The following is a 60948-nucleotide window of genomic DNA, read 5'->3' on the forward strand; positions in this document are numbered from 1 at the left end:
GCTCACTGCTGGGTGACACTGCTGGGTGACACTGTGTGGGTCACTGGTGGGTGGCACTGCTGGGTGACACTGCTGGGTGGGACTCTGTGCCTCTCTGGTGGGTGACACTGTTGGATGACACTGTGGCTCACTGGTGGGTGGCACTGCTGGGTTATACTAGTGGGTGACACTGTGTGGCTCACTGCTGGGTGACACTGCTGGGTGGCACTGCTGGGTGACACTGCATGGCTCACTGGTGGGTGACACTGCGTGGCTCACTGCTGGGTGACACTGCTGGGTGACACTGCGTGGCTCACTGCTGGGTGACACTGCTGGGTGACAGTGCTGGGTGACACTGTGTGGCTCACTGCTGGGTGACACTGCTGGGTGACACTGCTGGGTGACACTGCGTGGCTCACTGCTGGGTGACACTGCTGGGTGACACTGCTGGGTGACACTGCGTGGCTCACTGCTGGGTGACACTGCTGGGTGACACTGCCTGGCTCACTGCTGGGTGACACTGCTGGGTGACACTGCTGGGTGACACTGCGTGGCTCACTGCTGGGTGACACTGCTGGGTGACACTGCTGGGTGACACTGTGTGGCTCACTGCTGGGTGACACTGCTGGGTGACACTGCTGGGTGACACTGTGTGGCTCACTGCTGGGTGACACTGCTGGGTGACACTGCTGGGTGACACTGCGTGGCTCACTGGTGGCTGCATGGAGATGTGGCCTCAGCCCTCCTCTGAGTACCCTGCAGCCCTCACTCCTAGAAGATGTCATCATTTGGGATTTGGGATTTTGGGGGGAGGGTTTCACCTCGAGGCACTGCTCTCCCCTTTGGGCTCAGTTTCTCTCTGTTTGTCCCCCAACTCCTTCATGCCACCTTTCTTTTTCAGCTAATTGAGCTGCAGTTCCATTCAACAACTCAGTCAAGGGTTCAGTCGTAAACTGCTCGTTGCTCTGGGTCCCCAGGGATGCAGAATGATTTTTTTGAGTGTGGATGCAATGCTGGGGTCCCAGCCAGCCTCAAAATTCCCAGTACGGGGTGTGCAAGGCAAGGAAAAACCTGGATATTGAGGGACAGAGGGAGAGGCCTCACCAGCATACAGGGAGAGGAAAGAAGAGGAGGAACTGATGCCTTGAGAAGGCTGAGCTAGAGCAGAGGCTGGACAGAGTTAAAGAATAAAGGATTTATTCTTGAAGTTAAAGAATAAGTATTAAGAATAAAAATAAGTTAAAGAATAGGGATTTATTAAAAGGATCTCCTCAACAGATCCACCTTGGGTCGCTATTGGACACAAAATGAGTACACAGAAACTTGGTAAGTTCAAAAGAGGAAGAGGAAAAGACCCCGTTTTGTTTCTGACCTCGCAATATATAGAATTCCAAAAGTGACAGTGGATTGGAGGATGAAATTGCCACCTCTCCAACCACACTGGTCAAACCAACAGTCCATCAATTCTCTCCCCCCACAAAGAAGAATGCAAAACAATCATTATTTACATGAACAGTGCATGAGAACTCCAGTAGAATTATGTAAACATCAGAAGGCATAGAAAAATTTAAAAGAACTTTAAAACTTTCAAAAGAACTATAAAAGAAAACTTAACACTTCTAAAAATCAGGGCAACAACCTTGGGCAGCACAAGAGCCCAGCCAGGGCTGCACCCAAGATGAACCAAAATGGTCCCAAAATGCACGAGCGCTCCCGGGGGCTCTCACTTTTACAAGTTCTGCTCCATTGGCACATTGGAGTTCATTGTCCCATTCCAGCTCCAGCCCATGCAGTCCCATCCTGCTTGTTTTTCTCTCTTCAATTTACTGTTGTTTTTACTTTTTGGGCCTGGAGTTTGTACCAGTTGTCCTTGGCCAAGCTGCAAAAGGATTGTTTTGTCTGCCTAGCCTGTGAAGAGAACTTGCTAACATTTAATATGAAGCTCAGAGCTACACGCTAAAGCAGCACAGAATCTGAAAAATGTGAAAGCTGTAACTTAAGGCATCATTTCCCCCCACTGCAAAACTGTTCTAAAACATGGTGGAATGAGGCTGAGCAGCTCCAGTGCTAAACAAGGGCAGGTGGCACCTCTGTCCGAAGGGATCTTTTTATTGGGATGGCAGCAGGAGACATCTCTTCCTTTAACTGACATGGATATCTGGAGTGTGCTGCAGTGCAGAGCCAGCCAGGAGCTTTTTTAAAGCAGGAAATCATATTTAATAATCCAGCCAGGAAAACCACTGGGAAGGGAACACAGCTGGAGGTGGGCAAGTGGCTGCAGGACCAGGGGATGGTGCCACACACGACAATGGTGCTGACAAAAAATACTTATTTTCTGTCACATCCCCATCAGGGAGAGGTCACATTTTCCCCCCTCAAAGTCTGCTGATTTCAAATAGGTATTTGGCTTCTTTTTTTCTGCAGTCATGAGGTATTACTCATGGCCAGAGTGAATCTATGTTTGTACCCATCTGGGTGCAATTATGGCATTCTATATGCATTGCACACACTTTATATATTGTGCACTGAACTGCTGCCACGGCTCTTGTTGAGACTCTCTTGATACTTCACTTTAAAGCTTGGGTTTTTTGTTTTTTGGCTTTTGTTTTTTTTCCCCGGAGGTTTTTAACTTCCCATAAAATCTATTCTGGGCTGGGACTTCCTTGTGCCAAGTCTTAGGCCAAGACTGAAATCTCTTTTATGAAATTTTATTCTGAGCCAGCCTGGATGTTGTTCCAGAAGGGGGGTGAGGGCATGGAGTAAAGCCCATGTCCTGCATGGTGTGAGCAAACCTGACTCTACAGAACTGAATTTTGCATAATCACTTCTAGGAGTGCAAAATGCTGCAATTCTCAGCTGGGTTTTAAGCCCTTTCCTTTAAATCCAGGGATAAATTGTACTTGTTAATCATGCCCTGGGTCTGAGTATCAGGATATTTTGGTGTCCAGGAGCTGGTGGCTTTGACAGTGGCCAAGGAACTTTTGCAGTTTGCTGCAGCTGCAGCCTTGGAGCAGTAAACACTGGAGGAATTTGGGTTTTGCACCGTTTATTTCAGCCTCTTTCCAGCACCTCTAAATGAGGTGCTCTGAATGCCTGCTGAAGGGGCTCCCTGCCAGGGAATCTGGGCTGTAGAGGATGCAAATGCATGGTCCCCGTGCTTACCCACAGGTTTATTGATGCAAACACATCACTTCCAGTAAATGTGGAGAAGATCTCCTCAGCCAGTGCCTGAGCCAGCTGTGTGCACAAGAAAAAGAGATCTAACCAGTCACAAGATACAGACAGGAACTGGGCTCGAGTTGGTTCATAAGTCCAAAATAATTTGGTTTTTTCTGCATTTGAATCCGAGCAATTTCTGTGATGGGCCTCTGGCTCCCAAAGGGCTCTGCAAAAGCTTTGATAAAAAAAGAAGCTGTGAAAGAGCAGCTGCAGTTTACCTGCAAGCTTCTGCACCACTGCACAAAATCATTCCAGCATTCCTGGGCTTCCGAAAGGGCTCTGCAGACTGGGAAGGAAAGTTGGAGCAGGTGTGCTCTTCCCAGACAGAGGGGATGGAAGGGGCACATCCACCAACCTGAAATCCCGGGATAATGTTCCATTCCTGGCCATTTATTTGTTATCTCTGTACTGAACTTGTTCTGCACAGCACAGAACCTCCTGGATTTCCCGTCAAGAAGCAGAGCTTGCCCTGCTGGAGGCACCTCTCTCCTGCTCTGCTCCACATCCAGCACAGAAGGTTTTCCACAGCACGAGCAGGGATGCACCAAAGATTTTGGGAATGGTCCTTTGTGATTTTAATGCCTTTTTTTTTTTTCCTCTTTACTTTCAAAAGGCTGAGTCACAGAAAGGAAAGAAAAGAAAGAAAGAAAATAAAGGAAATTCAGCCGGTCATGTTTCCTCTCTGGATGAATTAATGCATTCCCTCTGCAGTGCACTGAGCTGTGCTTCCCTGATGTCCTGATTGCTGAGTTCCTGAGGGAGCACCTGGGCACAACTTTCAATTTCAGTGAAATACCCCTGGAAGAAGATCCTTTAAAGAGAAAGGGGAAGTGATGGCTCAATTCTACCTGTGCTGCTGTGACCCTGGAACTCCCGGTGGGATGCACAGAGTCCATCAGCCCAAAGTGATAAGGACTGGAAAAATTTCCCTCTGCTCCAGCGTGACCAGCTCCAACTCCCTCAGCCTTCTTGCACCTGGAGCCACTGGAAGTTGCCATCCTTTGGTGCCACTGCCTGGTGGGGTTGTTTAGATCCCTGTTCCCCTTAAAGAGATTAAATTCTCCTCTTTGTCTTTAAATCCTTTTGCTTGTAAGTGTAACCCGGACAGGTTTGTGGTGCAAACACAGCAGCCACCTCCACCTCAGCACAGACTCCTTTTGGTCTGGAACAAATTCCACCACCTTTGGCTCTTTGCATCCACAAACAGAGATGATGTTTGAGGCAGCTAAAAATTAATTGGGTGCTGGTTTGAAGATGCTTTGAAGATGAAAAGCGGCACGGTGCTTTAGGTTTAATGGCTCTCTGGAGGTTCTCTCCCTGTGGTGCAGGCTGGGTTGGACTCTCAGGTGCTAATTCTCTTTGGTGCAGCAGCACCCAGTGCCAGGGGTGTCTCACCCACCTGCCAGGAACATTTCAGGGGATGTTTTCCTCCCAGATGACACAGCCAGGTGTTTTGGAGCACCCACCTCCTGTGCTCTGTGCACACCCCTCACATTTTGTGGCTATGAATTGTCCTGGGGGCTGTGAACCTCTTCAGGAGGAGTTGGTGGGCTAAAATACCCTGAACTCCAAGGAGTTACAAACTTTGCAAGCAGAGCATCAAATCACAGATTCATAGAATGGTTTGGGCTGGATGTTGCCTTTCTCCAGCCTGGAAATGAAACTCGATTAATAATTTTAGTAAGGAGGTAATAGAAGAGCAGAACTTTAATGAAGGCCTTCAGGAGCAATTATGGAAAGAAAAGCCCACCCCTACAGGGATGAGTACACATTTCCAGGTTTTAGGAAATTAGCAGGATTGTTAAAAAGCACCAATGAGGGGAACAAGAGGTGATTGAATTCCCCTCTAGGTCAGGCCCCTTCTCTGGATCTCCAAGAGTTGTTCTCAGCCTTGGTTCCCAAGAACCAAGACAGCACTGGGGCCTTGTACCCCCTGGAGATGGAGCTCTGCAATCTGTTTTGTCTTTCTGCCTGGGGAAAGGCCATGGAAAAGTACTGAAAATGAGCCACTAATAAAATAGGTGACAGAGCTACAAATACATGTGTGAAGAATACAGAGAATATAGAGAAGGAAAAAAGGCAAAACCCAAACTAACATCAGGAGGGAGCCCTGGAGACCATCTCATTCCAACTTCCACTAGGCCAGGAAGAAGTAGAACATGAATATGAGCAGTTGCAACCTTTGAAGTATAAACAGAGACCACAACAGTGACCAGAAGAATTCGGCCCCAGACGGGCTTTTATTGTGTTTAATGCTTGGTGGATGAAGATAAAAAGTTTTGGGGTGGGTTTTTATTGAAGTTGCAGTTATGTCATTGTATTTACTCAGTATTCTTTTGGCAGTTATTTAATTAGAGTCCTTTGAGCTAATACTCTTGGTGAAGGTGGAAACTAAGGAAAAAAAAAGAAAGTTTCCATGAGATTTGTGCCTTGTGAAGGCTGACCTGGAGCAGAGGCTGGACAGAGCTAAAGAATAAAGCAGGGATTTATTCAAAGGATCTCCTCCATGGATCCACCTTGGGCAGCACAAGAGCCCAGCCAGGGCTGCACCCAAGATGAACCAAAATGGTCCCAAAATGCACGAGCGCTCCCGGGGGCTCTCACTTTTACAAGTTCTGCTCCACTGGCACATTGGAGTTCATTGTCCAATTCCAGCTCCAGCCCATGCAGTCCCATCCTGCTTGTTTTTCTCTCTCCAGCCCACGTTGTTTGTGCTCTTGGGCCTGAGGTTTGGATCATTTGTCCTTGGTGCCCAGCTGGAGAAGGAATTGTTTTGTCTCCCTGCTCTGTGCAGAGAGCTCAGCATCCCCTCATATGAAGCCCAGACCCACACACTAAAGCAGCCCAGAATGTGAGAAATAGAAAAGCTAAGCCTTGAGGCATCACTGTGGGGCTTGAGCCTAACAAGGGCCCTGGGACCAGGCTGGGGCTTCCATCCTGCATATTCCCAACCACTGCTGTGGGTGAAGGAGGGAATGCAAATGCTTCTGCATGGCTGAGAAGCATTTGCAAACAGTGCTTTTCACTTAATACTGTGCTGTGAGATCCTTTTCTTCTTTCCAGATGAGGACACAGTGTCCTGATCTCCATTTTCCAAGACAAAAAATGTGGAGTCCATGCTGTGTTTACAGAGCTTGGTCACTGCTATGCTGATCCTTGTGGACAAACCAACCCCAGCAAGGAATTCCCAAGCCCTGCAGGGATCTGAGCAGTGAATCCCTGCTGGAGCGGGAGCTGCTGGGTGTTTTCCTGAGCATGGATGCAGCAGGATTCAGGATTCCTGCTCAGCTCAGCCTCTCCCAGCAGCTCACAGGAGGCACTTAGAAAATCAGAGCACGTGGGGCTGTGCTCAGATTGTGCTCCCAGCTGTGGGAACAGGGTGATGAACAAACAGCTCCGTGGGGTTGATCACATCCCAGTGGCAGCAAAAGGCCCATCCAGAGGGCGACAGGGATTCCAGAGGGGGAGTAACTCCATGGGAAGCATCACAGGAACCTCTGTAAATGGCAGGATTTCAGTGTTGGTATTTAGGGCAGTGTTTTCAATGCTTTCATTATCTTTTGGGGAATGGAATAAAATCCTGGTGACCTTGTGGATGCAGGCAGGAGCTGGGAGCAGTGGATGGAGCGAGGCAGCTCCTGCCCACCCTTAAACCTCCCAGCACATTTTCCAGCCCAGCACATTTTCCAGCCCCTTTCCTCTGCTCCCCACCAAGGTTGTGCTGGGAGGTGGAAGGGGGGGTGTCCCTGGGGGCTGCAGAAAGGAGGGGGTGTCTTCCAGAAGATGTGGTCCTCAGGAGGAAAGAAACCTTGTAAGGGAGGTCACTTGGAGGAGGGGGTTACCTGGAGGATGGGGGTCCCTGGAGGGGGATCTCTCACAGAATGGAATCCCCAGGAGAGGGGGGTCCTCAGGAGAGGTGGTTGCACAGAAAATGGGGTCCCCATGAAGAGAGAATCCTTGGAAGGGAGGTCACTTGGAGGAGGGGATCACCCAAGGGATGGGGTCCCCAGGGTGGGGGTCCCCAGGAGAGGTGATCACCTGGAGAATGGGGTCCTCATGAGGAGAAAATCCTTGGAAGGGGGGGGGTCCCTTGGAGGATGGTGGTCCCTGGGAGGGGTGGTCACATGGAGGATGAGGGTCCCTGGGAGGGAGTCCTCAGGAGAGGTGGCCACACAGAAAATGGGATCCTCAGGAGAAAAGAATCCTTGGAAGGGAGGTCACTTGGAGGAGGGGGTCACCCAGAGGATGGCAGTCCCTGGCAGTGGTGGTCACACAAAGGATGGGGACCCTGGAAAGGGTGGTCACACAATGGATGGGGTCCCTGGAAAGGGTGGTCACACAAAGGATGGGGTCCCTGGCAGGGGTGGTCACACAAAGGATGGGGACCCTGGAAAGGGTGGCCACACAAAAGATGGGGGTCCCTGGCAGGGGTGGTCACACAAAGGATGGGGACCCTGGCAGGGGTGGTCACACAAAGGATGGGGTCCCTGGCAGGGGTGGTCACACAAAGGATGGGGTCCCTGGCAGGGGTGGTCACACAAAGGATGGGGTCCCTGGAAAGGGTGGTCACACAAAGGATGGGGTCCCTGGAAAGGGTGGTCACACAAAGGATGGGGTCCCTGGAAAGGGTGGTCACACAAAGGATGGGGTCCCTGGAAAGGGTGGCCACACAAAGGATGGGGTCCCTGGCAGGGGTCGTCACACAAAGGATGGAGGTCCCTGTGAGTGAAGCCCTCAAGAGGGATTGATGCCCAAAGATATTTGCTTTTTATGTATTTTTCATGTATTTGTGGCTCTGTTGGCTGTTGCTGTGTAGTTATTTAGTTTCTTAGCTAACTTCAGTGCTTTGTGAGACAAACACATTCCTGGAATGCTGCTCTAACCTTGCTTCTTCAGCCAGCCAAGGCCATTTCACTTTCCCCTCTATTTGGACACAATGTGGGGCTGGAAGCACTGGGGAGGCTTCAGTAGGGGGCCGAACCAAGAGGGGAATTAGTTCATTAGCTGTACTTCTAACTGGGGACTCTTGTCAATTATGCTGATTTGCTAAACTTATAAAAGTGTCAAAGCCCTGCATCACGTGTGCAATCTGCCACAAGTGTGCCTGGAGGACCTTCAATACATGGTAACAGCTTTTTTCCTCATTTTCATCTCGTTTGGCTTGTGATTTTAGGGCTGATGAGGCATCAGCATGGGGGCAGAAGAGAGAATCCTTAGAAGGGAGGGCTCCTTGAAGGGGGGGAGAGAGGTCCCTGGCAGGGGGGATCACCCAGAGGTTGGAGGATTGGAGTCCTCCAGGGGGATGGGGTCACCTGGGGGATGGGGTCCCTGGAAAAGGGGTCCTCAGGAGGGATGGGGTCACCTGGAGGATGGGGTCCCTGGAAAAGGGGTCCTCAGGAGGGATGGGGTCACCTATGGGATGGGGTCCCTGGAAAAGGGGTCCTCAGGAGGGATGGGGTCACCTGGGGGATGGGGTCCCTGGAAAAGGGGTCCTCAGGAGGGATGGGGTCACCTGGGGGATGGGGTCCTGGGAAAGGGGTCCTCAGGAGGGATGGGGTCACCTGGGGGATGGGGTCCTGGGAAAGGGGTCCTCAGGAGGGATGGGGTCACTGGAAAAAGGGTCCTCAGGAAGGATGGAACCACCTGTGGGAAAGAATCCTTGGAAGGGGGGGTCCCTTGAAGGGGGGCCCCTGGAGGATGGAGGTCCCTAGGAGAGGAGATCATCCAGAGATTGGGGTCCTTGGGACATGGGGTCATGGATCACCCAGAGAATGGAGTGCCCAGGAGGGATGGGGTCACCTGGAGGATGGGGTCCTGGGAAAGGGGTCCTCAGGAGGGATGGGGTCACCTGGAGGATGGAGTTCCTGGCAGGAGGAGGAGGTCCTCGGACAAGGCGGTCAGCAGGAGAAAGGGATCCCCGGGAGGAGCGAGTCCTTGGGAAGGGGGGGGGGTCACCTGGGGGATGGGGCCCTGGGGATGAGTGTCCCTGCGAGGGAAGGGAAGGGAAGGGAAGGGAAGGGAAGGGAAGGGAAGGGAAGGGAAGGGAAGGGAAGGGAAGGGAAGGGAAGGGAAGGGAAGGGAAGGGAAGGGAAGGGAAGGGAAGGGAAGGGAAGGGAAGGGAAGGGAAGGGAAGGGAAGGGAAGGGAAGGGAAGGGAAGGGAAGGGAAGGGAAGGGAAGGGAAGGGAAGGGAAGGGAAGGGAAGGGAAGGGAAGGGAAGGGAAGGGAAGGGAAGGGAAGGGAAGGGAGGGGGATCCCGGGATCGGGAGTGACCCGGGAGGGAAGGAAGGTCAGCAGCAGGGAGGGGTCCGGCACGGCGGAGCGGCCCGGGAGTGGGGTGGGAGGGGGTACCGGGGGTACCGGGAGGTACCGGGGGGTACCGGCGGGGTTCGGGGGTACCAGGGAATACCGGGGGTACCGAGGGCTACCGGCGGGGTTCGGGGGGTACCGAGAGGTACCGGGGGTTACCGGGGGTACCAGGGGGTTCGGGGAGTTCAAGTGGTACCGGGGGGTACCAGGGGGCACCGGGGGATACCGCGGGTACCAGGAGGTACCGGCGGGGTTCGGGGGCTACCGGGGGGTAGCGGGGGATACCGCGGGTACCGGGGATACCGGGAGGTACCGGCAGGGTCCGGAGGGTCCGGGGGGTTCGGGGCTTTGCCGGCTCCGCTGCCGGGGGGCGGTCCCGGGGCCGGGGGGCGGTGGCAGGGGCCGGGCCCGGCCCCTCCGGCTCGGGTGGGACGGGAAGGGGAAGGAGCGGAGAGGAAGAGGAGGAGTTGGGCTGCACCTGGGTGCGCGTCATTACTCGCGGGTGCCGATGGCTGGGGCAGCCGCGCCGGCGGGGCTGGGCGCAGAACGGTGAGAAAATCGCATTCCCAGGGCTTTCGAGCGGGGAAAAAGGGAGATGTGGAAAGCAGGAGTGTCCTCCCTGTGAGACACGCGGGGCTACCCGCGGCTGGGGCGCGGTGGGGACGCGGGAGGACGCCGGGGATGCTCGGGGGTGCAGGAGATGCTCAGGATGCTCAGGGATGCAGGAGGATGCTCGGGGATGCTCAGGGAAGCTGCAGATACTCAGGGGATGCCGGGGATGCTCAGAGGATGCTCAGGGATGCTGGAGAATGCTCAGGGATGCAGGAGAATGCTCGGGGATGCTCAGGGATGCAGGAGATGCTCAGAGGATGCTCAGGGTTGCTGGGGATGCTCAGAGGATGCTCAGGGATGCAGGAGATGCTCAGGGGATGCTCTGGGATGTTGGGGATGTTCAGAGGACGCTCAAGGATGTCGGAGGATGCTCGGGGACGCTCAGGGTTGCTGGGGATGCTCAGAGGATGCTCAGGGATGCAGGAGATGCTCGGAGGATGCTCAGGGTTGCTGAGGATGCTCAGAGGATGCTCAGGGATGCAGGAGATGCTCAGGGGATGCTCCGGGATGTTGGGGATGTTCAGAGGACGCTCAAGGATGTTGGAGGATGCTCGGGGACGCTCAGGGTTGCTGGGGATGCTCAGAGGATGCTCAGGGATGCAGGAGATGCTCGGAGGATGCTCAGGGTTGCTGGGGATGCTCAGAGGATGCTCAGGGATGCAGGAGATGCTCAGGGGATGCTCCGGGATGTTGGGGATGTTCAGGGGACGCTCAAGGATGTTGGAGGATGCTCGGGGACGCTCAGGGTTGCTTGGGATGCTCAGAGGATGCTCAGAGGATGCTCAGGGATGTTCAGGGATGCTGAGGATGCTGCGGGAGCCGTGCGGGGACAGCCCAACCTGGTCTGCTCCGTGTCATTCCTTGTCCCCGCAGGGAAACGGGGATGAGTTTGGAGGGAAGGGATTTGCAGCCCCGGGCAGGGCGGGAGTTCCCCTTAGGGGCTGATATGGGAGAAAATTCAGAGAAGGGAGAAAATTCAGAGAATGGAGAAAATGCAGCCCTTTTTTAAAAATTACCAGATAAAGCCTTGATGTTATTGTGTGTTGTTATAGTCACAATTTAAATAATTGAAGTGCTGTAAAGAGCACAGCAGAGTTTTGCTTCAGGACCATCTCGGCTGCTGTGTTGTAGCAGCAAGATCAATAATCTTATTTTCTTGCTGTTCCACGGGGTTGTTCACTGATGAGTTGGTTTTACCTCGAGCTGCAGCTCATTTAGCTGTGGCTGACACCCCTCTTGTTTGGTTTTCTTTTGGTTTGGGGGTTTTTTGGGGTTTTTTTTTGGCCTGAAGGACAAGGCAAACGTGCTGTGCAGCACTAAGTCACCGTGTGACCTTTAAAGCCCGTTGTCAGCTTGGTGCCTGGGGAAGGGAGGGGAGGCTTCCCGAGGATCAGCTGAGCATGATTTAAGAAGCACTGGCATCTCTGATGTGGAATTAAAGCCCCGACCCAGCCATTCCCTTGAGATGGCTTTGACTGAGATGCCCACAAGCGTTCGTGTGTCACCCACTTCCATCTCAGCACAAATCACAAGGCAGTGCCTAAATTGAGGAGGGGTCTCACAGGCTGAGACTATCTTCATTTTGTCTGCTATTAATCAATTAAAATGCCTTGGCAGCTTTTTCTGCTCAGCCTCTATGTTCCTTCCCTTCATCTGGAGTTTCAAAGAGGGTTTTGGTTGGTTTTTTCCTCCCCCAAATATAATTTTTCACCCTTCAAGTGATGCTTCTTCAGTGTCCTTCATCGTTCTGTAGCTTACGTGGAGGTGGCAGGTGTAATATGAAAAATTAATTAACATTCTTCAAATGACCCTTCCTTCAACCTGGCTGGTGTAAATGAAAGCATGGCAGAGTTCCAGTGGAGATGTGGGAGTATTTTGGGTTTTAGAAGTGGATAGAAAATAATTAGAGAGAAACAGTAACTGGCACTGGTGATTGAATCTTGTTAAATCATCTTTGCCAGTTTTGGGGGTTTAATTAAAATATAATAATTATTAAATGAAAATATTGTGGCTGAGGGATGGGTTTGCTGGGTTAGACCCTTGTTTCTGTTCTGGGATTGCTCTTGGAATGTGCCAACAGTGGCACTTCAGGGCATGCTGTGAGCAGAGGGGAGAAGCACAATGATTTTCATGACCTGTAAGCAAGATCTGCTGCTTTTGATTATTTTTCAAACACTCTGCTGTCACTGGGAAACGTTTCTTGCCCGAAAATATCCAGAGGAGTTGTACTCATTTTTCCTGCAGGGCTTGGTTACTATCGTAGCTTGGTGTTGAAGCATTTTGTAGTTGGATTTTTTTTTTTTTTAAGCAAAATATTTTTTCATTTTTAATTTTGGAAGTAGTCTCAGTGTGAGGGCAGCACTCCAGGCTGGAGGTGGGATTCCTTCCCAGAAATTCTCTTGCAGTGATTGTATCCCACATCCCTCGTGGGATCACTGCTCCATGGAGGACCCCAGAGCCAGCCTGGGAGTGGGAATTTGGTTCCTTTTAGCCCCTTTTCCCTCCTCTCATCCCTCCCATGCTCAGACAGGCTCTATGTATAAAATATTTGTGTATTTATAGTGGTGTTGACATCTGCGGAACTTCCTGTGTCCTGCTACTGAGGTGATGTCTGTGCTCCAAAAAAAGATTTCCCCGTTAAAATCCAGCCAGGGAAGGAAGTTTGAGCCGTGTGGTGTCTGACAGATAACCGAGAAGCCTGAGCTCTTCACAGGCACCAGCAACATCAGCCTGCTTCTGGAAGGACTGTTGGGAGCTGTAAAGCTGGAACATGGATAAATTCCACTGTGTTTTGGCTGAAGGGTTGAGGAATTACTCAGTTTCATGTTAGAACCCTGGTTACTGAGAATTAGAAACTTTCTGTGCCCCCAGGAGAACATTGCACTGACCTGAGGCCATGGAGAAAGCTTCCAGAATGGAATGACGGAACTGGGATTGTGGGGTGGAGTTTGGATAGAAGTGTGTGATATCACAGAGGGGGAAACTCAGAGTTTGGGGGTTTAGAATACAGGAATAGATATAAAGAAAGATGGAGGTTTTAGGGTAGAGGCTGCTCCTTCACCTTCTTCTCAATGGGTTTGGGTGGTTTTGTGTAATTGGATAAAAAAGTCCCCATTGCGGCCAGGGGTGGTTGGTTATTGGGTTAAAAGTGAAAATAATTTAGGTGTCATTTCTTAATTGGACAGTTTATCCTTAAAAGGCCTTGTGGAGAAAGATAGTTATAGCCATTCAGTGCCTTGTTAGTGAGGAACTGCAGAGCTCACCCCTTGTGAGACTGTAATCTGGATAAGAAATAATAAACATCAGAACACAAAATGCCATCTCAAGAGCTTCAATCCTGACCTTGGCAGAGGCAGAAAAGAAGCCAAAACCCAGCAGTTTCTCACTGCTGTTGCTGGAGGCGGGCTTTGTGGCACCCTCTGAGCAGCTCCTGGTCTTGTCTCACCTTCCCAGGTGAAATGTCCCAACGTTCCCAGCTGAGGAAGCAGAGGGAGATGGAGATTGACCCCTGACTGCCAACCTCGGGCAGCAAAAAGGGTGGCAAAACCCAGGAGAGAAGAACCCTTGCAGCCCCCAGCCTTCCATCCCTCCCCAGGTACGTGCAGGCATCGCCCAGAAGAACATTTCCCATGTAATTCCATTTCTTTTCCTCTCCCTAAGGCAGCACTGCTGCCTGGGGGTGATGAAAAGGTTAAAATGGGATGAAGAAGAAGTGAGTGGTGCTGGCTGTGCTCCAGCAGGGAAGGGGCTTACTCACACCCAATTGCACAGCTCGCCCCGGGGCAGCTGGCTGCTCTCCCTGCTCTGGCTGCCTGCCCGCAGCTCCTGCCAGCAGCCTGGAATTCTGCTCCCACAGAAGCAGCTGGGATTGGGATCCACGTGGAGAGAAATGGAAATAAGCCTGGCTTGAGTCAGGGCTAGAGAGTTGGCCTAGAGCTGGTCCTGCCCTGGGGTGGAGGGGTGGCTCCAAGGCATCCTGAGGCATCTTCAGCCCAAATTCCCAGCTGGATTCCCAATTGCTCCCATTCCCAATTGCCAGTTTCTCTCATTCCCAGTTCCCAACTATTCTCATTCCCAATTGCCAGTTTCTCTCATTGCCAATTTCCCTTACTCCCATTGTCTCTCATTCCTCATTCCCAGTTTCTCTCATTCCCAGTTTCTCTCATTCCCAATTCCCAGTCTCTCCCATTCTCTTTCTCCCATTCCCAGTTCCCAGTCTCTCTCATTCCCAGTTTTTCTCATTCCTCATTCCCAGTTTCTCCCATTCTGTTTCTTCCACTCCCAATTCTCAGTTTCTCCCATTCTCATTTTCTCCCATTCCAAATTTCTCTCATTCCCAATTCCCAGTCTCTCGCATTCCCAGTTTCTCCTATTCTCAGTTTCTCCCATTCCCAGTTTCCAGTTTCTCCCATTCCCAATTTCTCTCATTCCCATTCCCAGTTTCTCTCATTCTCAATTCGAAGTTTCTCCCATTCCCAGTTTCTCCCATTCTCAGTTCCTCCCATTCCCAGTTTGTCTATCCCATTCCCAATTCCCAGTCTCTCCCATTCCGTTTCTCCCATTCTCAGTTTCTCCCATTACCAATTTCCCCCATTCCCAATTTCTCTCATTCCCAATCCCCAGTTTCTCTCATTCCCAATTCCTAGTCTCTCCCATTCCCAGTCTCTCCCATTCCCAGTTTCCCCCATTCCCAATTCCCAGTCTCTCCCATTCCCAGTCTCTCCCATTCCCAGTCTCTCCCATTCCCAGTTTCCCCCATTCCCAATTCCCAGTCTCTCCCATTCCCAGTCTCTCCCATTCCCAGTCTCTCCCATTCCCAGTTTCCCCCATTCCCAATTCCCAGTCTCTCCCATTCCCAGTCTCTCCCATTCCCAGTCTCTCCCATTCCCAGTTTCCCCCATTCCCAATTCCCAGTCTCTCCCATTCCCAGTCTCTCCCATTCCCAGTCTCTCCCATTCCCAGTTTCCCCCATTCCCAATTCCCAGTCTCTCCCATTCCCAGTCTCTCCCATTCCCAGTCTCTCCCATTCCCAGTCGTTTCCCCCATTCCCAATTCCCAGTCTCTCCCATTCCCAATCTCTCTTACTCCCAATTTGTCTCGTTCCCAATTCCCAGTTTGTCTCTCCCGTTCCCAGTTTCTCCCATTCCCCGTTCCCAGTCATGACAAACCGAAGGTGAAGCCTTTCTGTGAAAACACAAGAGCAGGAGGCGCTGAACGCTGCAGCTGCCTGGCCTCGGCTTTGGAAATTATAAATTATTTTGTCATTTAATAACAAATTTGTATTTTTTACTTCTTAAACCAGAGCTGAAAATGGCCCCGGCTGCCCCGAGGGAGGCGGGAGTGTGGAGGCAAACCCGGGCTCTGCTCTTCAAGAATTGTCTGATCAAGTGCAGGACGAAGAAAAGCAGCGTCCAGGTGAGGGGCCCTGGGCCAGCCCGGTGCAAGTAACGCCCAAAGCGCAGGGAGACTCAGCTTTATCTTAAACCTCAGGTTTAAAACCTCGGGGAAACTCAGCTTTATCTTAAACCTCAGGTTTAAAACCTCGGGGAAACTCAGGATTATCTTAAACCACAGGGAAACTCAGCTTTATCTTAAACCTCAGGTTTAAAACCTCGGGGAAACTCAGCATTATCTTAAACCTCAGGTTTAAAACCTCAAAGAAACTTAGGTTTCTATTAAACCTCAGGTTTAAAACCTCAGGGAAACTCAGGTTTATCTTAAACCTCAGGTTTAAAACCTCAGGGAAACTCAGGTTTCTATTAAACCTCAGGTTTAAAACCTCAAGGAGACTCGGCTTATTCTTAAACCTCAGGGAAACTCAGCTTTATCTTAAACCCCAGGTTTAAAACCTCAGGGAAACTCAGCTTTATCTTAAACCTCAGATTTAAAACCTCGGGGAAACAGCTTTATCTTAAACCTCAGGTTTAAAACCTCGGAGAAACTCAGGATTATCTTAAACCACAGGGAAACTCAGCTTTATCTTAAACCTCAGGTTTAAAACCTCGGGGAAACTCAGCATTATCTTAAACCTCAGGTTTAAAACCTCAAAGAAACTTAGGTTTCTATTAAACCTCAAGTTTAAAACCTCAGGGAAACTCAGGTTTATCTTAAACCTCAGGTTTAAAACCTCAAGGAGACTCGGCTTATTCTTAAACCTTAGGTTTAAAACCTCAGGGAAACTCAGGATTATCTTAAACCTCAGGGAGACTCAGGATTATTTTAAACCTCAGGTTTAAAACCTCGGGTTTAAAACCTCAGGAAAACTCAGGATTATCTTAAACCTCAGGTTTAAAACCTCAGGGAAACTCAGCTTTATCTTAAACCTCAGGGAGACTCAGGTTTATCTTAAACCTCAGGGAGACTCAGGATTATTTAAACCTCAGGGAGACTCAGGATTATCTTAAACCTCAGGTTTAAAACCTCAGGGAAACTCAGCTTTATCTTAAACCTCAGGGACACTCAGGATTATTTAAACCTCAGGTTTAAAACCTCAGGGAAACTCAGCTTTATTTCAGAGTTCATGAGGCTTTGTGGTCTGCTCTGAATCTGGGGGTGAAATGTGCTTTTTCAGAAGGAGTTTTGTGATACATGGTTTAAAAAAAAATTTAATGTGTAAGGCTTGATCTAGATAATAGCCCTGAATATTAAATTATATATATTTATTAATATACTTATATATATATTTATTTATAATTATGCATATTATCTAGCATACTAATTATATTTTTATAATTATGCATATTATATAACATAGATATTATATAGATTAACATTATAATTATATATTATATCATTCTATTTATATGTATTATCATAATATATCATTATAATGATGTATTTTAATTATAAATTATTTAATTTATTTATATATTAGAATAATTTCATTATAATGTATATTATAATAATATCCATAACATATTATTTTTTTGTTAATTAACATTAACATATATTGTTTATATTATAATAATATCCAATTATATAATAATATGTCATAATGATATATTATGTAATTCTATTTATATATATTATTATATAATTATTTCATTTGACTTATACAATATATTATAATTCTATATGATAAATATATTACTATATATAACATACATATAGTTACATATTATAAATGTAATATCTATAGTTATAGATATTTATGACTGTATATTATTATATATATTTTATAATAATATAATATTATCTATAACCCTATAATAGTATATATTATAATGATGTTATATATTATATATATTTATAAATGTCTGTTATATATATTCTGTATGTTGTGTTATATAGATTCTATATATATTCTATATATATTCTATATATTATGTTACTATAGAACACATATATAAAATGTGTTATATATATTCTATAATAGTATAATATATAATAATAATATATATTAACATATATTAAATAGATATTTTATAAATATATTTTATATAAAAGAGTCTATTAATAAATATATTAGTAAATTATATCAGCTAGTATAGTCATTTATATTCTAATTATGCTTCAATACTATATCAATTAATATATTAGTAAATTAGTAAAGTCATTAATATAATATATATCCTGAAATACATTTTATGCAATAATATATTAATTATATTATATTATATTACATTACATTACATTACATTATATTATATTGTATTATATTATATTATATTATATTATATTATATTATATTATATTATATTATATTATCATATCATATATTATTGCATTATACTATATTATATTATACTGTATTATATTATATTGTATAATATAATATAATGTAATATAATATAATGTAATGCAATATAATATAATATATTATAGTATTATCTAATTTATTACATAATATCAATTAATATAAGATATATAATATATATACATTATAATGTATTATATATATTATATGTATAATAAATAAATATAATATATATTATTGATATATATAATATCTACCATATATATAACTAATATAATATAATTCATTTTATATTATATTATCTATATCATATCATATCATATATTATTACATTATACTACGTTGTATTATACTGTATTATATTGTATAATATAATATAATGTAATATAATATAATATAATATAATATAATATAATATAATATAATATAATATAATATAATATAATATAATATAATATGATATGATATGATATGATATAATATAATATAATATAATATAATATAATTAATATAATATAATATATAAAGTAATATAGTATAATAAAACGTAATATAGTATAATATACTGTAATATAATTTATTATATAATGTTAATTAATTATAAGGTATATAATATAATATATACATTATAATATATTGTATTATATTATATGTATAATAAATATATATATATAATTTATATATATAATATCTACCATATATATAACTAATATAATATAATTTATGTTATATTATATTATATTATATTATATTATATTATATTATATTATATTTATATTATAATATATTGTATTATATTATTTTATATTATATTATATTATATTATATTACATACCATTATTAATGTTATTATACATCATATATAATATTTCATATTGATATATACTACGGTATTAACATTGTCCCGTGTGGTTGTATAGAATTATACTATAATATACAACTTTTCTCTTATAATTACCGTGTGTAATGGCGAATTTTGCCATAGAAATGTATACAGTTTCCGTGCCGTTTCCCCCACCCTGAGTGCTGGCAGCATTTTCAGCCCCTCTGCCCTGCCTGTGCCTGCCTTGCTGCCCCTCCAGGTGAGTCAGGGGGCAGCGCCGCCCCTGCAGCGCGGGGCTGGCTCCTGCCCCCCTCCGCGCTTTGCTTTCACCGCAAATCCCGCCAGCTTTTGAAATAGTCCCCTTTTCTCCTGCACCAGCTGCTTTCCCCACTCGCTTTCCCATTCTGGCTGATCCTGATGAGTACAGAATGAGGTTTTTTGACCCTTGGAGATACTGAATTTTAAAATATTTCAATTTTTTTTTCATGCAGGAGGTGCTTTTCCTGTTGTTTTTCCCATTCTGGCTGATCTTGATAAGTATAGAATGAATTATTTTGACCCTTGGAGATACTGAATTATACAATATTCCATTTTTTTGGTACAGAACTTGCTTTTCCCTCTGTTTCTCCCATTCGGGCTGATCCTGACGAGTATAGAGTGAATTTTTTGGACCCTTTGAGATACTGAATTTTGAAATATTTCTCTTTTTTCCATCCAGGAGGTGCTTTTCTTGCTGTTTCTCCCATTCTGGCTGATCCTGATGAGTACAGAATGAGGTTTTTTGACACTTGGAGATACTGAATTTTAAAATATTTCAATTTTTTTTTCATGCAGGAGATGCTTTTCCCTCTGTTTTTCCTCTTCTGGCTGATCCTGATGATTATAGAATGAATTATTTTGACCCTTGGAGATACTGAATAATAAAATATTCCATTCTTTTGGTACAGAAGTTGCTTTTCCCTCTGTTTCTCCCATTCTGGCTGATCCCAATGAGTATAGAATGAATTTTTTTGACCCTTGGAGATACTGAATTTTGAAATATTTCTCTTTTTTCCATCCAGGAGGTGCTTTTCTTGCTGTTTCTCCCATTCTGGCTGATCCTGATGAGTACAGAATGAGGTTTTTTGACACTTGGAGATACTGAATTTTAAAATATTTCAATTTTTTTTTCATGCAGGAGATGCTTTTCCCTCTGTTTCTCCCATTCTGGCTGATCCTGATAAGTATAGAATGAATTATTTTGACCCTTGGAGATACTGAATTTTAAAATATTCCATTCTTTTGGTACAGAAGTTGCTTTTCCCTCTGTTTCTCCCATTCTGGCTGATCCTGACGAGTATAGAGTGAATTTTTTGGACCCTTTGAGATACTGAATTTTGAAATATTTCTCTTTTTTCCATCCAGGAGGTGCTTTTCTTGCTGTTTCTCCCATTCTGGCTGATCCTGATGAGTATAGAATGAATTATTTTGACCCTTGGAGATACTGAATTTTAAAATATTCCATTTTTTTTGGTACAGAAGGTGCTTTTCCCTCTGTTTCTCCCATTCTGGCTGATCCCAATGAGTATAGAATGAATTTTTTGGACCCTTGGAGATACTGAATTTTGAAAAAATTCTCTTTTTTCCATGCAGGAGGTGCTTTTCCTTTCTTCTTCTGGCTGGTCTTGATGACTATATAATTAATTTTTTGACCCTTTAAGATAATGATGTATAAAATATTCAGTATTTTTCATGCAGGAGGTGCTTTTCCCTCTGTTTTTCCTCTTCTGGCTGATCCTGATGAGTATAGAATGAATTATTTTGACCCTTGGAGATACTGAATAATAAAATATTCCATTTTTTTGGTACAGAAGTTGCTTTTCCCTCTGTTTCTCCCATTCTGGCTGATCCCAATGAGTATAGAATGAATTTTTTTGACCCTTGGAGATACTGAATTTTGAAATATTTCTCTTTTTTCCATCCAGGAGGTGCTTTTCCTTTCTTCTTCTGGTAGATTTTGATGACTATATAATTAATTTTTTGACCCTTTAAGATAATGAAGTATAAAATATTCAGTATTTTTCATGCAGGAGGTGCTTTTCCCACTGTTTTTCCTCTTCTGGCTGATCCTGATGAGTATAGAATGAATTATTTTGACCCTTGGAGATACTGAATTATACAATATTCCATTTTTTTTGGTACAGAACTTGCTTTTCCCTCTGTTTCTCCCATTCTGGCTGATCCTGATAAGTACAGAATGAATTATTTTGACCCTTGGAGATACTGAATTTTAAAATATTCCATTTTTTTTCATGCAGGAGGTGCTTTCCCTTTAGTTTCTCCCATTCTGGCTGATCCCAATGAGTATAGAATGAATTTTTTGGACCCTTTGAGATACTGAATTTTGAAATATTTCTCTTTTTTCCATCCAGGAGGTGCTTTTCCTTTCTTCTTCTGGCTGATCTTGATGACTATATAATTAATTTTTTGACCCTTTAAGATAATGAAGTATAAAATATTCTGTATTTTTCATACAGGAGGTGCTTTTCCCTCTGTTTCTCCCATTCTGGCTGATCCTGATAAGTATAGAATGAATTATTTTGACCCTTTGAGATACTGAATTATACAATATTCCATTTTTTTGGTACAGAACTTGCTTTTCCCTCTGTTTCTCCCATTCTGGCTGGTCCTGATGAGTATAGAGTGAATTTTTTTGACCCTTGGAGATACTGAATTTTGAAATATTTCTCTTTTTTCCATCCAGGAGGTGCTTTTCCCTCTGTTTCTCCCATTCTGGCTGATCCTGATGAGTATAGAATGAATTTTTTGGACCCTTTAAGATAATGAATAATAAAATATTCCGTATTCTTTGTTCAGGAGGTGATTTTCCCACTGTTTTTCCTCTTCTGGCTGATGCTGATGAGCATATAATGAGGTTTTTTGACCCTTTGAAATACTGAATTTTGAAATACTCCATTTTTTGGTGCATAAGATGTTTTTCCCTCTGTTTTTCCTCTTCTGGCTGATCCTGATGAGTATAGAATGAATTCTTTTGACTCTTTGCAATACTGAATTATAAAATATTCCAATTTTTTGGTACAGAAGGTGCTTTTCCTGCTGTTTCTCCCATTCTGGCTGATCCTGATGAATATAGAATGAATTTTTTGGACCCTTGGAGATAACTGAATATTTAAATATTTCTCTTTTTTCCATCCAGGAGGTGCTTTTCTTGCTGTTTCTCCCATTCTGGCTGATCCCGATGAGTATAGAATGAATTTTTTGGACCCTTGGAGATACTGAATTTTGAAATATTTCTCTTTTTTCCATCCAGGAGGTGCTTTTCCTTTCTTCTTCTGGCTGACCTTGATGACTATATAAATTATTTTTTGACCCTTTAAGATAATGATGTATAAAATATTCAGTATTTTTCATGCAGGAGGTGCTTTCCCCTCTGTTTTTCCTCTTCTGGCTGATCCTGATAAGTATAGAATGAATTATTTTGACCCTTTGAGATACTGAATTATACAATATTCCAATTTTTTGGTACAGAACTTGCTTTTCCCTCTGTTTCTCCCATTCTGGCTGATCCTGATGAATATAGAATGAGGTTTTTGGACCCTTTGAGATACTGAATTTTGAAATATTTCTCTTTTTTCCATCCAGGAGGTGCTTTTCCTTTCTTCTTCTGGCTGATCTTGATGACTATATAATTAATTTTTTGACCCTTTAAGATAATGAAGTATAAAATATTCTGTATTTTTCATACAGGAGGTGCTTTTCCCTCTGTTTCTCCCATTCTGGCTGATCCTGATAAGTATAGAATGAATTATTTTGACCCTTTGAGATACTGAATTTTAAAATATTCCATTCTTTTGGTACAGAAGTTGCTTTTCCCTCTGTTTCTCCCATTCGGGCTGATCCTGACGAGTATAGAGTGAATTTTTTGGACCCTTGGAGATACTGAATTTTGAAATATTTCTCTTTTTTCCATCCAGGAGGTGCTTTTCCTGCTGTTTTTCTTTTTCTGGCTGACCTTGATGACTATATAAATTATTTTTTGACCCTTTAAGATAATGATGTATAAAATATTCAGTATTTTTCATACAGGAGGTGCTTTTCCCTCTGTTTCTCCCATTCTGGCTGATCCTGATGAGTATAGAATGAATTATTTTGACCCTTGGAGATATTGAATTTTAAAGTATTCCATTTTTTTCATGTAGGAGGTGCTTTCCCCTCTGTTTTTCCTCTTCTGGCTGGTCCCGATGAGTATAGAATGAGGTTTTTTGACCCTTGGAGATACTGAATTTTGAAATAATTCAATTTTTTTCATGCAGGAGGTGCTTTTCCTGTAGTTTCTCCCATTCTGGCCGATCCTGATGAGTATAGAATGAATTTTTGGACCCTTTAAGATAATGATGTATAAAATATTCAGTATTTTTCATGCAGGAGGTGCTTTCCCTCTGTTTTTCCTCTTCTGGCTGATCCTGATGAGTATAGAATGAATTATTTTGACCCTTGGAGATACTGAATAATAAAATATTCCATTTTTTTGGTACAGAGGTGCTTTTCCCTCTGTTTCTCCCATTCTGGCTGATCCTGATGGGTATAGAATGAGGTTTTTTGACCCTTGGAGATACTGAATTTTAAAATATTCCATTTTTTTTTCATACAGGAGGTGCTTTTCCTGTAGTTTCTCCCATTCTGGCCGATCCCGATGAGTATAGCATGAATTTTTTGGACCCTTTAAGATAATGAATTATAAAATATTCTGTATTTTTCATACAGGAGGTGTTTTCCCCTCTGTTTTTCCTCTTCTGGCTGATCCTGATGAGTATAGAATGAATTATTTTGACCCTTTGAGATACTGAATTTTAAAATATTCCATTTTTTTGGTACAGAAGTTGCTTTTCCCTCTGTTTCTCCCATTCGGGCTGATCCTGACGAGTATAGAGTGAATTTTTTGGACCCTTGGAGATACTGAATTTTGAAATATTTCTTTTTTCCATCCAGGAGGTGCTTTTCCTTTCTTCTTCTGGCTGATCTTGATGACTATATCATTTATTTTTTGACCCTTTAAGATAATGATGTATAAAATATTCAGTATTTTTCATACAGGAGGTGCTTTTCCCTCTGTTTCTCCCATTCTGGCTGATCCTGATGAGTATAGAATGAATTATTTTGACCCTTGGAGATATTGAATTTTAAAATATTCCATTTTTTTCATGTAGGAGGTGCTTTCCCCTCTGTTTTTCCTCTTCTGGCTGATCCTGATGAGTATAGAATGAGGTTTTTTGACCCTTGGAGATACTGAATTTTGAAATATTCCATTTTTTTTTCATGCAGGAGGTGCTTTTCCTGTAGTTTCTCCCATTCTGGCCGATCCTGATGAGTATAGAATGAATTTTTTGGACCCTTTAAGATAATGAATTATAAAATATTCCGTATTCTTTGTTCAGGAGGTGATTTTCCCACTGTTTTTCCTCTTCTGGCTGATGCTGATGAGCATATAATGAGGTTTTTTGACCCTTTGAAATACTGAATTTTGAAATACTCCATTTTTTGGTGCATAAGATGTTTTTCCCTCTGTTTTTCCTCTTCTGGCTGATCCTGATGAGTATAGAATGAATTCTTTTGACTCTTTGCAATACTGAATTATAAAATATTCCATTTTTTTGGTACAGATGTTGCTTTTCCCTCTGTTTCTCCCATTCTGGCTGATCCTGATGAATATAGAATGAATTTTTTGGAACCTTGGAGATACTGAATTTTTAAATATTTCTCTTTTTTCCATCCAGGAGGTGCTTTTCTTGCTGTTTCTCCCATTCTGGCTGATCCTGATGAGTATAGAATGAGGTTTTTTGACCCTTGGAGATACTGAATTTTAAAATATTTCAATTTTTGTCATGCAGGAGGTGCTTTTCCCTCTGTTTCTCCCATTCTGGCCGATCCCGATGAGTATAGAATGAATTTTTTTGACCCTCTGAGATACTAAATTTTGAAATATTTCTTTTTTTTTCCATCCAGGAGGTGCTTTTCCCACTGTTTTTCCTCTTCTGGCTGATCCTGATGAGCATGATGCACCCTCACAGGAAATATGACGAGGTGCCCAACGTGGACCTGGGCCCCCTGGACCCCTCGGTTCTGGTGGATTTTGTCATCGGCTACACCCCACCCACAGCCCTGGCTCGAGAAATCATGAAGAAAGTGGCTTTTGATAACTTTGAGGATGGTATTCAGACCCTAAATCCTTTTTTTCCAGACCCTAAATCCTTTTTTTCCAGACCCTAAATCCTTTTTTTTCCCTCCCATCTCATATTGGAACTTGTGCTTGGAGGGGGAAAACAGTATCAGGAAAAATTGTTTATTTTCCAGAGGAGGAAATGTGAAGCTGTTGGGGTTTTTTTGTTGGTTTGAGGCTTTTGGTTGGTTTTAGGGTTTTTTGTCAAGGTTTTAGGGCACTTTTTTTTATTTGGGTTTTTTTTTTTTTGCTGGTTTTGGGGGTCTTTCTGCTGGTTTTGGGGGTTATTTTGCTGGTTCTAGGGTTTTTTTAATAGCTTTGTTGGTTTTTGACTGGTTTCATGGTTTTTTGCTGGTTTTAGGGATTTTTGGTCGGTTTTGGGGCTTCTTGATTGTTTTTATGGGGTTTTTTGCTGATTTTTGGGCTTTTTTGCTGATTTTGGGGTTTTTTTTGCTGGTTTTGGGCCGCCCACAGCCCTGGCTCGAGAAATCGTGAAGAAAGTGGCTTTTGATAACTTTGAGGATGGTATTCAGACCCTAAATCCTTTTTTTCCAGACCCTAAATCCTTTTTTTCCAGACCCTAAATCCTTTTTTTTCCCCTCCCATCTCATATTGGAACTTGTGCTTGGAGGGGGAAAACAGTGGTGCTGTATCAGGAAAAATTGTTTATTTTCCAGAGGAGGAAATGTGAAGATGTTGGGGTTTTTTTTTGTTGGTTTGAGGCTTTTGGTTGGTTTTAGGGGTTTTTTTGCCTGGTTTTAGGGCACTTTTTTTTTATTTTGGGGCTTTTTTTTGCTGGTTTTGGGGGTCTTTCTGCTGGTTTTGGGGGTTATTTTGCTGGTTCTAGGTTTTTTTTAAGAGCTTTGTTGGTTTTTGACAGGTTTCATGGTTTTTTGCTGGTTTTAGGGTTTTTTGGTTGGTTTTGGGGTTTTTAAATTGTTTTTATGGGGTTTTTTGTTGCATTTTTAGGGTTTTTTTCTGATTTTCGGGCTCATTTGCTGATTTTGGGGTTTTTTTTGCTGGTTTTGTGCCACCCACAGCCCTGGCTCGGGAAATCATGAAGAAAGTGGCTTTTGATAACTTTGAGGATGGTATTCAGACCCTAAATCCTTTTTTTCCAGACCCTAAATCCCTTTTTTCCCCCTCCCATCTCATATTGGAACTTGTGCTTGGAGGGGGAAAACAGTATCAGGAAAAATTGTTTATTTTCCAGAGGAGGAAATGTGAAGCTGTTGGGGTTTTTTTTTGTTGGGTTGAGGCTTTTGGTTGGTTTTAGGGGTTTTTTTGCCTGGTTTTAGGGCACTTTTTTTTATTTTGGGGCTTTTTTTTGCTGGTTTTGGGGGTTATTTTGCTGGTTCTAGGGTTTTTTTAAGAGCTTTTGTGGTTTTTGACTGGTTTCATGGTTTTTTGCTGGTTTTAGGGTTTTTTGGTTGGTTTTGGGGTTTTTTTGTTGGTTTTAGGGGTTTTATTTTTGCAGATTTTTGGGGTTTTTTTACTGGTTTTGAGGTTTTTTGGTGGTTATAGGGAGTTTTGTCATTTTGGGAATTTTTTTGTTGTTTTGGGCTTTTTTTGCTGGTTTGGGGGTTTTATGCTGGTTTGGGGTAGTTTTTTTCTTGGTTTATGCAGTTTTTTTGTTGTTTTTAGTTTTTTTTTTGCTGGTTTGTTTTTTTTTTGTTGGTTTGGGTTTATTTTTTGCTGGTTTGGGATTTTTTTGTTGCTTTTGGGGGTTTTATGCTGGTTTGGGTTAGTTTTTTTGTTGGTTTTATGCAGTTTTTTTTTTGTTGTTTTTAGGGTTTTTTTGCTGGTTTGGGGTTTTTTTTTTTTGGTTTTGGGGTTTTGGTTTTTTTTTTTGAGGAAGGAAAAAAAGCAGCTCTGGGGCTGATTGTGCCTCTCCTGTGCCATCCTGGGGCAGCCTCCGGGGTTTCTTGGTTGTTCTGTCCTGGTGTCACCATGAAAACAAAATTTTAATCGATTTGAGTTGCTGATTCTCATTAACACTTTGTCACCTCTTCTTTTGAAAGCAACTTTCCCTTCCCTTTTTCCTGTTTTCATTTTTTAATGTTCGGTTTGGTTTTGGCTTTTTTTCCTGTTGTTTTCTTCTTATTTTGTTTTCTGCATATTTGTTTGGCTCTTCCCAATTATTGGGGTTTTTTTCCCCACTTGTTTGGGTTTTATCCTCTTTGTTCTTCCTGTTTCTCTGTTTTTTGGGGTTTTTTTTGGCTTGCTTTTTCTCATTTGTTTAGGTTTCTTTCTCATTTATTTGGGTTTCTTTCTTCTTTGTTTGGGATTTTTTCTCATTTGTTTGATTTTTTTTTCCATTTTTATGTTTTTATTCTCATTTTTTTGGGGTTTTCCCCTTTGGGTTTTCCCTTTTGTTTGCTTTTTTTCCCATTTGTGTGGGTTTTTCCTTGTTTCTTCCTCTTTTTTTTCCCCCTTTTTTTCCCCCCAACACTTTCCTCCACTTCTCACAAACAACAAAAACTTGCTTCTCCAAACTTACTCAGGAATGGTTTAGGTGGGAAGGGTCACCAAACCCAAATAAGTCATTCATGATTTTTATGTCATTTCTTTAAAGTGCTGCACATTTTTATTCCAAGCTGTGGCAGGGAATAAATAAAAAATGAATAAATACTATATTATACTGAATATAATACTATATATTATATACTATATTATATACTATATTATATACTATAATATATATTATATTATATACTATGAATATAATACTATATATTATATAATATAATATAATATAATATAATATAATATAATATAATATAATATTATATTATATTATATTATATTATATTATATTATATTATATTATTATATTATGCTATATTATATTATGTTATATTATGCTATATTATATTGTATTATATTATATTATATTATATTATATTATATTATATATTACATTACATTACATTGTACTATATTATATTGTATGATATTATATGATATATATATTATATTATATTATATTATATTATATTATTATATTATATTATCTCAGTATTTCTATATCATATTATTTTTATATTAAATCATATTATCTTATGCTATTGTCATATTATATGTTTATAATTTTATATTTTTATCTTTTAATAGAATTTCATTTTCTGTTTCTATTTCTATTATATATTCATATTTCTATTTTAATACACCCAGGCCTCATCACTGAGGAGTATTTGAGTGAGGAGGAGCTGGAAGAGGCGAGTTTTCTCAAACCCTCCAACTTTGTGGGGGTGGTGTTCAAGGACTCCATGTCCTACCAGCTGAGGTTCCACGACTCCATTGCCATGTCCTCCATCTACACCGAGTCCAGAGGTGAAGCTGCAGGGCAAGAAACTGGAAAATCATCCCAAATTTTCATTTTTAGATTTTTTTTGTTGTGTATATTGGTTTGTGGGGGTTGGTGGTGGTGTTATCAGGGAGTGGGGCAGCTGTAACTCTGTTTTTTGGGATTTTAACATGGCATGGCCTGGCTTGGAAGGGCTCCTGAAATGATTATTCCCTATTTAACCATACATCCAGAGAGTAATAGGAATCCAGAATTAAACCTGCAAGGCAATAAACTGGAAAATCATCCCAAATTTTCATTTTTAGATTTTTTTTGTTGTGTATATTGGTTTGTGGGGGTTGGTGGTGGTGTTATCAGGGAGTGGGGCAGCTGTAACTCTGTTTTTTGGGATTTTAACATGGCATGGCCTGGCATGGCCTGGCTCCTGAAGGTGATTATTCCCTATTTAACCATAAATCCAGATAGTAATAGTAATCCAGAGGTAAACCTGCAAGGGAATGGGCTGGAAAATCATCCCTTATTTTAATTTTTTGGGTTTTTTTTTTGTTATATGTATTGGTTTGTGGGGGTTGGTGGTGGTGTTATCAGAGTGGAGCAGCTGTAACTGAATTCTGTGGGATTTTACCATGGAATTGTGGTATGGCCTGGCTTGGGTAGGCTCCTGAAGGTGGTAATTCCCTGTTTTCCCTGCAGCCACGTGCTCCAGCCTGCGGAAGGGCTGCGAGTCTGTGACCTACTGGAGCTCGGGGTTCACGGCGCTGCAAGCCTGCATCGACGCTGCCATCATCCAGGTGAGAAAACATCCCCCAGCATCCCACGACATCCCACAGCATCCCATAAAATCCCACAACATCCCACAGCATCCCATAAAATCCCACAACATCCCACAGCATCCCATAAAATCCCACAACATCCCACAGCATCCCATAAAATCCCACAAAATCGGGCTTGGAACACAAGCTGGGGGTGTTCAGCCTGGAGAAAAGGAGACTCAGGGGTGACCTCGTCACTCTCTACAGCTCCTGAAAGGTGGCTGTGGCCAGGTGGGGCTGGGCTCTGTCTCCAGGAACTGACAGAACCAGAGGACACAGTCTCAAGCTGCACCAAGGGAAATTTAGGTTGGATATCAGGAAAAAGTGTTTTATAAAAAGGGTGATAAAGTTCTGGAGTGGCTGCCCGGGGAGGTGGTGCAGTCACCGTCCCTGGGTGTGTTTAACAAAGCCTGGATGTGGCACTGGGTGCCAGGGTTCAGTTGAGGTGTTGGGGCTGGGCTGGACTCGATGATCTTGGAGGTCTCTTCCAACCTGGTGATTCTGTGAATTCTGTGAAAATCCCACAAAATCCCATTAAATCCCATCCTCACCCTAAGGAAGGGCAGGTGCAGAGGCTGCTTAATCTGCCTGTTAATCCTGGGAGATGCTGTGTCAGATCCCAGCTGGGATCTGAGGAGAAGGCAGACGTTTTGGGGTGGGTTGGGCCATGTTTTCTCCAGACTGTTTTATCCAGGTACCACTGGGAAAATCCCATAAAATCCCATCCTCACCCCAAAAAAAGGCAGATCCGGGGGCTGCCCAGGCTCCTTAATCTGCCTGGAGATGCTGTGTCAGATCTCAGCTGGCATCTGGTGAGAAGGCAGAAGTTTCCTGGTGGGTTTGGCCATGTTTTGTCCAGGGAAAACATGGGAAAATCCCATAAAATCCCACCCTCACCCCAGGAAAGGTCGCATCCAGGGGCTGCCTGGGCTGTTTAGTCTTATCTGTTAATCCTGGGAGATGCTGTGTCAGCTCTCAGCTGGGATCTGATGAGAAGGCAGATGTTTTGGGGTGGGTTTGGCCATGTTTTGTCCAGGTACCACTGGGAAAATCCCACAAAATCCCATGTAATCCTACCCTCACCCCAAGAAAGGACGCATCCAGAGCTGCCTGCTAATCCTTAATCTATCTGTTAATGCTGGGAAATGCTGTGTCTCAAATCTCAGCTGGCATCTGATGAGAGGGCAGAAATTTTGGGGTGGGTTTGGCCATGTTTTGTCCAAGTACCACTGGGAAAATCCCATAAAATCCCACCCTCGCCCCAGGAAAGGGCACATCCAGGGGCTGCCTGGGCTGTTTAATCTATCTGTTAATCCTGGGAGATGCTGTGTCAGATCCCAGCTGGAATCTGATGAGAAGGCAGATGTTTTGGGGCAGGTTTGGCCATGTTCTGTCCAGGACTGTTTTATCCAGGATTTCCCCAATCCTGTTGGGTTGGATTATGAGGATTTTTGCCTCCATTGGCATCCCAGAGACGCTGATCATCCAGCACAGCCCTCCTCAAATGCTCACCCCAAAATGCCATTCCAAGCAGGGGCTGCAGAATTTACCTTATTTTGGTGTCACTATTGCTCAGCAATTTTCCCCAATTTCCCTCCCCTCACCCTGCTCATGGTGGCAGCAAATTCCATCCTTTTAAGTGACAGAAATCCCACATTTCCTCATTTTATCCCCAGGCATTCAGGTGTTTTCCAGTTTTGCTCTTGGCCTGGAATTTGGGGTCAGGAAGGTTTTACCAGCAGGGCTGGAGTGGTTGGGATGGGGCTGAAAAATCAGGAAAAATGTCAAAATAACTCTTCCTCCTCTTCCTTCCAGCTGAAGACAAATCATTCTGTTTGGGAGCAGCTGGATCTGACCAGAGCCATGGTTATGGGAGAGGCTGCAGTGGTGGAAATTGATAATTTCCCTCGTGCAATCATTTTAATTTACCTGGTGATTGCATTCTCCCCCTTTGGGTATTATTTGGCAATTCACATCGTGGCAGAAAAGGAGAGGAAGCTGAAGGAGTTCTTGAAAATTTTGGGACTCCATGACACTGCCTTCTGGTATGTGAGTGTTTGGTATAACCTGCTCCTTAGAAAAGAAAAAAAAATATCTGTAAAGAAAAATTATTATATTAAAAAATTATTATATAAAACTTTTTTTTCTAGTTAACCTCTTCCATCCCACCCCCCAGGTCTTAAATTGTTTTCAGTCTTCAAGTGTAAAGAAAAATTATTATATTAAAAAATTATTATATAAAACTTTTTTTTCTAGTTAACCTCTTCCATCCCATCCCCCGGGTCTTAAATTGTTTTCAGTCTTCAAGTGAAAACAACCAAAAACTGAGATATTCTGTACAATCAAACAGAGAGACACTTGCACTACCATGAAAATATGAATATTTTAATAAGTAATCCTGCTGCATTTATTCATGTAAAGCTCCACCAGATTAGAGGGATTAAACCTCATCATGTGTGAGGTTTTATGGAGGCTTTTAAGCATTTTTGGCTTGCTACCTCCTTTCCTAGAAGCTCAACAGGTAACCTGCAGCCCAGCACATAATTGAATTAATCCAACTCTAGAATTTGAACGTGCCAGAGCAGTCTCAGCAACAGGTCTTCAGTTGTTTTCTCACCCTGACAAAAATTGGCCTGGGCAGTAGAATACTTCATTTTTCTCCCAGATGATGTGTTAATTTGAAATCATTGATAGCTGAGGGGATAAAAACAGGTTTTGCTTTGCCCTTTCTGGCAGGGTTTTCACATCCGCACTGAAACAGCCACCCGGGGTGGTTGGAATGATTTCTTTTTTCAGTTGTTTAGAGAAAGTGTGTCATTTTTTGCTACCTGGACACAAACCACCCCTGTTTGCTGAGGTCAGAGTTGCTCCCAGACTCACAGCTCTGTTTTTCAACAGAGCAGGATTTTATTACCCTGCCCAGCAGCCTGTATTAAATTTTAAACAGAATTTCTTGAATTATTGAAACCTAGGGCTCTCTTACCCTCTTTTGCCTATACCAGGGAATTAATTATGAAAAAGATAAAGGTGAATCACCTGATTGTGCATCTTTAGCTGCCCTGGGTCTCGCTGTGTGCCAAGAACAACCCCAGGATGTTTTATTTATGTTTTGTAAATGCTCGGCCTTTGGTGCAGTGAGACATAGAGTTAGAAATTAATTTGAGGTAGAATTCTGTCTGGAATATTAAAGAGTGCTGGGTTTTGCTGTTTGTGTGGCTGGGGATTCATTCATTGTTCTGCTTTTTTTCTCCCTAGGCTGTCCTGGGTGCTGCTCTACGTGAGCCTGATCTTTGTCATGTCCATCCTCATGGCCGTGATCGCCACGGCCTCGTCCCTCTTCCCCCAGAGCAGTGCCTTTGTCATATTCCTCCTTTTTTTCCTCTATGGAGTCTCCTCTGTGAGTATTCCTGGCCCTGAGCAACTCAGCCATCCCATCCCTGGGGGTTTCATTGCTTTATTCCCTTCCCACCTGATCTTCTTCCCTCTGCCAAAATATCCGTTGTTTCTGGAGGGTTGAGCAGTGCTGGGAGCCTGAGCTGTCCCATCCCTTCCTTGGGTTTTCTCCTGTTTTTGGGATGTTGTACAGGTGTCACCCATCCCCATGAGAAATGCTTTTCCCTTCTGCAATATCTGAGTTTATAATCATCAGGTTTTGAGTTTTCAGCCCTCCACAGAACCATTCTGCAGTCCAGGTCCTCTTCCAAACATTTCCTGTTACTACAGAGTTTAATGCTAAGAACCTAATACATTGTTAGAGCATGATAAAAACCTCATTATAAATGAATTTGTGTATTCAGTTGCTTCTCTGAGTTGATAAGAGGAGCAGCTGGACTCGATCTTGAAAGTCTTTTCCATCTGAAAATGATTCCATGAATCTGTGCTGTAGTGACTAGACCAGGAAAACTATATTGTATTATAAATTCTATGATTATCAGAGGCAGCTATGGTATTTTCTCTTAGTTTTTCTACACAATTTCTATTTAATTATCATTATTATCATTATTTTTATATCATTATCATTATTATTACCACTATTACTATTACAGTACTTTCCTGTCTGTTTTTCCCTCTGCCCTCAGGTTTTCTTTGCCCTGATGCTGACCCCTCTGTTTAAGAAGTCCAAGCACGTGGGGATAGTGGAGTTCCTGGCAACTCTGGTTTTTGGCTTCGTGGGCCTCAACATCGTCCTGCTGGAGGATTTCCCCAAATCCTTTGTGTGGATCCTCAGCCCTTTGTGTCAGTGCAGCTTCTTGATTGGTGTTGCACAGGTAAATCCCCACCTGCCCCTGCAGCAGCAGCCGTGCATCATTTATCAACAGCCCTTGATGGGGCTTTTAAATAGATATTTTACTTTTAATAAAATAAAATATCTGCTGGTGGGGAAAATGCTCTTTTTTTAAACAGCAGTTTAATATCCAGCACTGTAAAGGAGCTGTCATTCTTTTCTCATTATTTTTGGGGTTTTTGCCAAGTTTTTAGCCAAGTTTTGGGATTTTTTTTTTTTTTTGCACTGTGCTGTTTTGCCCTTTTGGTGTGTGAGACCTCTCCCTGCAGGTCATGCATCTGGAGGATTATGAGGATGGGGCAACATTTGCAAACATCAATGCTGGTCCTTACCCACTCTGTATCTCTCTGGTTCTCCTGGTGCTGGACAGCATCTTTTACCTGCTTGTAGCTGTCTACCTTGACCAGGTGATCCCAGGTGAGTTCCTGACAGAAACTGGGCTCTGGGAGCTCATCCTGAAATCCTGAGTCCCCCAGGCTGGTGGCATCTCCTCCCTAAATTCTCTGCAGAATGGAGGTGATGCTGTTTTCACATTGAAATTCACACTTCTGGCTGAAATAATTTATATTCCGTCAAAACTGTGAGGTTTGAGGAGGGGTTTTAGCCTGGCCTTAAACAGCTTGATTTTCCCTCTTTGTAGAGGAAAAACTTCCTTTCTGAGTTAACTACAACCTCAGCCTTTCTAATTTCCTCTTGGAGGGCTGGAAATCAAAGCCTGCTCTTCCTCTTCCAGATCTCTCCCTGTGGCAGAAGAAGTTGAGCCTAAAACACAGAATAAAGTTGTTAATCTTGGGATGAAAGCCTGATTAAGGCCCTCAGCTCTGTTCACCGCCAGCCCCTCTCTTCTCTCCCTGCCACGTTTAAGTCACTGCACACTCAGCACTGGGGATGTCTCTGGAATAGGAGATTTGCACATTTATTTAAATACTCAGCAGAAGTGGAGCCTGCCAGCAGTGGGGATGGGGAATCGTGGCTTAAATGGAAAATTGGCTGATGGAATTCCTCGGGAGCAGGAGTGGGCTGGCTGTGGGAGGAGCTGAAAGCCCAGAGCTGAGGTTTATATACTATTATAGTATAATATATAGTGTTTGTGGTTGAAAGCCCAAAGCTGAGATTTGTAATATAATACAATATGATGTGATTATGATATGATATAATTATGATATATGATATAATATAATATAATAACATAATTCATATTATATTTCATATATGATTATATGATATATCATATGATACATCATATATTATACGCTATATAATATATAAGATATATTACATATTATATATTATATATATTTATAGTTTTATATTATACATATTATATTATATATATTATATAATTCTATATAATATATGCTATGCAATATATAAAATATAGCATATATAATATTATGTATATTATATAGTATTACATATATTATATAATATTATACATTATAATATATAAAATATATTTTATATTATATGTTCTATATAATAAATAAAATATATTATATAATAAAATATGTATTATATATCATATAGTATATAAGATATATAATATAATTTTTATTATATTATATTATATTATATTACATTACATTATATTACATTATATTACATTACATTATATTACATTATATTACATTATATTATATTACATTACATTACATTACATTATATTATATTATATTGTATTATATTATATTATATTATATTATATTATATTATAACAGAATATTACAGATTATTATAGAATATAGAATATAATACAGAATATTTGTGGCTGCTGCTCAGGAGTTGCCTTCTGTCCTGTCCCCCAGGGGAGTTTGGCCTGCGCCGCACGCCCTTTTTCTTCATGAAACCCTCCTTTTGGTCCAAGCACAGGAAAAACTACAAGGAGCTGTACGAGAGCAGCATCAACGGCAGCTTGAGCTTCAGTGAGATTGTGGAGCCTGTGCCTTCAGAATTCCAGGGCAAGGAAGCCATCAGGTACAGCCCCTGCCCTGCCCGGGGGATTCCAGTGCTTGAAAATCCCTCCTGGCTCTCCACTGCTGGGGCTCAAACAGCACATGGATTGCAGAGCCCTCCACCCTCAAATCCCCATCCTCAGGGCTGTGCAGCCAGGGAGAAATCACTTAAGGAGAGGGCTGTGGTTGTTGTAATCTTCTGTTAGAGATGGACGAGATGCACAGTTAGTTTTTAAGCAGTGAAAGGTGTTTTTATTATCTACAGCTTCAGGAGTCCAGTTTTAATCCTGATGTTCCCCTGAGAACATGGTGGCTGTTGTTGCATTATTCATCCACCCAGGTCTCTGTCCACATCATCCAGCTCCAGCAGTTTCACACAGCCTTGTCATCTTTCCATGTGCAAGTTTTACTTGCTTTCTTACTCATTCTCTTCCCCATTACTCACCCTCCATAATCCACTCACTATCTTCATTTTCGGGGTGATGAGGCTTACAAAATCCATCCTTGATTTTGTGCCTCCAGATAAACTGGCTGTTCTTTTCATTTGGAAAAACAGCAGGGCTGGAATGAAGGTTTTTACCTCTCTTGAAAAGAAAAATACCTGCTTTCTTTTACCTGATTTAGATCAAGAGCTGTCAGGAATCACATCTTTGGAGTCCATTCTGCTACCACCTCTTTTCCATGTCGTGTCTGTGGAGTCTCTTGTTGTGTTGTGCAACTGCTGGGGAAGTAGCTGTTCCCTTTCCCTTGGGAAGCCTCTAGAGCATTGTTCCACCATGTGGAAGAGACTCAGATTTGAAATAATTCAGTTTATCATCACAGGAAATACCATAGAAGGTGACCAGGAAAAGCCTTCTGATGCCAGGGTGGAGATGGGCAAAGTTTTGGGAGAACCTGTCCTGTTTCTTGACTTGCCTCCATGGGTTTTTAACACATCTGGTGCCACTTCAGTCTGGTTGGCTTGTTGTGATTGTTGCTGAGTGTTGATGACTGAAAATGCCATGTAAAGGTACTGAAATAGTTTATGCCATGACGTGTCTTCTTTCAGAATCAGCTGTGTTCAGAAAACATTCAGGAAAAAGGGGGAAACCGTGGAGGCTCTCAGAAGTAAGAACATTTCAGCTTTTTAGCTGCTGCTGGGATGCAGAGGAGCAGTAGCTGAGTTGCTGAGTGATCTTTTGGGTTTCAGTTCAGGCTGGTTTTGGCTTCTTTTGGAAGGGTGGGGCCCTGGAGCACAGATGCCAGATGTGCTTGTGTGTGTCCTCTCTCACACAGTGGTGTCTAAAGCAGCACCCCAAAAATGAGCCCTTCATCCCTAAGGAAAGCCTGGTGGCACCACCCCCCATTCCCAGTGCCCATGTAGTGATGTAATCTCCCCTGCCCCACCTCCCTGATGTTGTCACCTCCTTTCCCTGGGTGGCTTTGAGACATGGCCACCCCACAGTGGCTGTGGGACTGTGCCAGGCCAGCCATGGGGTGTCCCCCAGGCAGAGTGGGAATATGAGCATCGGGATCGAGCCTGGGGCAGGAGCTGGCTCTGGGGGCCAGGATCCCAGCCTGACACCTCCTCTTGCTGTGCCCCGGAGCAGATTTGTCCTTTGACATCTACGAGGGGCAGATCACGGCGCTGCTGGGCCACAGCGGCACCGGGAAGACGACGCTGATGAACATCCTCTGCGGGCTGTGCCCTCCCACCGACGGTGAGTGCAGGCCTGGGGCTGCCCTGCTTCAAAGCCAAGCCCGAGAACCTTGGTGGTTATTCCAGGATGCACCAAAATTCCTTTGGATAAAGTCTGAAAGAGCAATTCCTGTCCACACAGGGCTGTAAAACCCTCTCTGCTGATTGCTCCTCCCAGTGGAGAGTTTCCAGCTGTCTTGGTTTGAAAAGCCAGGTGTCTGCTAAGGAAGGCAAGAGCCTTCCTTGAAATGGAAAATGGAAACCCCCTCCCTCTGAATTATTCTAATTTTGAAATTAAGGGGCTCATGGGAACAGGGATTTAATTTTCCTAGTTCTTCACTAGGAAAATTAAAAGTACAAATGCAATAGTACAAAAGAAAGAAAAACAAATCACTGTCAGAGTCAGAAATGCCCTGACCCCCTGTGTGTCAGGGTGGTGGCAGCAGTCCCATCCCATGGTGGCTCAGCCCTCCTGCAGTGCCAGCTGTGCTTCTGCTGGAGCAGGGATCCTGGACAAGGCTGGAGTTTTCCTCTGAAGCTCCAGGGCTGGTGTGGATGGGCCTGGGCTTCCTCTGGGAATGCAGTGGGGCAGAAAGCTGCTCCTCTGGGAATGCAGTGGGACAGAAAGCTGCTCCTCTGGGAATGCAGTGGGGCAGAAAGCTGCTCCTCTGGGAATGCAGTGAGGAAGAAAGCTGCTCCTCTGGGAATGCAGTGGGGAAGAAAGCTGCTCCTCTGGGAATGCAGTGGGACAGAAAGCTGCTCCTCTGGGAATGCAGTGGGACAGAAAGCTGCTCCTCTGGGAATGCAGTGGGGCAGAAAGCTGCTCCTCTGGGAATGCAGTGGGGCAGAAAGCTGCTCCTCTGTGAATGCAGTGGGGCAGAAAGCTGCTCCTCTGGGAATGCAGTGGGGCAGAAAGCTGCTCCTCTGGGAATGCAGTGAGGAAGAAAGCTGCTCCTCTGGGAATGCAGTGGGGAAGAAAGCTACTCCTCTGGGAATGCAGTGGGCAAAGGCTGCTGTGGTGCTCCAGGAGTCAGATTGTATCCAGGTAGGAATGCTTGGCTCCTCCCCCTGGGCAGAGCCTCTCCCCATGGGATGATGGAATTTTATCAGCCATGCAGGGACACCCACTGGCCCATGGAGAGGAGATAATTAATAATTAATGGCCCATTAACAGATGATATCTCCTGGAGGGAGGACTGGGTGTGGAAGAGATAAAGAAAACTGCCCAATGAACAGAAGATACCTGCCCCACCCGTGACAGATGGGGACAGAACACACCCCCAGCTACACCTTTCAACCTGAGACACCAGCCCATGGCAGGGGTTGGAATGAGATAAGCTTTAAGGCCCACTCCAGCCCCAACCATTGCATGATTCATTTCTTTTAGGGTTTGTCTCAGTCTATGGGCACAGAGTGTCTGAGATCGACGAGATGCTGGAGGTGCGGCAGATCGCGGGGGTGTGCCCCCAGGCCGACATCCACTTTGACATTTTAACTGTGGAGGAGAACCTCTCCATCTTTGCTGCCATCAAGGGCATCCCTCAGAACGATTTGATACAAGAGGTAACTCAGGTGTTGTCTTACATGTACGTTTTTAACCTGTTAATCAAAATATCCTTGCGGGGTTTTCTTTTTGCAGGGAAATATTCCTTTGTGGTACAGTGGACAAAGGGGTACAGGCAGATATTTAGATAAGGATAAACCTTTAATTTTTCCCAAGATTAAAATGCCCATGAAATGCTTTAAATCCAGGTCCAGTTATAGACACCATTAAACTTTGTGTGTAGGTTGTGCAGTTCAGATACAGAACACACTGGGAGCCAGCAGCAGTTAATTTGAATGTTAATTGTTAACAATCTGGTTTAAAAAATTTATAGGTTTTTTTTTTTAAACAAAAATGTATTTCTTGTGTTTTCAAGGTGCAGAAGGTGTTGCTGGATTTGGAGATGCAGCCCATCAGAGACAATCAAGCCAAAAAATTAAGTGGGGGGCAGAAGAGGAGGCTGTCAGTGGGAGTTGCTGTTCTTGGGAACCCCAAGGTGAGAGGAATGGAATTATTCTCAGCTTGGTGTTGCTGAACCATGGAAGGCTTGGTCTCTCTTGTCAAACCAACTAATTTGCAAAATGCAGAAATTGTACCTTTGAGTACCTTTTTTCCTTAATTTATGGTTTAATTGCAATCATTTCAATCTCTCAGCCTTTGTGCCTGAGGCTCAGGTAATGGCAGCAGCCTTGGATTTGATCTCTTTGGCAAAAAAATAGTGTGGCAAGTTTTGTGTGTAATTTTTGGCAGGTAGCATTTATCCCCCAGCAGTGAAATTGTTGGATGCTTTCCTTCCAAAGCCATCCAGGAACTGGGAGCAGGAGCAGAGCCAGAGAGATCTTTTGTGTTGCAGCTCTGTAATTTCTGGCCTGTGAGGACAGGGACTGCTTTGAGATCTGTGGTTAAAAATGATGTGTGTGACACTTCCTGGGGGTTTTAAGAGTAGGTGTGTGCATTTAACCACCCCTTAGGAGAACGAGTGAATCCATAGCTAAGTTGTGACTCTACTACAGAATTCTATTGGAAGCAGAATAAAGCGGGCTGTGGCATTAATTTCTTACAGGATTTTTCCATTTGTCACAAGGGGAGCTGGATGTATTCAAAGCACAGTGACAAAAGCTGCCTCATTAGTCGGGGATGTTTCCTATTTTACAGGAATTAGCTGGCAGGTTTCAAACAAACCCTTCTGGGTGTGCTGGGGAGGGATTGCTGAGCTCAGGGGCCGTGGCTTTGAGAAGCCCTGGTGGTTTTTGCCCCCAGGTTTTGCTGCTGGACGAGCCCACGGCGGGGATGGATCCCTGCTCCCGCCACATCGTCTGGAACCTGCTGAGGAGCAGGAAGGCCAACCGTGTGACTGTGTTCAGCACCCACTTCATGGACGAGGCTGACATCCTGGCTGGTGAGCCCTGCCCCAGCCCAGCTTCAGCCCCCAGCCCTGGGACACCAGTGGTGTGCAACCCAGAGGGGGGTTTGGGAGGAAATGGTCCATTTTCTGCTTCCTGACTTTCCAGATCGTAAAGCTGTGATTTCCCAAGGGATGCTGAAATGCCTTGGCTCTTCTCTTTTCCTCAAGAGCAAGTGGGGCATTGGCTACCGCCTGAGGTAATTCTGTGCCCTCTTTTGTACCTCTTGGGTGCCATCATGCATCTCTTTATTACTGCTTTCTGTTGTAATCTCTGAGAAAGCTCCCCCCAGAAAGATCCTTTTATCCTTGAATTGATGCCTTGAGAAGGCTGACCTGGAGCAGAGGCTGGACAGAGCTACAGAATAAACCAGGGATTCATTCAAAGGATCTCCTCCATGGATCCACCTTGGGCGGCACAAGAGCCCAGCCAGGGCTGCACCCAAGATGAACCAAAATGGTCCCAAAATGCACGAGCGCTCCCGGGGGCTCTCACTTTTACAAGTTCTGCTCCACTGGCACATTGGAGTTCATTGTCCCATTCCAGCTCCAGCCCATGCAGTCCCATCCTGCTTGTTTTTCTCTCTCCAGCCCACGTTGTTTGTGCTCTTGGGCCTGAGGTTTGGATCATTTGTCCTTGGTGCCCAGTTGGAGAAGGAATTGTTTTGTCTCCCTGCTCTGCAGAGAGCTCAGCATCCCCTAATGTGAAGCCCAGACCCACACACTAAAGCAGCACAGAATGTGAAAAATAGAAAAGCTAAACCTGAGGCATCAGAGTTTGATGAATGCACCAACTGAATGTTTGGTGCAGTGTCAGGAGCAAGCCAAGCTCTAAACCCCAATCCCTGCTGTGTTTTTCCAGCATGCACATCGATGCCTACTGCAACACAGAGGCCACCACCTCTCTGATCAGGCAGCACATCCCTGCAGCCAGCCTGGTCCAGCAGAACGACGAGCAGCTCGTGTACACCCTCCCTCTCAAGGACATGGACAAGTTTGCAGGTATTTGTGGGGCTTTGTGTTGCAGGCATCACTGATTGCAACAGGGGATGTTTATTAAGCGTGGCTTTAGGCTGATGTTCTTGATAAAGTGTCAGTTGTGCCTTTATGTTTTTATATTTATTGTTATTTGGTTGGTGGGGAGTCAGGGAGGGTTTTCTCAGATGAGTGAGGGTTTTGTCACCTCTTCCAGTGGGGTGTAAGGTTGTGGGTGCCCAACAGCAAGGGCTGGGAAGATGCCTCTGTGGTGAGGAGTCCCTTCCACCTGAGCATCCCCTGGTCCTGCAGAATCACCATCCTCTTGCAGAGGGTTCCAAAGAGCAGGGCTGGCCTGCAGCAGGAAGCAGGAAAGCCCCAAATCCTACAAAAATCCTACAAAACCTCTACAAACTCTTGTGAACTGCAAACTCGTGTGACTGCCTTGAAATTCCATGGAGAGAGGGAGCAGGGAGCAGAGGGGAGGATTTCACTAGATGGCAGCAATTATCTGAGCAGTCCTGGGCAGGGCTCCTTGCTTTCCTCCCAGAAATAAATGGAATAAATCCTGTGTCCTTTGCACCGTGTGGGGAGCCAAGGGAGCATCAATATTGATGGGAACATGCAGCTGATATTCCATAAATGTTTTGGGTTTTTTTTTTTCCCTGTTGCATTGGAGTTAATGATTCATGAGCTTTGCAAAAAGGCTGAGATTGAATCAATTCCCCCAAACTGTTTCAGGGAGAAGCTGAGGTTGGGAACACACTTTGTCAGCTGGGACTGGGGAAATTGTGGAGGGGTGAGGAGTATTGTCAAATATCCAAGTGCTCCTCCCATTTTATACATTTGAATTTCCCTTCAGCCTCACCTTGCCTCTGAAGCTTCTTTTTTTTAAGTCCTTATTTATAGGATTGACAAAAACCCGGTAACATTTTTCACCCCAAGGTGTTCCCACTCTGAACCTCATGTTGGCCTTCAAGCTCTGTGCCCTGTCCAGCATCTCCTGCCTGGTAAACATGGCCTTAAACACCTGGGAATTCTTTTTAATATATATATATATATATATATATATATATATATATATATATATATATATATATGTGTATTTTTATAGATACAAAATGACTCCATGGTTTCATTTGTAAGACCCTTTGTGCCTGGGCAGGGATTTAGGTAGGATGAGCTGTCCTGGGTATGATTTTTCCAGGAGAGGTCACCTTGAACCTGCCCTGAGAAAACTTTGAGCCCAGCAGCTTCAGGATGCTGAAACAGTTTTTAGAAGCACCACAACTTCAGCAAAACCACATTTCCTGACCACAATTTCGTGCTAAAAGGAGCCTGTCCCACCTTGCTTCTCAAACCACGACCTTCTGGTTTATTTGCTATTCCCACGTTGCTGATTTTCCCACCAAGCAGGAGGGTGTGGGGATGGGTGTGATGTGCCTGAAGCGCTCTTGGCAGGTGCTGGAGCAGAGTTTCAGAGCTGCCTCTGTCCCTAGGTTTGTTCTCTGACCTGGACACCCATTCCCACCTGGGGGTCATCACCTATGGCGTGTCCATGACCACGCTGGAGGATGTTTACCTGAAGCTGGAAGTGGAGGCAGAGATTGATCAAGCAGGTGGGAAGGAGCAGGGCTGTTCCTTGGCTCCCCTCAGCTTTGCTTTGCTCTCAGTTCCTGTGGGATTGTCACTGCCAAAAGGAGGGAACAAGGAAAACATCCCTCACAGGGTGCTGCTCCAGCATCTGGGCATCCTTTGGTTCTCACAGCGTTCCAGGCTGTTGAAATATTCAGATACAATATTCAATATTATATATTCAATATACAACATTCAATATTCAATTATAAAATACTACTTAAACTCATGAAGAAGAAGGTAAAGAAGAAGGACTAGCTTCTACTTTAAAACTTTTGTTTTATATATATCACTGTTTTTTTAATATGTTAAAACCCTAAACTCCAAGTTTTTTACTCTGTGATATCACACACTTCTAATTAAACTGCACACTCATAATCTTAGTGCTGGTAATTAATTTTGGAAGCCTTCTCCATGGCCTCAGGTGAAATGCAGTGTTCTCCTGGGGGTCAGAGTCTGCCAGCAGAGAAAGTCTAAAATTCTCAGCATCCAGAACTCCAACACATGGAGACCAGGAAAAGGCAGAGAATTGGGTGGGGATTGATTCTGGAAGCATGCAGAGGAAAAGCTTTTTAGTTATTATTTTTTCATCCAGCCAGCTCACATCTGACTGCTTGGCTTTACAGTTTACGTTGCCTTTTAAAATGCCCTTTATTTTCCTAATGGAGTTTGCTTTCAAGAAATTAGAAATGTGCAGGGTAAAATTAATTTTCAGCCTTTTGTGTGAACAGTAGCTGCACTTAGGGCTGAAACAGCTCAGCTTGTCTCACTTTAAATTAACTTTCAGTCCAAATGAAAAGTTGGGACTGCTTTATATTACTCCAGAATGAGTCAGTTTTTGGGATTTTTTTAATGTTAATTTTGAATGGTTTGAGCTGTTTAAATTGTTCTAGAGCTTTCTGTGTGATCCAGAATTATTAGTATGAGTAAATACATGAGTAAACTGGTATGGAAATTACTCCCTAATTAGACTGACTGCACAGAGTTTCTGTGTGGGTTTAAGAGGATTTGACAGCTCAATCTGCAGGTGCTGGGTAATACAGGTGCACCCACAGGCCCAGAGTATGAAACTCGGGCAAACCTGCACCTTTTGGTGGCAAAACTTTGAATCATCAAGTCCCAGGGGTGATTGGGACTGGAGGGGGCTGCCCAGGGAGGTGCTGGAGTCTGTCCCTGGAGGTGTTTATGGAGGGGTTGTGGCCCTTGGTGCCATGGTGTGCTTGGTCACAGGCTGGACTCCAGGATCTCAAAGGCCTTTCCCAGCCTCGTTGGTTCTGGGATTTAAAACACCAGGGTTTTCCAAGGAAATGCTCCTTTATTTCTGCTGAGTCAGCTTTAAATACCTGCCTTGGGTGTGGTTGGGCTGGGTCAGGGTCACTGACCTTGGGGTTAAATTGAGGGATGGGGATGGGATGGGGATGGAGTTGGATTGGAATGGGGATGGGATTGGGATTGGGTTGGGATGGGGATGGGATTGGGATTGGGTTGGGATGGGGATGGGGAATGGGATTGGGATTGGGTGGGAATGGGGATGGGAACGGGGATGGGGATTGGGATGGGGATGGGGATGGGATATGATTGGGATGATTGGGATTGGGGTTGGGATGGGATGGGGATGGGGAATGGGATTGGGATTGGGTGGGAATGGGGATGGGGACAGGGACGGGGATGGGGATGGGGATGGGAATGGGGATGGGGATTGGGATGGGGATGGGGATGGGATATGATTGGGGTGATTGGGATTGGGTTGGGATGGGGATGGGGATGGGATTGGGATGGGGATGGGGAGGAATAAGATTGGATGGGGATGGGATTGAGATGGGGATAGGATTGGGATGGAATGGGATGGGATGGGTGAGGTGACTTCTACAACAGGAAAGCATGGAGTCTGTGCCCCCCAACTCCCCCTCCTGTCCCATTTCCACCCCCAGCCCTGTCAGAGCATCAATTCCCTGGCTTTTCCCTGCCCCGTTTCAGATTACAGCGTGTTCCACTCGCAGCAAGCCCAGGAGGAGGTGGACATGAAATCCCTGGATGACATGGAGCAGAGCCTGCTGATGCTCTCCGAGGCCAAGGCACCAGCCATGAGCAACTCAGCCCTGTGGAAGAAGCAAGTTTCCACCATAGCCAAAGTGCACTTCCTCAGCCTGAAACGGGAGAGCAAATGTGTCAGAGTTATGTGAGTATTGGGGCTCCTCCTTTGTGTGGGAGTCCCAAAACCTGGCTGACTGGCACCAGAAAAAGCACATCCTCTCCTTCATTTTTCCCCATTTAAAAAATAGCGGAGTGTGGAGCTGTAATTTTTGTTAATAAATGGTTTTTTGGGGGGTGAGGGACATGGATTTTTTTAATAGCATGCACATAAAACTGGGTTGGCTTTCACTGAATTGTAACAAACCCCAAACTTTTATTTCTTTCAGGTTGTTGCTTTTCCTCATTTTCCTTGTAGTTCAGATTTTGTTGTTTTTCATACACCACATCATCAAAAATGCTGTAGCTGCTATCAAACTCTCCCCAGATTTGTACTTGCTGAAGCCTGGAGAGAACTATCACAAGTACAGGAGTCGGCTCCTGCTGCAGAACTCCACAGGTAGGGCAGCAGCTCCTGTCTCCACCTCTCTCCATCTCCCACGTTTTGGGGTTGGAATGAACTTTTCCCTTGCAATTAACCCAGATGAAGAGTTTCCAAGTGCCCAGGGGTGGTAAACTGCCAGTTTGTGCCATGGGGTTTGGTTTGGAGATCCTCCTCCCATCTCCATGACCTTGTCCTTGCTGTGTCAGAAGATGATTGAGGTGAAAGAAGTGGCCAGAAACATTGAGACAAATCAACATTAAAATCCTGCTGGAAAACATCTGGGAAAATCCCTTTTTGTTTCAACTGAGGATGTTTTAAAAGTGCCCAGCAAGAACCAGGCAGTAGAAACCAGCACCTGTTTGAGCTGTGCATTGATAATTCTGTGTAAAATACTCCAGGCTGCTGATGAGGAGGGACTTAAAAGACAGGGAGATGTGGCACTCAGGGACATGGCTTAGGGGTGGGGAGTGGCTGGATTTCAGAATTCACAGAATCACCAGGTTGGAAGAGACCTCCAAGATCATCAAGTCCAGCCCAGCCCCAACACCTCAACTGAACCCTGGCACCCAGTGCCACATCCAGGCTTTGTTAAACACACCCAGGGACGGTGACTGCACCACCTCCCCGGGCAGCCATTCCAGAACTTTATCACCCTTTTTATAAAACACTTTTTCCTGATATCCAACCTAAATTTCCCTTGGTGCAGCTTGAGACTGTGTCCTCTGGTCCTGTCAGTTCCTGGAGACAGAGCCCAGCCCCACCTGGCCACAGCCACCTTTCAGGAGCTGTAGAGAGTGACGAGGTCACCCCTGAGTCTCCTTTTCTCCAGGCTGAACCCCCCCAGCTCCCTCAGTGGTTCCTCAGAGGGTTTGTGTTCCCAACCCCTGTCCAGCCTCGTTGCCTCCTCTGGACACGCTCCAGCCCCTCCATGTCCTTCCCAAACTGAGAGGCCAGAGCTGGACACAGCACTCGAGGTGTGCCCTCACCAGAGCTGAGCACAGGGGAAAAATTGATTTGATGATCCTGAAAGTCTCTTCCAGTTTAAATGATTCCATGTTGTTTTCTCTCCCCAGAGTCGGATATCAGTGACATTGTGCACTCCCTGGGGAGCATGAACATCCTCTGGGAGATGTTCAATGACAGTGATTATGTCTCAGTGGCACCTCACAGTGCAGCTCTGAACGTGTTTGCCCTCCAGTCCAGGCAGGTAAGGCACACACTGTGCCCAAAGAGCAGCTGCTGGGGCTGGTTTGTGAAATTCTCACACCTGAAAAGCAGCTCAGGAGTCATGGAATCAAATAATATCATGTAATATTGCTTACACAAGAGGCTGCAAAGAGGAAAGAGTGGGAATATTAGCAAAATAAATGTTCTTCCATAATTATAATGATATAATTATATAATTACAATTACAGTAAGCCAATCAAACTTCGATCCCCTTTTCTTCCCCACAAGGACACAGAGAGTCAGGAGAAATATTCTGCTTCACAGGACACCCAGCAGAGGAATTTTTGAATGATTTTTTAATTTATTTATGCTGACTGAATTACAGTTTGACAGAAATGTTATTCCATGGTGCTCTCATGTGTAAAGAGAAATCAGTTTCTTGGGCTGTACGTGTTCACAGTAACAGGAAGATCTGAACTTTGGGATCACATTTGATCCCCAGCAAGGGAACTGCTTTACAGTGTGCCAGCTCTGGCTCCTGTCCCCATGTTTATTCCCTGACACTGCTGCCAGCAGTGTGACAGTGCAGCTCCTGCACATCTTTGCCTGTCTGGTTTTAAACCCATTAGCAGGATCATCCCAGAGCAGCTCCTCGTGTGTTTTGTTTCCCAGGCTGTAATTGTCTGGAGTGCCATTTGCCAGAGCCTCGCTGCTCCGTGAAACATGCTGGGAATTTATTCCCAGGAGTTTCTTCTCTGAGAGCAGGACTGATTTCCTGAATTAGGCTCTGTGTGACAGGCACTCTGAGCAGCCCAGAGCTTCCTGCAAAGCACTTGATTATGCAAAGATTTATCCCAATGCTCAGGTTTAATTAAGGAGAGGCCTCTCAGGGCAGAGGGATTAATGCAGCATGTATTTTCCTTTCTAGAATTATGTTTTCAACATCATATTCAACAGCACCATGGTGCATTCCCTGCCAGTTCTGATGAATATTGTCAGCAACCTCCTCCTGCGCAGTTTGAACGTGACTGAGAGCATCCAGATCTGGAGCAACCCCTTGATTCAGGTGAGCAGCTCCCAAAAAATCACCCTGGAACACTGGGGAGAGGGCAAAGCATGCCTGAGTGGGGAGGTGGAGGGCAGGAACACCCCACAAACCCAGGGAAAACTGGTTGGGGCTGTCTGCAGGGTTTAGGAGGATGTGAAAGGGGCTGGCATTTTCTCTGCAGGTTGTGGAAGGGGAGGAAAAAGGGGCTTGGAAAGAGGATGTTGTGTCAGGAATGAATTAAAGGTTCCGTGGGGCTTGGAGCAACCCAGTCTGGTGGAAGGAGCTGGGGTTTGGGATGAGATGATCCCTACAGTTCTTTCCAACCCAAACCATTCCATGGTCCTGTGAATTAATTCATTGATTATGGGTTTGTTGGAGGTTGCCTACAGTTCTTGGTCAGAGCTGGAGGGGCCTTTGGGAGAGGAGAGGACCTGCTGCAGGGGATAAATGCTCTGAAAAGTTCTTTAGTTATTCCTCATCTAAATACTCCCAAAACTTCCACAGGTGTTTTTCTTCCTGCTGCCGCTCAGGTCATCTCGACATCCAGACTTTCCATTTTAGCATTCACAGCCGTGCTCCAACTCCTAACATAACGTTTCTTTGGTCACATTCTGGCACTGAATAAATCTGATTTTTGCCCCAGGACCTTCCAGACACAATTTTCAGGCTGGAGATCTATTTTGAAGCCGTGTTACTGGGGATCATCATCACTGGGATGCCACCCTACTTCGCCATGGACAACGCAGAAAACCACAAGGTGACACCCAGGTGTCCATGCAGAGAGGCACGGGGAGTTAAAAACCCTGGGATGTGGGGAGAGATCCAAAGAGGGGTTTCAAACAATGCCAAGGGTGGCACTGGGGTGGAGCTGATTTGGGAGAAGCTTTTCTGTGCCAAGCCAAGCTTGGCAACAACGGCGTAACACAGGAGGGGATTCACAAAACATCAATTTTAATTAGCACAGAGACTGCATTTTTAAGAAAATGCAATTACTTAAGCCAAAAAAGTGCAAGAGTAAGAGTGACCTGCTTTAACAACTAAAAGGAACAAAAGTAGAGTGAACAGAAGAAAGTTGAAGAAAGTGTAGTAGTACCCTCTGTCTTCAAGAAGGGAAAAAATCTCTGTTCTGGAGACCCTCAGTTCCAGGGGAAGAGAAAATAAAGAAGACTGTTATCCTAAAAATAAAAAACTGTTAGACCCTCAGCCCCAAGAAAAGAGAAAATAAAAGTAACTGTTGTCCCAAAAATAGAAACTGTTGTACCCTCAGCCCCAAGAGAAAAAAAATAAAAAAGACTATAGTCCCAAAATAAAAAACTGTTGTTCTTTTAGTCCTTAGCAAAACATCCTTAAAAGAGCCCTATAAACAGTTTCAGTCCACACACAGTAGTAAAAGCACTATAACATAAAAAAAAAAGTGTCACAATAGCAAATTTTCTCCGAGCAGTTGCCATATGTAACATAAAAACACAAAAAAGTTACAATCGTGTTTCCTGGAAGTCTGTTGTACAAAAAAAAAAAAAAAAACTCCTCTGTGTTCTCTTCCCCTGCTGCAGATCAAGGCTTACACCCAGCTGAAGATTGCAGGGCTCTACCCCTCAGCTTACTGGACTGGCCAGGCTGTGGTGGACCTGCCTCTGTTCTTCTTCATCCTCATCCTGATGATTGGCAGCCTCTTCGCCTTCCACTACGGCGTTTATTTCTACGTGGGCAAGTTCCTCGCTGTGGTGAGGCTGGGCTGGGCTGAGAGCAGCCTTCCCTTGTTTTGCTACAAGTCTTTTATTTCCCTTACCTGATTCAGCCGAATTTCCCCCCGTGGATACACAGGGAAAACTCTGGAAAGTTGTCTTTGCTGCAGCAGAGACAGGAAGTTTTTCATGGGGAAAATGGTCCAAGTTGGGAGTTTCATTCAGGACTGGAATAAAATCAAGCAGTGCCAGGGGAGGCTTGGGTTGGACACAGGAAGAATTTCTGCACAGAAAGAGTGGTTGGGACTGGAAGGGGCTGCCTGTGGATGTGACAGCCTGGTCAGAGAGAAAGAAAGCTAAATAAGTTTTCCCAGAATCGACCTGAGACGCTTTAAAGAGCTAAAAATAAACAGTGATAACCAAATATTAAAAACAACCTACAAGAAGTGCTTTTCCAATAATCTGTTTTTCTCATAAGATTGTTTACAAATGGGTGCCTTGTTAATTAACCAGTCAAGTGAAATGTATTAATTAAATGACCAATCAAGTGCACCTGTAGTGAACTAAGCTATAAAAGAAGAGAGGATGAAATAAACAAAGTTTTTACCACTTTACCTCCTGATCCAATCTGTCATCTCTGACCCAGCAGTAAGAGCTGGCCAGGGAGGTGCTGGAGTCTCTGTCCCTGTTTAAGGAGTGGCTCTTGGTGCCATGGTTGGCATGCTCCCAGGCTGCACTCACATCTCAAAGCTCTTTTCCAGCCTTGTTGATTCTTAAACCAGCAGGATTTTCCAAGGAAATGCTCCTTTCTTCCTGCTGGCTGAGCCTGCTCTGTGCTCAGTGCTTGATTGGAGACTGCTGCTGATAACAAGGGCACAGTGACACTGAGCAGAGCCCATCTCTGCAGAGAGCTGCAGATGGGATTCAGTGCAGGACAGCACAAGACTTCATGTCTTTGATATTCAGAGCAGGCTTCCCTGTGATACTGGCTGCAGTTGAGAGGAATCAGCTTTTCCCAGCTGCTTGTCCAGAGTTAATCACGTTTGGGACGTGGCTGCAGGGCTGCTTTTCTACCCTTGTTTGAATTCCTGCAAAAATGTCATGGTGGAATTCTTCCTATTTGCCAGAATCTTGAGGTCAGCATTTATGTGAGCCTCTGTTACAAAAAAAAAAGGGAAAGAGTTTAAAGGAAGCTGAAAGGGAGAGGAATTTTTGCCTCTCCACACATTCTTTAATTTGTGTCTTTAATAATACATCCTCTATGCACCAAGGCAGCAAAACACATCAAATAGTGACAAAGATGAATCCAGAGTTCTGTATCACACTGAGGTAATTCCAGTTGATCCTTATGCAAAAAAAAAAAAAAAAAAAAATCCTGCTGCACATTCCCTGAGAATCCTTTCCTGTCTCTGCAGATTTTTTGCCTGATTGGTTATGTCCCCTCAGTCGTTCTCTTCACCTACGTGGTCTCCTTCACCTTCAAAAAAGTCCAGAACACGAAGGAATTTTGGTCATTTATATTTTCAGTGGTGAGTGACTTGGCCTGGAGCTGGGATAAGTGGGAAGATTGGCGATTTCCAAAGCCACAGCAAAAAATCCCAGTTGTTTTGTTGAGCTGTGTGTCCCTAGTGCCCAGGAAATGGGAAATTTTTACTCATTGCCATATCCTGAGTGATAACAGCTTTAAGAAAAAGTGCCTTAAAATGATTAAATTATGCTTAGAGAGTCTGAAGTGGATGAAAATGGACATTTTTTCCCCTTTTCTTTGGTACAGACAGCCTTGCTCTGCACAGTAGTCACTGAAGTGTCCTTTTTCCTGGACCATTTCCTGGTGACCACCATCCTGCACTATGTCTTCTCCATTGTCATTCCTATTTATCCCCTTATTGGCTGCCTGATTTGCTTTATAAAGGTAAGGGGACTCCAGGGATCCTTTCCAGAGCCCTTGGAGGTGGCTGGGGTTGGGTGGGTGTCTTTAGAGTGTCCTCTGTAGCCACTTTTCACGTGAAGATGGAGAAAAATCACCTTTTTCCTATTAAGTGAAGTAGCTTGGTTTTAAAATGGGGGAAAGCAGCAAGTTTTTAATGAAATTTCCTTTCTCTGAGAGGAGGGAGCCTACAAGAAAGATGGAGAAGGACTTTGAACAAGGGATGGAGAGGCAGGACAAGGGGGAATGGCTCCAAGCTGACAGAGAGTAGGGTTAGATTGGATTTTGGGGAATAATTCCTCCCTGTCAGGGTGGGCAGGCTCTGGCACAGGGTGCCCAGGGCAGCTGGGGCTGCCCCTGGATGTGCCCAAGGCCAGGCTGGACAGGGCTGGGAGCAACAGGGGATGGAATGAGAGGGGCTTTGAGGTCCCAAACCATTCCATGATTCTGGGATATTCCAAGGAAAACCACGTGTTCCTCAGTGAGCAAAGCCAGGGGTGGGACAAGGGTTCATGGGGAGTGGGTGGCTTGAAAGCAGGGGCAGCTCCAGGGTTTGGATGGAGCTGTTTGATGTGGTTTCTTTTTTGGAGAGTCTCTGCAGAGCTCAGGAAGTGCTTGAGCACCACAGCCTGAAGGAGATGAAAGCACAGTGTAGGAAGTGGAGTCTCTGCAGGTGATTATTTACCTGACCATGCTTTTCCCTGAATTCCCAGGTCTCATGGAAAGGCAAGAGTGAGAGTGGGGGATACCACGACCCCTGGGACCGGCTGCTGGTGGCAGTTCTGGCTGTGAGCATGGCATTGCATTCTCTGGTTTTGTAAATACACTTCCTGTGGTTCCTGCTGGGATCCCCTGCTGTCCCTCACCTTGACCAGGAAAGATTTGCTCTGATGCTGAGCCTGCAGCACAGGCAGAGTCAGGAAAGCTGCTGTGCCCACCAGCTCAACATCTCCTCCCCCTATGGCCTGATCAACACTGCCAGTGTTAATTCTGATCATTATGGGAATCCCTGCTGATGGAGCAAGAGCTCCAGAGCAGGGACAGCCCCTTCTCTGCACAAAAACCCCAAATAACTGCTTTTAAATCTAAACCCACTTTGGTTGTGCACCTTCAGAGCCACCGAGCAGCACGTAATGATATATTTAATTTTCTTGGCAGCACTGGCACTTGTGTGGTGGTGCAGGGCTGGAGCTTCTTGTCCCTCATCACTGTGGTGGGGTCACCCCAGGGTTCCCAGCCTGGCTGGTGACCAGGGTGGTTTTTGTCTGCCTCAGCCCTACCTGCAGTGTGTGGTGTGGCTGTTCCTGCTGCGCTGCTTCGAGCTGAAGAACGGAGGGAGGATGGTGAGAGAAGATCCCTTCTTCAGGTGTGTCTCCTGAATGGTTTTTCTCCAAGGCATTATCCTAACAAACTGATTTTGGAGGTGGCGGTGGTGGTGGTGGTTAAACTGGGCTGTGCAGTGGGAGAAATAAAATATCTTTCATTGTATCCCATCAGGAATTGTCACTGAAGTGCAGAAATGGGGGGTTTATTTCCTCTCAAGTCCCATCACTGCAAAATCAGGAATTTTCTAAGGGTGTTCCCTATGTAAAAACAAGGGAATTGCCATTCCCAGTGCACGGCCAGGGATGCTGCACCCCCACCAAGAGCTCAGCAAGGAGGTGACACAGTGGCAGTCCCTGAGCTCCTCCTGCTCTGGGATGAGCTGCAAATGCCTTTGGGCACCAAAGCCCTGAGCCAACCTCGGCTGAGAGCTGAGCAGGGGCCTCGTGCTGTTTTCCTCCCTTTTAGGAAATGTTTTACCAAAGCCAAGCCCTGGAAGTTCCCAGATGTGCCTCATGAGGAGCACGAGGACGAGGATGTGAAGGCAGAGAGGCTGCGAGTCAAAGAGATCCTGAGCAGCCCCAGGAGTGAGGAGGTAAAACCTTGCCCTGCCCAATCCCCCAAACTCGGAGTTTGGAGGCTCCCCAAAGCTGCTGGGATCTGCAGCCACTTCCCTCTTCTCTGCCAGATGCCAGCCATCCTGGTCAGCAGCCTGCACAAAGAGTTTGATGAAAGGAAGGAATTTCTTCTGGGGAGAAAAATAAAGAAAGTGGCGACCAAACATGTTTCCCTCTGTGTGAAGAAAGGTTGGAGTTCCGTTGCTTGCTGTTGAGCTGTTTTCTTCATGAAAACAGCTCTTGGAACCATTTATCTGATCTCGTGGGCAATGTTTGTGTTGTCCCTTTTTAGGAGAAATCCTGGGTTTGTTGGGACCCAATGGAGCTGGGAAAAGCACATTAATTAATATGCTTGTTGGAGAGATTGAGCCAACCAGTGGGCAGGTATGTTCCATGCCACAGTTACACAAAAAATCAACCCATATTTCAACGTTATTGTTAGTATTGCAAGCACTCCTGAGGGCATTTTGCTAAAACCATGCAAAAAGAGTTTGGAAATTTGTAATATTCTGGATTAAGGTCTGGGCATTTTCCTCGCAGGTTCTGATGGGAGATGATTCCTTGGGGCTGAACAGTGAGGAGGATTCAGTGAAATTCGTGGGGTACTGTCCCCAAACAAATCCTCTCTGGCCAGATATCACACTGCAGGAGCACTTTGAGATTTATGGTGCTATCAAAGGCATGAGCCAGTCTGATGTTAAAGAGGTCATCAAGCGGTGAGTAGTTCATTACAGAAATCTTTGTGGTTGAACTGAAGTTGCCTTAGCTTTTTTTTAATCTTCTGGCTTATTGCTGGAGGGATTTTGGCACTTTTTTGGTGGTTTTTTTTATTCCCTTCTCACCTTTCCTAATGCAGTTTTTGTTTCCATTTAAGTTTGGTTTTAAGCTTGGTTGAAATTCTGCGATTGTGAATTCGTAGATGAGGAGATGAAGGTTCATCCACACAGAATTCAGTTGGGATTTTAAATGTTGATGGATTTCTTTTTAAAGTTATTTTTCTAAGGTTATAAAGTACTAACAGTGACCTTTGTAGAAGCTGCAGGGATGGGGAATCCTGAGCTTGGAGCTGTTTCTGTTGTCACCAAGGCTCCTCCAGGACAGGTGGCTTTGTATGGAAGCTCCAATTCTGCTTTTTGCTCTGCTTTTTTTTTTTTTTTTTATACTTGATACACAAATATTTGCAGCTGAGCTCTTCAAAAGGAGCTGTTTTGCATTCTCTGGTGAGGGGGAAGCCCAACCATCCCCCTGCCAGCCTTTCCCACCTGGCCCTTCCCTCCCCAGCATCGCCAGCGTGCTGGATTTAAAGGACCACCTGCAGAAGACGACAAAGAAGTTGGGAATGGGGCTGAAACGCAAGGTATGGGGGGCTCTGGGGTCACCCTGGGGGTCCCCAGCACCCTCCCTGTCCTCACCCTGCCCCTCTGCCTTCCCCCAGCTCTGCTTTGCCCTCAGCATGCTGGGCAACCCGCGGGTCACGCTGCTGGACGAGCCCTCCACCGGGATGGACCCCAAAGCCAAGCAGCACATGTGGTGAGTGCTGGCCATGGCTCCAGGGGCCAGCCTGCTCTGGGGGGAGTTATCCCTGCTGAGTTATCCCTCCCTGTGAGCCACAGCCGGGGAAAAACACAGCGGGTTGGCTTGGGTTGGAAGGGACCATGAAGATCATCCAGTTCCACCCCCCTGCCATGGGCAGGGATATCTTCCACTAAAGCAGAATAATTTCTGCCCAATATCCCATCTAACCCTGCCCTTTGGCAGGGGGAAGCCATTCCCTGTGTCCTGTCCCTCCATCCCTTGTCCCAAGTGCCTCTCCAGCTCTTCTGGAACCCCTTTAGGCCCTGGGAGGGGCTCTGAGGTCTCCCCAGAGCTTCTCTTTGGATGAACACCCCCAACACTCAGCCTGTGTCCTTAGCAGAAGTGCTCCAGCTCTTGGAGCATCTCCATGGCCTCCTCTGGACTCGCTCCAGCAGCTCCTCCTGTGTTGGGAGCCCCAGGGCTGGACACAGGACTGCAGGTGGGGTCTCACAAGAAGGGGAGCATCAGCCCAACCTGTGTGCCAGGTGCAGCACAGCTGTGTCCTCTCCTAGAGCAACTTGGGAATCACAGGCTTGAAGGTTGAAAGAAATCCTTAAAATAATGTAAGGAATACAGCTCTGAGCTGTCTTTAGGAAATTCAGGTGTTAATTGTTGCTGTTAAACCATAAATAGAGGATCCATCACAGCCCTCCTTTCCTACTGAGGCAGGATTTGCTGTTCCCTGCCAGATGCTTTTGTTCAGGGCTGGTCTGGGTTGTGTTTTGCAGGCGGGCAATCCGAGCAGCCTTTAAGAACAAGGAGAGAGCAGCAATCCTGACCACGCACTACATGGAGGAGGCAGATGCTGTCTGTGACCGTGTGGCCATCCTGGTGTCAGGGCAGCTCAGGTACCCCCAGATCCCCCCTGGGGCAGGGGGCACAGGCAGCTGGAACCTGGGATATATTTCTGTGAAAATACAGATAAATTTGGCACCTTAAATGTGGTACCTTAAATTAATCCTTAGCAGCAAAAAGGATCTGTTTGAGGGTAGGCTGTTCTTGAGTACAACTTGTGTTTTCTGTCTGTAATTTATAGGTGCATAGGTACTGTCCAACACCTGAAGAGCAAGTTTGGCAGAGGATACTTCTTGGAAATGAAATTAAGGGAAGCAGCAGATGTGCAGCAGGTGGAGTATCTGCAGAGCCAGATCTTGCTCATCTTCCCCAACGCCAGCCGCCAGGAAAGGTGAGGTTTGACAGATACCCAGAAAGTATCGATGTGAATCAAACCCTCTGATTTCACAGCAGCTCCTTGGCACTGGGGAAGGAATGTAAATATTTACACACAACTTTAAAAAAAAAAAATGAAGAATAAAAAAAAGGAAGGGATCTGGAAGGCAGCAGAGCCCGGGCTGGCAGGGCGGGGGCCAGCAGCCCACGCAGATGTTTGGCACAGAGGAAGCAGAACTGGATTTCTGCATAGCTGTTGCCTGACAGCTTCCTCCTGGGTCAGGGCCCCCGGAAAGGGCTGAAATCTGATTCTCTGACTCACTGCCCTTACCTGGAAATGCCTGAGGTCTCTGGGGGTCTCAGCTCCAGGGTGGGCTGGCTGCTGTTCCACCAGCAGCTCTGAGCTTGTGCCAGAGGCTTTGGCTCCGTGGCTGGAGAGACTCCACAAAGGGCACTGCAGGCATCCAGAGGAGTGTGATCCTTGGGGGATCATGAGTGTGATCTTCCTCAAACGTGGGAGATGGGAAGGAGGGAGGGAGAGAGGGAGGGGAGTTCCCTGTGCAGGGCAGAGCAGCTCCCTGTGCTGCAGTCGGGGTTGCAGGAACGGCTGCATGATGCAAACTTCCAGGACATGCTGAGACCTCCCAGCTCAGCTGAAATCCAAAACCTCACGACTCTGGGAGCTCCAGGAAGCAAATCTGCCATGAGTAAGCAAAATAGAAATGATTGAATCTGAGTGGAGGAGCGTGAACTTAGAACAGTCTCGGGTGGTCTCAGCTGATGCACCTGGAGCTGCATCATTGCCCTTCTCCTGTGTGATGGTGACAGTCAGGATGCCTGCAGTAACCTTCAGAAAAGGAGTTTAAATCCATTCCATGGGGTATTAATATTTTTTACTTGGAGTGATTTTGCTTGAAGCTAAATTTGTTTTGCTTCTTTGTTCCAGTTTTGCTTCTATCTTGGCGTATAAAATTCCTAAAGAAGATGTACAGTCCCTTTCACATTCTTTTTCCAAGCTGGAGGAAGGTAATGAAGCACTTGCCATACATCACACACACATATCCTTTTGTTTCCCATTACTGACACTTCTGCCATGTGAATGTCACTCCTCCATTTCTGTTCCAAATTTATTTAACTTAATTTTCTTTTATTGGTGTTTGTCCCCAACTCTGTTTCTTGGGAAATCAAGAGTAAGTGAAGTGTCCCTAAATCTGCTCTTATTGATTCTTTCACCAGTAAAACACGCCTTCAACATCGAGGACTACAGCTTTTCTCAAGCAACACTGGAACAGGTGTGTTAAATTCTGTTTTGTGAGTGTAAACCCTGCCAGGTGATGGTGTCAGAGGGCAGGGGTAGATGGAATATTTGGAAGGAATTCCTCCTTGTGAGGGTGGGGAAGGGCTGGGATAAAATTCCCAGAGAAGCAGTGGCTGTCCATCCCTGGAAGTGTCCAAGGCCAGGTTGGACAGGATGAGATCAGCTTTAAGGTCCCTTCCAACCCAGAGCAGTTCATGATCCCATAATGATGAGCCCTGTGCAGGCAGCTCATCCCTCAAACTCTGCTCTCAGGTCTCTGGGGCTGCTTTGCTGTGGCTGCTGGGGCATTTTTGGGAAACTAAATTCCCTTTTTGCAAAGTGAATCACATCTGCCAGCTCTCCAGCTCCTCCTTATTCCCGTTTTTCCCTCTAAAAATAAGATGCCGACTGCAGTGACTGGAAGAAAGCAAATGTGTGGTATTAGTGGAAAAGCTGCTCTGATTTATTCCAAGAACAGACATTTGCTGTTCGTAGCTGGAAGGAGGGTGAAGCTCAGACTTGTAATTGCTTATTGTGGATTAATTATTGCTGACAATTAATGTCCTTCAGTGTTGAACTTGTGCTCTTGAAGAAAAGAGGTGGGAGGTTAGGAGTAAGGAGAAAAATCTCAAAATACTAGAAATACTAACAAAGTCTTACTCAGAGATGAAGCAATACACTGAATACTCATGAGGATTTTAGCATGAGTTGTATTAGTGACCCAGGAAGTTGCTGCAAGGAGGATGGTGTCTTCTCCATGTTTTCCAGGTGTTTGTGGAGCTGGCTAAAGAGCAGGAGGAGGAGGACAGCAGCTTTGGCACCCTGAACAGCAGCCTGTGGTGGGACAGGACGCAGGAGGACCGAGTCATTTTCTGAGCTCCTCGTGCTCCTGTGGGTGCCAGCACCAATCCTCCCTCTGCTCCCGGAGCTGGGGTGGGCAAGGACAGCTGGCTTTGGGAGCCCTGAGCGTGTCCCACCATCCTGGCCTTGGGAATAACGCCGCAGGAGCCGTGAGCATCCCACTGCTCCTCTGGCTGACCCCAAATCCCTCCTGGCCTCGCTGCTCCCGGGCTGTGCTGGCCAGGAGGGAGCTGCCACGGCATCTCCTGGAGTTGGTGGCTGGTGCAGGGGCTCCCACCTGCCTTCCCCTGGCTCTGCTGGGCAGGAGGCTGGGCTGTCCTTCAGGAAAAGCCTGTGTCTGAGCAGAGCCAGGCTCTGCTGGAGCATCCTGCCCCGGGGCTTTGCAGGCTCTGGCCGTGCCCGTGGCTGGGCACTGTGCCCGTCCTGCACACCCATCCCTGCTCCTCCACCGGCTCAGCCATGCCTGCTTCTGCTTTGAAGATGCACCTGCTTAGAAGAGAGGGGGAAAACCACTGCAGAGTCCCTGTCCCACTGCAAGGAGGGTCCTGAACTGCACGGCCAGCTCGGCTTGGCGCCGCACCAGCCTGAAAATGTTCATTTGCAGATCAAAAGTGTCACTTGGTGGCACTCCCAGTCCTCTCCCCTGCAGGCTGGCAGCTGTGGGTGCCACTGGGGTTTGTCCTGCATGCTGGGGGGCACGGGGGGGTGGGCAGAGTGGATGTGGTCCTGCCCTGTCTCCATCCAGAGCAGTCTGATTCCTTCCCTGGCTGTGACAGCGTGTGTCCTGCCAGCTGCTCTCACACACAGTGCTTTGGAGGTGTTTGCATTTTCCTTGCCAGTGCATTCATGAGCTCCAGTGTTCCCCAGTCCCTCGTGGTTGTGGTTGCAGTCAGTAACACAGGGCCCATTTTGTCACCCCCTTTGTAAAACCCCAAATCAAATGGTCCCAGTTCACAGCCTCACCCATAAGAAAGGTGCCTTTGGTTTGCATAGAAGCACTAAGAAGAGGAGAATATTTGGTCCTTTAGCCTGAGATATGACAGATGGATGTTGAAAATACACTATTTTTTTGGTTCTTTTTCTACACAAAGCTATCATCACATTTTTTTTTTAAGTTTTATAAGGGGAAATTAAAGATTGCTCCCAGTTCATTTTGCTCTGCAATGAACATATACAGAGATGTGTTTCTATTGAATTCATAAGTCATATCATTTATGTATCTTCACTTTAAAGTTAGAAAAGACCTTGTTTTTTGTTGAGAAAACGCCAAAAAAAAAAAAATTGGTAAATTTGGAGTTGTGTGTCCCAAGTGTTTGTAATTATCAGGCAATAATGTGTGTGATGTGTCTGATAATGGTTGATCAGTGTGTCCAGCCAAAATCTGTTTCCATCAGTTTCTTATACAGGGAAATGTGAACTCCTTATGCAGAATTGTACTTCCTCTTTTGTACCCATAGGTTGCATAGAAATGCACAGCTTTGGGTTTGTAGTTAAAATTTGAGCCCGAGCCCTACAGAAAGCCCTGGACATCCCAGGGAACCACAATCCTGGAAATGAGGGATTAAAAGGATAGGATTAAAGCAAACTGCAGCTCCAACACTGCCTGACAGGGGTGAAACTTCCCTGTCAGAAAAGGAAAAAAACCCCAAATTCAGATGTTATATATATTTAGCCCCAGCCCTGCTGCTGGCTGGGAGCTCTGAGCTTTTGCCTTGATTTGGAGCAATTTGGGACTCAGAATTCTCTTGGCACTTTCCCTTGCAGGTGTTACAAGTTGAGTGCATTTTTCCCAAATCCCACATTTCTTTGGTCTCTTTTTGCCAGTGGTGTTTCAGCCAAGTGTCACCTGCCCATCAATCCAGCACATTCTTGTCACATGGATTTAGGGAATTAGTGTGACCTGTGAGCAGCCTTGATGTCTGCCTTGAATTTATTCTTTCACTTGGAGTTAATAGTCTGTAAAATAGTTCTGTGCTGTCTGTTTCAGGTGTTTCCATATTTCCTCACGTTTCAGATGGGAAAACTTTGGCTTAGAAGCCAGATTAGCTCAGTTTGGTGCTCTTGTTTATCTTGGAGGAGCCCAGTGGATGGTGGCACTGGTTTTTGTGCAGCTACAGACAGGACAGGGAATTTGGCTCATTAAATTAATTCCCTCTTTGGGTGGGATATTTTCGGCCTGGTGACATCATGTGTTAAAGTGGGGTAAAATTCCACCCCAAAGCATCCCTGTCCTCATATCAGAAGTGTTTCAAAGTGTCTTAAGATGTCTGTAACTGCCAGAATAGGGAAAAAAAAAAAACAGGCAAAATCACACCAGGAACCAGCAGAGCTTTATTCCTGGCATTTGAAGCTCTGTTCAGCTGTTATCAGTGACTTCCCAAATCCCATCCATCCAACACACACCCAGCCTGTGCTCCCAGAGATAAACTGGATTTGGGGTAAATCCAGCCAGTTTGGCTCACCATTCCCAGGTGAGATGCTTGGAGCTGCCTTGCAGGGTTGTTGTGATGGATCCAAAGCCTGGAAAACGCCTTCACTTGGGCTGTTGTCACAAGGTTTTATTTTTCTATGGAAAGTTTCACGTGTCTGGTTTTGTTTACGTTCCCAAGACAAGTCCTTATTTAAAAGTATCTCTGTTCAGCAAGTGAGATTTATTGCACAGCCAACATGCAGAGAGCTCTGGCAGCAGAAGCAGAGGGTGTCAGTCTGAAGGGGACACATTTGTGACCCTCCTCCTGCTGCTGGACCACGTGCAGTTCCTTTTACACACTTGCCTTTCCTTCAGCACTTGGCTGTACTTGTAAAGGTGAGGATTTTCCTTTCCCAGCCGGAAGTACTCCCAAAATAAAGATGGATTGGGTTGTTAAACTCTTGGCTTTCTGGCTGTTTTGCTGTGCTGGAAATGGGAATGGTTTTCAAAGCCTGGGCTGATTTTGGGATGCACCAGCGTTTCAGGTGGCTGGGCTCAGGCAGAGCCATGGCTGTTGGCATGGCCAGGCTCTTGGGCTGCAGTATTTACATATTTTAAACCGAATTTGGGGGATTTTTGCAGTGTTGCAACACTGAGGATCCGACCGCCCGCAGTGGCGCTTTGCAGCCGGATCCGTTCAGCCCAGCTTTGGGCTAGCAGTGACCCCACAGCAGCTGCGTGCTCCTGGCATGGCACATTGTCCATCTGCAGGGGTGGATCACCTCCAGCCACTGGAAAACTAACCCCAGTTCAAAAAAAACAATTCATTTCTATGCTTGGAGCTGTGCCCA

At 45.0% G+C, this 60948-nt stretch overlaps 1 protein-coding gene across 3 annotated transcripts; it reads left to right on the top strand.

The window, feature by feature from the left end:
• Positions 1 to 15419: 15419 nt before the first annotated feature.
• Positions 15420 to 60555, top strand: ABCA5 (ATP binding cassette subfamily A member 5). 3 transcript variants are annotated; one of them, XM_068209991.1, is made up of 38 exons: positions 15420 to 15532; positions 24640 to 24844; positions 28028 to 28186; positions 28854 to 28951; positions 30788 to 31017; positions 32228 to 32369; positions 33052 to 33240; positions 33527 to 33674; positions 35063 to 35231; positions 36258 to 36316; positions 36799 to 36909; positions 38275 to 38450; positions 38807 to 38926; positions 39586 to 39829; positions 39942 to 40032; positions 40695 to 40834; positions 42307 to 42426; positions 44420 to 44621; positions 44863 to 45032; positions 46091 to 46224; positions 47113 to 47250; positions 47876 to 47989; positions 48786 to 48956; positions 50333 to 50446; positions 50692 to 50829; positions 51558 to 51632; positions 52119 to 52210; positions 52636 to 52762; positions 52856 to 52973; positions 53077 to 53168; positions 53325 to 53500; positions 54066 to 54141; positions 54220 to 54314; positions 55088 to 55207; positions 55396 to 55545; positions 56476 to 56555; positions 56766 to 56821; positions 57595 to 60555. In XM_068209991.1, the coding sequence occupies exons 1-38, from the start codon at positions 15428 to 15430 to the stop codon at positions 57700 to 57702; spliced, it is 5052 nt and encodes a 1683-aa protein (XP_068066092.1). In that variant the 5' UTR covers positions 15420 to 15427; the 3' UTR covers positions 57703 to 60555. The 3 variants fall into 3 exon arrangements, with proteins under 3 accessions (XP_068066092.1, XP_068066093.1, XP_068066094.1); XM_068209992.1 differs by having other exon boundaries at positions 39691 to 39829; XM_068209993.1 differs by lacking the exons at positions 15420 to 15532; positions 24640 to 24844 and adding an exon at positions 25862 to 25944.
• Positions 60556 to 60948: the final 393 nt, after the last annotated feature.

Source organism: Anomalospiza imberbis, chromosome 19 (assembly GCF_031753505.1).
Source record: "Anomalospiza imberbis isolate Cuckoo-Finch-1a 21T00152 chromosome 19, ASM3175350v1, whole genome shotgun sequence".
NCBI classification, from domain to species: domain Eukaryota; kingdom Metazoa; phylum Chordata; class Aves; order Passeriformes; family Viduidae; genus Anomalospiza; species Anomalospiza imberbis.

Bases quoted from the DNA above. Each gene is read 5' to 3' on its own strand.
- ABCA5 (XM_068209991.1), top strand. From the start codon at position 15,428: ATGGCCCCGGCTGCCCCGAGGGAGGCGGGAGTGTGGAGGCAAACCCGG. The intron at 28,952-30,787 runs GTGAGAAAACAT...TCTTCCTTCCAG, and splicing joins TCGACGCTGCCATCATCCAG to CTGAAGACAAATCATTCTGT. The intron at 52,211-52,635 runs GTGTGTCTCCTG...CCTCCCTTTTAG, and splicing joins AGAGAAGATCCCTTCTTCAG to GAAATGTTTTACCAAAGCCA.